The sequence below is a fragment of the Helianthus annuus genome, chromosome 15 (assembly GCF_002127325.2).
Source record: "Helianthus annuus cultivar XRQ/B chromosome 15, HanXRQr2.0-SUNRISE, whole genome shotgun sequence".
Lineage (NCBI taxonomy): Eukaryota > Viridiplantae > Streptophyta > Magnoliopsida > Asterales > Asteraceae > Helianthus > Helianthus annuus.
The window spans coordinates 173,911,699-173,983,787 of NC_035447.2; the positions used below are offsets into that span (position 1 = coordinate 173,911,699).

Here is a 72,089-nt window from a genome sequence, read left to right on the forward strand (position 1 = left end):
TGCACACGGAGGCGACAACTCATGCTCATCCTCATCCTTCCGCTCGTTCTCTCTCTCGTAACTTCCGACAACATCCGACGTCCAAAAGAAAACACAGATAGAGCCGTTCACGCTAGCCACAACTGTCGAGCACCGAATCCCAGCGCTCCAAACAAATCCTCATAACTTCAACCGGAACCGTAGGAACACGATTCCGGTCCACCGCGGCTTCCAGGCCCATCCACTCACCACTTTGAGCATCACCGCGAACCAAATCGGTACCGCACATTAGAAAACGGGGACAAATGTTTAGAATAAAGCAGGTTTGGTGATGAAATCAATCAAATTAGTTAAATTATTGAAGTAATTTTGATTTTCTATAATCTAATCGGTTGATATGTGACGAATCTGAAAGAATAGATGTCGCCGGAGTTTAATTCCGATCGGTACCGGAGGAATACAGACGGAAGAGATGTAGATTAAATGATTGATAAAAGGAGATGAATCATGAAACGAAAATGTGAGGTGTGTATACATATGTAGCATAGAAGAAGGGTTTATGGGCTATTTTTGTTGATTGGAAAGGATATATTTGGGAGGGACTAAAAAGGATATATTTTAAAAGTTTATGGGCTATTTTGTTGATTAGAAAACCACACCGACATTGTTCTTTAATATTATATAAATATGTTAAAAAATGGCTTTAGGTTTATTTACTCATCGAAATAAACTTTTAAATGCTATAATTACATATTAGATTTGTTTTCGAGTTGTTATACATGGTAAAAGATACTTGATATATGTTAGTGAACGTTAAAAAGAAATTCTATTATGACCCCCCAATGTAAAATTTCTGGTTCCGCCACTGAGCATCGCTACAACGTCCTATGGCTTCTTCTTCGATCCAAACATTCTGATTGACACCCACAAGATTCTGGTCACTCTCGATTAAACGAATCGGGATACAAACAAGAACTCAAGCGTGATCTCTGGTAATGTTCTCGCAACCCCTTTTGATTTCTTAATTCATCCAACATATTATGTTATTCAATCTTAAATTTTTGTGGGTACTGTTTTGGAAATTTGCAGGGTGTTGTCAAATTTTGCCATCACTATGTCATGCTAACGATGGATGCACTTATCCTAGCGTGTTGTAGAGAGTAACAGTGTTATATTGTGTTTTATAAATTTAAAGCTTGATAAACGAGCTAAAGTGCCTAAAAATATATTAAAAATCATACACCCTCCACTCACGTTGGATGCGTTTCAAACGTCATTAGGCTCGCCGGGGACTCAATATGAAGTGGGAATATTTGAAATTAGTGGGTAAAGTCTGCAGACTCGATCAGGGACTCAAATGTCAACAGCTATAATACCACGGAGCCGTTGAATTTTAAAGGCAAACTGGCTATTTAACCTTAAAATCTAACTGGGTTGGTAAGTGGACTCAAGTTCAAACGCTTTTTAAATGACCGGAACCAGGGCCGACCCTTGGGCCAGCCAATCTATGCTGACGCCTGAGGCACAAATTTTCAAAGGGCCCGAAAAGTCTTTATATGCTTTTATATGTTTATTAAATTCTATATTTAGAATATTCATCTGTTTATTATGCTAGAAAAAGGGGTTGGCGGTGTTGTGGAAAAACCATCTCAAATATAATGTAAAGGTCTCAAGTTTAATTCTTAGCTCCCCACTAAGGTTTTATTTTTTTAATTCATTTTCTATTAACCACAATTTTGGGCCAATTCTTTTTATCGCCCGAGGCTTAAATTTTTTCGAGGGTTTTCGGGGACGGCTCTAACTGGAACTTTAGAAACAAAACTTTTAGTTTAGGGACTCATCCTGATCCCAACCAACATGATCAGAGAGACGTAAATTACACTTTCTTGATTATGATTATAACTCAAAAACAAATCAAACCACCCTCCTCGCACCCTTAAAATGAAAGCCTATTAAAAAATTGGTTGCATCCACCATTCCAACCAATGTTTTAAAAACCTTTTTTTAATCAAACCGGATTAGGCTAAAAAATAGTTCAACCGGTTGAACCAGGTTGTACCAAGCGGTTCAACCGGGTTGACTAGCTAACTCTATAATTTCATAAATTACAACATTAACTCAAAAGTTAATCAAAAAATGAATGATTACGTATTAAAACATGATCCAAAAGTAAATCCATAATAAAAAATAATCCAAAAGATAATTGAAAATCATTTAATTTTCCAAAAAGCTCTTTTAAATGAAATTGTACGATATGTTTAAGCCATTTGAGTGTTAAATACATCAACTATTTTCGTTTCATACAATATTAAATAAGAACTTTTAGTTACGAATAATCATAATATATAAAAATCACATAAGATAAAGTAACATATATATTGAAAATAAGTATCAACTCAAACTAGAATAACCCTGTGTCGGTATCGGTATTACGTTTCAAACCAGTATACTGGATTTTACCGCCGATACAAACCTTATGTCGTTTCACTTATTTACCGGGGTGTTTCGTACCAGATTTACATCTGAAAACGGTAATACCGGTATAACCGGCCGGTATTTATCCATTTTTAAAACATTGATTCCAGCCCTTGAGGCAAAACAATAATTACTTAATTTTTGTATTATTATTTTTACCTACTATTATTAGTAGTTAAAAAAAATATATATATATAATATATTCTAAGGTTTTAATCTCGACCGCAAATATCCTCTACCCCTTGACTATCTACCACACGATCTATCTACCCCCATTCTTTGTTTATAAATAAATAAATAGCTTCTTCTTCTGTCAACTCACAACTGCCAGTCAAACACAACTTCTACTTCCGACTGTACCGCCATGGCTACCACCGGTCTCCAGGTTGAATCCATCCTCTTTCCACCTTCCGTCAAGCCTCCTGGCGCTTCCGCCACCTTTTTTCTCGGAGGCGCAGGTATTTGTACATTCTAATCTCATTATATATATATATATATATATATCATCTAGTTTTTGTATTTTCACATAGGTGTAGAATTTTATTGTGAATGCTAATCCTCATGGAGATCTTGCTGTGTTGATAATGTTTATTCAAAACAGCAGTTCCGAACATTAGCTCATAAGAAATCATGTCGGTTTGGACTCTTGATTAGATTTAGGGCTCTTTGTTTATCTCTTAACAGACGGACTCTTAATGGTTCAGACCTCTCGCTGGTTTAGCACTTAATGGTTCAGACTGTTTGTTTCGCGAGCAGACATCTGAATGGTTAAGACATTTTGCCTAATTGTTAAGCATGATACCGAGTCTGAATGGTTAATAACTCTAATTTGAATTGATCATACATTTGCCGCTGAACGACTAAGCATTATACTAGCTCTTAATCGTTCAGAACTCTTATTGGTTCAGCACTTAATAGCTCAGACCCCATACCGGTTCAGCACTTAACTATTCAGAAGTTGCCAAACAGCCCCTTAGGGCATGTTTGGTTAAGTTTTTTGAACCAACTTATTGACTTTTTCAAAAAGTTAATAAGTCAAAATATTGTTTGGCTAATTGAAAAGTCCTTTTCAAAACAACTTTTCAGTAGGGAGAAAAAGTCATTTTTGAAAAGTCAGAAATTTGTGACTTTTTAGAGCTTTTCAACACAATTACAAATTTACCTCTTACCAAACAATTTTTTTTTACCTCTTACCAAACAACTTTTCAATATGAAAAATGTCCTTTTTAGTAATTTTGGCTTTTCCCATTCAATAAGCTAATACAAACACTTTTTTAAAAACTTCTTTTCAAAAAGTCATAAGTCAATAAGTCTTTTTAACAAAAAGTCCTTTTTGAGTTAAATAAGCTTAGCCAAACAACCCTTAGACTTTAGAGCATCTACAATAACCCGTTTTTAGGGAATGTTTTTTCACGTTTTTCCCAGATCATTCGTTCTTATTATTGTATGGTTGATTTTAGAGGTTGTTCTTTTAGGGCTGTTTTTACATAAAAACAAGTCAGTGGTGGGCCGTGTACTTTTAATATATAATATATATATATATATATATAGAGAGAGAGAGAGAGAGAGAGATATTGAATGGTGTAAATGAGAGCATTCACATCCAATCCATCATATTTTCACCCTAAATTACACTAAAAAACACTATATTTTCTCTCTTCTTTTTCAATTAAATAATATTTTTTTATACCTTTATCATTACCTTTTCTCTCTCCTTCACTCACAACCACTTTCAAAATATATTAAAAAATTATATGGGGTGAATAGTGTCCCCCAACTATACAGATGAACAGTAACATTTTCTCTCTCATCCACTCACAACCACTTTTTATACTATTTATATTTTAAAAACACCACACACACAATTTGATTATTTGGATGTGAATGCTCTGAGTTGCTAAAATTTAAAAACAAGGGTTGTTTTTAAGAACAATTGTTTTTATCATTTTGCAGTTGACCAGGTGCGTTTTTAAGTGTTTTTATAGTTTTTTTATTGTGGATGTTCTTATGGCATCTCATTATGATTAGATTCCCTAAATTAAGCTATCTGTCGTACATGAGCAATAATTTAACATGGATATAGTTAAGCTGTCACTATTTGTTCCTCGTCTCTGAAACCCCATATTTTATTAGCACAAAGAAAAAGAAACGAATAAATAATTCGTTTAAAGGGGTAGCGGCGCAGCTTGTTGCTCGTTTACCTTCTATCTCGATGTAAATTCGAAGTTGGATAAAATAAAGATATTAATCAAATTAATATCTCTAAGAAACTTTGGTTTCAAATAAAAAAAATTATTATTTAATCAAGTAGAGATGGGATCATGGGAAGGGGGGCGCCCGACCCCCCGAACTTTTCGCTCAGTAGCGTTATATATGTAGTTTCGTATAGAAATTTTTGGGTGCATACGTTTTCGACCCCCCGGTTCTATAGAATTTTTTGGGTATATACGTTTTCGACCTCCCGTCATTCGGGTCAAGCTTCGCCACTGGGCTTATTTGTTAATGTTAATATGTATTGTTGATGAATCGTGTGAATCTCATTTGTGTCATGCGCTAGGTGTGAGAGGTTTGGAGATCCAAGGCAATTTCGTCAAGTTTACTGGTATTGGTGTGTACTTGGAGGATAAAGCTATTTCTTCACTTGCCGTTAAGTGGAAAGGCAAAACTGCCCAGGAGTTAACGGATTCCGTTGAGTTTTACAGGGATATCGTTACTGGTAAAGCGTTAACTAGTTTTTTTTTTTTTTTTTTTAAATTAGTTTGCGTATGACTTTGTGTATTATTTGTTTGGAACTTTTTATTCAGCCAATAAATTTTGACAAAAATGTACCAAATTTACATTTGGGAAAACTATCATCATTTTTTCTCAACTATATGTATCATCAACCACATTGTTTTCCTACCGGTGGGACCCAGAGCCGACCCTACGCTAGTGAGCGGGCCAGACCGGATTTAGATTTTTTTTTTTTCATAATGGCATTTGGAAGGGTTGACATTTTATACTTGGCACATAACATGTGAACTATTGACATTCTTTTTTTGAAAGATATGGGTCTTAACTAGCCCGGCTACCAGACGGGTTGTGTTAAATATTACACGACTCATATTGTATATTTGGTTATAAAAAAATAACAATTCGATGTGTGTTTTTCTTTATACCTTTTAATTAAGCTACAATATTTTTTTTTTATTTTTAAATTGTCTATATCCAGTGGCAGACCCAGAAATTTTTTTTTCTGGGGGTGCGGATGAAGGGTTCAACTATATTTTCAAGGGGTGTGATCGAGCTTTTTGCCTAAAAAATACACTAAATTTTAACAATAATGAAAAGAAGATGTTTATACACCTTTTGTGTTGATTCACATTTCACACTAACCATAATCCTTATGTCTGTGCAGGTCCCTTTGAAAAATTTGCTCAGGTGACAATGATCCTACCATTAACAGGTAAGCAATACGCTGAGAAGGTGTCGGAAAACTGTGTAGCGGTATGGAAAGCACTCGGGATATATACAGACGCAGATGCCAAAACCATTGACAAGTTTCTAGAGATTTTCAGCGACCAAAACTTCCCACCAGGCTCCTCTATTCTCTTTACAATTTCACCTGCTGGATCACTAACGGTTAGTTCAATCCTACATATAGAATAATATATATTATGGGGAAGGTTCAAATGAAAACCACTAGTTATCGTGAAAACTCGAAAACTAACTAAAAAAGCCAAAAAAAACATACCAATTTTTTTTTTTTTGCATACCAATTTTCGCTATTTAAATTATATAAAAAAAAACTTTTTTTCAAAAAAAAAAAAGAAAATTTGTAGTGCACATGTGTAATATCACACATGTGCACTACAAATTTATTTATTATTTTTTTTTCTGAAAAAAAAAGTTTTTTTTATATAAAAAAACTAGCGATTTTTATAAAAAAATTGAAAAAAAAAATTTGTGTATTTCTTAGGTTTTTTTAGTTAGTTTTCGAGTTTTCACAATAAAAGTGGTTTTCATTTGAACCATCCCCCTATATATTATTAGGGAGGGGCTCATGCGAGAACCACCCTTATTGTGAGAACCTTGAGAACCAATGTGAACACAACCTAAAATAGCTAAAAAAACCTAAAAAAAACCTAACCCCCCCCCCCCCCCCCCCAAAGCTAAATGCTAAAAACTAAAACCCCCAAAAAACCTAAGAAAAAACCTAAACCCCCCTCCCCCATCCCCTAAAAAAATTTTGTGTGATTTTTAGCTATTTTTAGGCATTTTTGGTGTGTTCACATTGGTTCTCGCGGTTCTCATGGTTCTCGCATGATCTTCTCCCTATATTATTAATCAAGTATATATAGTAATATAATTAGAATATTTATATAAGAAACTTAATCAAATTATGTCTCCTAATAATTACAATAAACCTCTCATCAGTGAGGGTAAAATTTCATTTTATAAAAAACTTGGAAGTCAAAATTTATATTTGAATTATTAAAGTAAAATTGCCAAGAAAGTTATTCGGTTTGGTCTCTGTATATTTGTCTCAAAGCAAACACTTTTAAATTTCTTTAAAACTAAACTTCAACTCCTAAATGGTCCAATATTGAATTTTCACAAGAGAGAAAGATTCTTGCTCCTGAAATTGTCAAATTTGGCATCTTACACATTCTCCTAAAACCAATTTTCAACACTTTTGACATTACCCATTCTCCTTTTAGATCTTTTTTCATTTGAACCATTAGCAGTTTAACACAACCAAAATCGACCCGTATCAAAACTACGACTTTACTTTCTCCATGTTTGTATAAGCGCAGATAAGTTTCTCGAAAGATGGAAGTATCCCGGAAACTGGGAATGCGGTGTTAGAGAGTGATAAACTGGGAGAAGCAATACTCGAGTCGATGATAGGGAAGCATGGTGTTTCCCCGGCAGCCAAACAAAGTTTAGCATCAAGGCTCTCGGATCTCATGACAAGCGAAGCGGCCACTTTAAGCGAAAATGGCTTGTAGATAATTATGTACTTATGTTGTGTACTTGTGTGCTGGATATCTAGTAAAAAATAAATTTGGTCGAACCATCTAATTCCGCCATAAACATGGCATGAGTTAAAGAATAAATAAATATGCATGATACTATATAATTCCAGCAAATTCTCAGTTGTAATCGTAGAATATTTTGGGTTTCCGATTAACGAAAATGGTCAATAGCCAGTTGTAAACTAGGCTTATTTGGTTGTGTTTTTGGTTGGTATATAAATTTGGGTTTAGTTTGCGAGGCTTCATTTTGAAGCCTCACTGTCTCTCTCTGCGGTATGTTGCCTGCTCCGCCTTCCGGCCACCGCCGAACCACCGCTTCGCCACCGTAGCTTCGTTGTTTTGTTGGCGTTTTTGTTACTGGCATGCCTTGGTTTAGTTTTACGAGCATGGTTTAGTTTGGTTTCTTTGACTGGCGGATTTGGGGGTTTGTGATGTTTGCTTTTTGGGTGGCTGATTGTTTTTCTGGTCGCCTTAGTGAGCCATTTGTGCTTCGTTAAAGATGTTTGTTTTCCGAATTTGTTTTTGATGTACTTGCATGGGGTTTTTTTTTTTTTTTTTTTTTTTTTGCGGTATATGTTAATATGATTGTTTTTTTTAAATGGGTTCCTTTACTTGGGAACCCTAATCGGATTTTTGCATGTGCGTCTGACGGTTGCTTTATTGCGACTATTTTTTTGGGTAGTTGTTGACGGTGTTTGTAGGTGGGTGTTTATCGCCAACTTGGTGTCGATGAAGATGACACGCCTTTGTTCATCGAAGACTATTTACGAGCTTTGTTTCTGTATGGTTTTTTGGTTTATTTGTTAGTGTTGATGGATTTTGAAGTTGGGTTGTATCTATGATGATGATGCATGTCTGGTCATCAGAAATCTGTTGAGAGCGTGGCTATGATGGCGCCTTGATTTTGGGTTGGTACTTTGTTGCCGACTGACTGAGCTTCCTTTTTGGGTACCTTCGGATTGATTCTATGCTCTATGATGATGCTTTAATCTTTGGCTCGACACTTTGTTGCATCCGACTCAGGCTTTTCGAGCTTTGGTTTTTTGTACATGTCTTCGGACTGATTATGTGGTTTTCTATACTACTAATTAGCAACATACTTGTGTAGTGTTGTTTATACCATGCGCTTTGGTGTTTGTTTATGAAGTTGTAGCCTGTGTCTAAGGCTTATTTGTTTGTAAGTTGGCTTCATTTTGAAGTTGTGGATAGGCTTCAGGATTGGCTTCATTTTTGTGCATGGTTTGTTTTGGCTGCATGTTTTCATGGCTTTATGTTCATCCGAGAATGGTCATATTGATTGGGTTTATTGGCTTTGATGATACATGTCATATGGCATGGCATTTTCAATGCAGCCGTGACGTGTGTGAGCCTAATTATATTTGCATGCATCTCTACCATTTGTTTGTACCATTGGCTTTAGTGTTTGTTTGTGCATTGTGGGTTTCTAAACTAGGCTTATTTGCTTGTGTTGGATGTGAGAGTGTATGATAGTGTGTATTTTTTATAAAACAATTTAAATCAATTAAGAAAATCAATCAAAAGGTGATAAGAAATGCATCATTATTAATACAACACATTTGAGAATGATTACAGAATGATTCATTAGATTCAATATGTTTACAATACAATCAAACAGTTAAAGGTACTCCCCCTCACCAGGTGCACTCTCTCTCATATAGTTCTTCTGCCTTTTTGGCTCTACGTGTTAACTGATACATTGACAGAGAAGAACTATATATAGGAAGAAAGAACTGCGGGTGACGTCACCATGAAAACGACCCTAAACGACCTATTAATTAGTGTAACTGTCAGCAGTTAACAAAACTGCTAGGTAGTTACCATATATACTATTACATTGAAACTACTGCTAACAAAGGAGAAAACAGTTGGATTCTCAAAACTGTTGGAAGGATTCCAGCACTTTGAAACCCAGTACTTCTGGTCTTGTATTGACTTGTTGACTTGGTCTTTTAGTCTTCAGCCTTGACTTTGTTGACTTAACTGTTGATATGTTGAACGACACTTTTCATTCCAGCACTTTGTACTTTGTTTTTATATTTGTTTGATCAGTAGTTTTGTTCCAGTAGTTTGGGAAGCCTTCAGGGGGAACTTCTGGACTTGTAATAGTATTTCGACTTGTTCTATCAGGCAGGGAAGATGTTTCCCTTATGTTTTGGCTTTCATCATCAGTAGATCTTATAAAACCCAACAAGTTGTAATTTGTGTTGCTACATAAATTGGGGTTTAGTAGTTGAGGATTCATTTTGAAGCCTTATTCTCTGTTTGGATCATTTGTTACGTGCTTTATTTGGTAGCTGTGGATTGGCTTCATATTGAAGCTATGGATAGGCTTTATTTTGGTGCATGGTTTGTTTTGGCTATATATTTTCAGGGGCTAAGGTTTTGATAAAAAATGGCTTTGTGTTCACCTAAGAATGTTCGTATTGATTGGATTTGTTGGCTATGATGGTACAAGTGTACGACGTTACATTTTTTATCGCAGTCGTGTTGTGCCTTAGCCTTATTATATTTACATGTAATTGTACCATCTACGCAAACATGTTGCTAATTAATAGTAATTAAATATTAATACATGTTTTTGTGGTTGGTAATTATACTATAGTCGATTTTTGGGTAAACATTCTATGATTTAAAAGATCTTGTGTTAGTAAACCGTGGCTTCTTATAAGCAACCAGCGAAACAAAGATTTATGAGCCTTAATTAATACACGTTAAAGTTAGTATGGGTATTGAATCGGTACCGATACGATACCGGTTTGATACTAATACCAAATCCCAAATGCTCATCCCTACCCCAAGCTATGGATGCAAGCAAGTAATAGGTTTAGGTCATACAACATGATGATTTTAACTTTTGTAGTTCATACCAATGTTTCAACAACCGGTTTTTCAATCATATCGGGATAAACTCAGAAATGGTTCAACCGGATTGTACCGGACGTTTCAACCGTGTTGACTAATGAACCCTATAAATCCATAAAATATAATTTCGACTCAAAAAATATTCCAAAACTACATCCTTCCATAATAAAAAAAAAGATATTTCAAAAGTTAATTCAATATAAAAAACTATCCAAAAGTTCATGATTAAATATCTAGGGTGAGAGTTGGCTACAAAGTCCATTTTTCCTACAAAGTGTAAAAAGTCATAAAACACCATCATGTTAACCATAAAACACATTCAAAACCCAAAATAACAAAGCCAAGATTACTAAAACGCCATATTTGTGGGTTTTGTGTTGTGTTTTGGATGATAAGGCTTTGATTAGCGAACGGCTAACATTACTGTGTTTTATGTTGATTATCATATTGTGTTTTATATTCATAGTTCTACAATGGTGTGTTTAAATGGACTGTTAGGGTTTGGATATTGTGTTTTATTGATCTTCACTCTGTTATTTATGAGTTTTGAGTGTGTTTTATGACTGAAATTGTGGTGTTTTATGACTTTGTACACTTTGTAGGAAAAATGGACTTTGTAGCCGAACCCCACCCTAAATATCTATTATATAGCAATTAGCAAACACTATAACAATTTTCAACGTGAGTGATTGAACAAAAGTCAAAAGAAGGTAAAAATCTTTGACTGCGGAAAAAGTTTGATCGATGTGGATTGCCAATTGTGCGTTAGGTTTTACACTTTTACTAAGAAGGTAAGTAGTCACCTTTTTTATGCCCATAAAAATTAAAAGTTCAAATTTTTAACCCTTGGCCCGGTATACATCGGTACCGGTATAACCCAATTTACCGACAGTACAATTTTTTTTTACTGTTTTCTTATTTTACCGGTATGATTCATCCCGACCAAGCATTCAGCATCCGATTTACCCGATTCAACCGGTTTTCTTAAAACCTTGGTTCGTACATAGAATTATAATTAGATAGAATTTGTAAGACCATGTGTAGTGGTAACACCTTATAATGCCCCCACCATGGGGCATTATCCGACACATGGCGTCCTAGTCAGCAAGGGGACATTATAGCAAAAGTGGCGTAGTGGGGCATTATGCCAATAACCCCCATTCAATCATTTCTCAATTTTTTTTTTAAACTTAAATACTTCATTAAATAAAAAAAAAATACAATACTAGAAATAAAAAAAAACATCCGATTAAATTAAAAAAAAAACACTAGTTTTCGTCTTCGCTTTCTTCACCCTCGCCAACTTCGTCTTCCTCGTCCTCCGTTTCTTCCTCTCCCTCAGGTGGTACGTACCGAACCGACCATGCGTGGTGTACCAAATCAACCATTAACCCGACCACGCCAAAGTAAGCCGACCAAACCCAAAGGTCCCGTGAAGCAACCGCCTGAAGAATAATAGTGGGTCCTTTTTGGTCACCACGTGTGTGTTGGCCTCGCCATGCAGTCGGGCAGTTATCCCAACGCCAATGCATGCAATCTATGCTCCCGATCATACCAGGCAAACCATGCTCGGCATTATGTACCTCGTAGATCTTTTGAAGGTCCTCCCATGTAGGCGTTCTAAGATAACGCGCACCGTACACATCAATTATACCTTTATAAAAAATATAGATAAACATAAGATTCAAAAAAAAAAATTCTAAGCATACTCGTCGTTTAAAAAAAATAAAAGTAAAGTATAAGAATTATACCGCGACAAAAATGTTCCAAGCTATCTCGTGTTGTTTTCTCCGCCATTTTTAGATACTCGTCGTTGATGTCGGTAGTGTTACCATAAGCAAGGATTCGTAATGCCGACGTACACTTTTGGATACCGGTAAATCCAAGTGCCCCTCTCGCATCCGGTTTTTGTTTAAAATAATCGTAGTTGGCTTCCAAGTCGTTGACTATGCGTAGAAACAACCACTTACTCATTCGGAAACGACGCCTAAAAAATTCGTTTGAAAATGTCGGCGCCTCGTCAAAATAGTCTTTCATCAAACGATCGTGTGCCGCGCGTCGGTCTCGTCAACATAGCCTCTTTTATTTTTTTGTGCTTGGGGCCGACGAGAATGCTTGACATATCGCACCGCTAGTTGACATGCACTCGTAACCGCCTCTTGCTCAAGCTCCTCATCGGTCGAACCATCGCCATCCGCAAAATACTCGTTGTAGTAAAAATTTATCATGGATGAAGAACTAGGAGAATCCATCAAGTTTTTTTAAAAATGGTGGGATTTTTTAGAGAGGTTTTGAGATTGTTTTTGTTGAAAATGGATGAGTTTTGGTTGTTTATATATATATATATATATATATATATATATATATATATATATATATATATATAATAGGTTTAAAAAAAATTAAATCAAACTAGCCGTTTGATTGGTTGTTGGTTTTCGATTAAGCGTTTTAATTTAAACACCGGGAACAATTTTTTTGATTTAAAACGCCCTATAACGCCTGGTGTAGTGGGTTATAAGGTGTTATAGGACGTTAATTTTGAAATTTTTTTATGGAAAACACTCCATTACACACGCTCTAATAATGTTAATGTACCCGACACAACTAGTATGTTTATGGATGACAGCAATAAAGAAGTTCACCTCCATTTGTAATAATAAAACCAGCACCACCACCATTTGTGGCGACGACGTGAGGGCTTCTCCGCGTGACTTCCGGCCAATGCTTCCTTCCACCACACACACACTCTCTCTCTCTCTTACTTTTACTTTGGAGTTGTTAGAAGCTGTGAGTAGAAGAATCACTCACTCACACTAGTTATCCGCCCAAAATCAAGCTGCTTCAATTCAATTATTGAAACAGATCCATCTCCTACAATGGCGGCCAAATCACCGATTTTGAAGCCTTCTACCCTAGTCAATATCGAACACAAGAGGTAGGTATTATTATTATTATTATTATTATTAATTCTCTCACTTAATTTGCATCCGTATTATTATTATTAGGGCATTGCACCGCATTTCACTCGCTTATTTTGGATCTGTATCATCAACAACTTACTTGCATACAGACAGAGTGTTTGTTTGACATTAGGACCTATGAGAATTTTAAATTTTAAGGATTATTCATGTTAGTGACTGAAGGAATCAATGAATTTTAATCTATCAATTTGCTGCTATGAATGTTGATTTTAATTAGAATTCTGTTTATAAGATTACAATGAATGAAGATGGAGATAATTACAAACGAAACCTAATCGAATCGGTTCTTTTAGTTATGCTAAACATTGTTACATAAACCCTAAGAAGACCGGTCCGGATGCTCTAACTAATATTAATATATTTTCTATAATATACATGAGATTTAAAGTTATATTCTTTGTATATGAAACCAAACCTGCAGTTTTGAATGCTAAAAATGTGTTGAGCATACATTTTTCTACATAAACTTCATCACATTTATCTCGACAATGACGTTGGTGACTAGAGTTGTGGTGTAATCGTGTGAGCTTTTGAGAACCGAGTTTCTTTCGAGCATTATTTTGTCAGCAATCTTTAGATGTCGGGTGTCCATTTGGGTTCAATGCCATTTAAATTAGTGTTTGTAGTTTGGTTTTTTAAGTGTTCGTTGGCTAACTTGCTTACTTTAAAGTTGATTTTATGATCGAAAGTTGTATGAATTTGAGCTGCTTTTGGTGTTGTTTGGACAGAGATGCTTATGGTTTTGCAGTGAGACCACAACATGTACAGAGATACCGTGAATATTCAAGAATATACAAGGTATTACATTACATACGGAGGAATATTCAAGAATAAATTCATCTGATAACAATCCTTTATAATGTAAACACCGAATCTGTACATTTTCATGGATTTAGGAGGAAGAAGAGGAACGATCTGATAGGTGGAAGGATTTTCTTCAACGACAATCAGAGTCGGCTCAATTATCTGATACTGGCTTACATACAGAGGAAACTAACGCCACAAACGGAGATGAATCGAGTGACAAGAAACCTGATCAAAATGAACAAATATGGTCTCATATTAGACCATCTCTTCGAGTCATCGAGGATATGATGAATGCCCGTGTTAGAAAGAAGATTGATCTTGTAAAAGCATGTAATGAAGAGGATTCAGAAGAAGAATTTTACGATTTGGAGAGGTCAGAATCAGACCCAGCTCAGAATGTTCTGTCAAGTGATGGTTTAAATAACCAAACTGCGTATATAGAATCGTCGGTTCCTTGGAAAGAAGAGTTGGAATGCCTTGTTCAGGGGGGAGTTCCAATGGCTCTTAGAGGAGAGGTAAGCTGTGTGTATGCATTTTGATTCCTGTATTGGTGTCATTTTTAAATATAGGTGGTAAAATGGGTGGGTCAGGTGGGTAACCGGCCAAAACAGGTTATTTTTTATTGTTATGAATCCAAACAGGTGGGTTGACCCGACACACACTGTGTATATATAACACATGTAATACACACTGTTAGGGAGAAAACCCAGGAAACTCCTATGTAACAATTTTTTTTTTTTGGAAAAAATCAACACGTGTAATATACATGTTTTTAAGGGGTTTGCACCAAAAAAAAGTGCCGAGCCATTTCAAAAAAAAAAGAAAAAAACAAGTTTTGTGTAACAGTGCGTAACACATCTGTTACATATGTTACACAAAACTGGAAAAAAAACAAAAATTCTCTCGGCACTTTTTTGATTTTCTTTTTTTTGGCTCAAAACGCTTAAAACATGTATATTACGTTATACGTGTTACTTTTTTCAAAAAAATAAAAAAATAAAATAAAATAAAAAATTGTTACGTATGAGTTTCCAGGGTTTTCTCCCTAACATGGGTTTCATACCTTATATGTATATTGTAAATAGTTAAGTGTGTTGAGTATGATCTCAACAATGGTATTTTTTAGTAATTATCTAAGCTTTTGAACAAAATGATTTAGGAGGTGTAAGACGTAAAAACTACACTTTGGTGGACTTTTGGCCCGTTTCCTTAAAAAGTTTACACGTTTGACCTGTTGGAGATTGAACATGCCATCTCTACTTTAAAAAAGGATACTGATTTAATAGTATTCACCACTTCTTGCAGCTCTGGCAAGCATTTGTGGGTGTGAAGGCACGCCACATTCCAAAATATTATCAAAATCTTTTGGATTCTGATACAAATAATGATAATAGTAAGACATCAACTACCGCACCTGTATGCTTATCTGAGAAATGGAAAGGGCAGATTGAGAAGGTGATCATATAAACTAATTTATGACATTACTTTATTGGCATTCCTAATTATATATAATTATATAATGTTCTTATGCAGGACTTGCCTCGAACGTTTCCAGGTCATCCTGCATTAGATGGCGACGGTAGAAATGCTTTGAGACGTTTACTGACTGCATATGCTAGACATAATCCCTTGGTTGGTTACTGTCAGGTACATAAATTTTCATGCAACACCTATGTTTTGTAAGTTTTATTTGGATTTCAAGCCTTAGTCACATGGTTCGCGATACGCTCCGGTACGGGAATGTGGAACGAGATCGCAATTCATTAGGTCCTTATAATTCGGTTCGGGGGGGGGGGGGGGTTTCATTTCGGATCGCTCCGGTACAATGTACCATATATTGTGGTACGATGTGGCAGTTAAACTCGATCGGAAACCGAACCCGGAATGTGCGATCCAAAACGAAATTCGTACCTCTTCCATCGAACTCTGCGAACCATGTAACTATGATTTCAAGCAAATGAATATAATTTCTAGTCATATATTCATGTTATTGTAATCAGGGTACTTGGTAATTTGATAATTTTCTGGATATATAGGCCATGAATTTCTTTGCTGGATTGTTACTGCTGCTGATGCCTGAAGAAAATGCCTTCTGGTAGGTTTAAGCTTCTCGGTATTCTCAACAATAAATGCTTACTTTTTGCTAGTTCGTGCAACTTGCATAACTCAAAAAGCTTATTGTGATGTTAAACGGCTCATATTATAATTTGATCTTAGGGCTTTGTTGGGAATTCTTGATGATTATTTCGAGGGCTATTATTCAGAGGAAATGATCGAGTCTCAGGTAGTTGTTAACTTGTTATACGTATCTTTTTTTGTCTCTTAATCATATTTTAAGTTCAAAATATTTATCGGTCATATATCGCCAGGTTGATCAACTTGTGTTTGAGGAGTTGGTGCGTGAGCGGTTTCCTAAACTTGGTTTGTTTTTATTTAATATTGACATTTCCATACTACACTACAAATATATTTTTCCCTTGCTGATGTCATCTAATCACTTGATGCAGTTAATCATCTAGATTACCTCGGGGTGCAAGTAGCCTGGGTCTCTGGACCGTGGTTCCTTTCGATATTTATGAATATGCTTCCCTGGGAAAGTGGTTAGTTAGTTTTATGTTTCATCTACCAGATTTTATTTATATATTATTATAAAGAGTAAAAGGCCATTTTCGTCCCTTAGGTTGGCCAGTTATGCGACTTTCGTCCAAATGTTTGTTTTTCCGCATCTGGATCCAAAAGGTTTGAAATCTTGCCATTTTCATCCGACTCAATTACTCCATCCATTTTCTCCGTTAAGTCAGGGGTATCTCCGTCTTTTTTGTTAACTTAAAGGGCAATTCAGTCTTTTTCAGGGGTATTCAGTCTTTTCACATAAAGTGAAAAAGACCGAATTGCCCTTTAAGTAGCAAAAAAGACGGAGATACCTCTGACTTAACGGAGAAAAATGGATGAAGTTAACGAGTCGGATGAAAATGGCAAGATTTCATACCTTTTGGATCGATATGCAGAAAAACAAACCTTTGGACGAAAGTCGAAAAACTGGCCAAACCTCTGGGACGAAAATGGCATTTTACTCTATGAAAACTATAAGTACGGGAAGTTAAGCACTTTTACTTATTATGATTGCAGTTCTTAGAGTCTGGGATGTGCTTTTATTTCATGGAAACCGTGTTATGCTGTTTCGAACAGCCCTTGCTTTGATGGAGTTGTATGGTATCTGACTATCTTTCTTTTTTATCTGTTTTTAAAATCAGTTAGAGATCGCAACTTACGTTCGTTCAGTATCATCGTGTAGGACCCGCGTTAGTTACAACGAAAGATGCTGGAGATGCCATCACATTGCTGCAGTCACTGGCTGGATCAACGTTCGATAGTAGTCAACTTGTGTTGACCGCTTGCATGGGTTATCATAATGTAAACGAGTCTAGATTGAAAGTTTTGCGAAATAAACATAGACCAACTGTAAAAGCGGCGCTAGAGGAAAGATTAAAGGGACTTCGGATGTTGTGTGGTTCCAAAGAAGATAAAGTGGACCATACAGGGGGAAAAATGTCAAATGGTGAATTGTCGAGGATGAATTCTGAGTCTTCCAATGGCGATGAACCGTATTTAGGCGTATCAGCGGATGCGGAGATTGATTCTGCTTCAGATCTTCAAGAACAGGTTCCACAGTCTCTCAAACCCGACCCGAACCCAAAAATCGTCTCACATATGAACCCGAACACGACCCGAATATTCGCGGGTTAACCCGAACACAACCCATTCAACCCGATTTTTTTGTATCTTTTAGTTTTCTATGCAAATAGTATATTAAAATTAAATTTTACTACAAAAAACACAAATGTATATAGTACAATTACATTTTCATTATAAAATCTTATCAATTTATCTTTTTAAGTTATAATTATGGCATAAAATATTCACCCAATTTAATTTGACATAAAACATATTGTAAAAGATAAAAACAAATATAAATGGGTTAAACGGGTCAACCCGCCAACCCGACCGGGTTGACACAAACCCAAACCATTTAGCTAAACAGGTTCACAGGTTCAACCTGAAACTGACTCGAACCCGTTTATACTAAACCCAAACCCGCGAATTTCGTGTTAGGTTCATGTCGTGTGAGAAATTCACACCCCTAGTTATTATATGGTTTTCTTGTTACTTCTCAACCACAAATAAATAGTTTTTAATTTTTTTTCATTAGTGATCACAGCTATGTTTTTGCCGATCATAGCTATGTATATCTGATGGCTCCCAAATTTCTGTGTAGATCTTGTGCTTAAAGAACGAGTTGTGCTTGGTACTAGAGGAAAAACGATCTTCGACACTCAGGTTAATACAACAAAAACAATTTGTTTAATATATCTTCCGGGTTTTTTCAGTATTAGCTTATCTAAACTAGTTTAAGACAATTATTACTATATATTAATAAACCAATTACTATATATTACTATATATTAATAAACCAATTATTATTACTATATATTAATAAACCAAATGAAATGAATAGTGATTTTAATATATTATAATAATATATTAATATAATAATTATTATAATAATAATTCTTTTCTTTACTTTTAACTTTAATTTAATGATTTATTTAGTATCACGGGTTGGGATAAGCTTGGTGTTAACCGGTATCGAAAATAGCGGTACAATCTTGTTCGGTATCGGTATATGAAGGTAAAAACCAGCACCAGCCTGTACAGAAAATGCCAAAAGTCGGTACCGAGTTGATATTGAAAATATTTTAGTTCGGCAAATTCGGTGCTGCTACCCAGTACCATTTGTTCATCCCTGATCATTGGTACCGTACAGACAATGGTATCGTACAACGTTTTTTTTTTTTGTTGATTTTCTTGAACTTTTAATGATTTTTTTTAGATTCAGGGGTAGGGATGGGCTCGGTGCCAAACGATACCAAATCGGTACTGGTACCGAAAATACGGGTTACAGTACTGGTATATGAAGGTAAAAACCGGTAGCGAACCGTAACCAAGAACGCCAAAAGTCAGTACCAAATTGGTACTTATGATCTTTCGGTTCGGGAAATTCGGTACCAGCATCCAGTACCATTTGCTCATCTCTGACAACGGGTTTCATACGACCAATATCATTACCATAAAAAAATTTTGGTTGATTTTCTTTCGGTTATCGTTTAGTGTTTTTTTCTACATTTTCTTTTTTTGTTTTTCTCAGCGGTCCCGTGCGCAACGCGCACGGAAGTATAGACCTAGTTGTGTACAACAAATGAATTTGAAAAATAAGACACTTCTCGTTTATACATTTTTTACTTCCTTTCTCCGCTTTGTGGGTCCCACACTCAATTCTTACATCAAGCAAATGGGACCCATGATTTCTTCTCAAATTATATAAATAGAATGAAATTGTTTGGACGTTGAGGTTTAACGTTCACTTATTTCTTTTAATATAAAGAGCTGAGGAGTTGGAAATTGCTCTAATGGAGATGGTCAAACAGGATAACCGACGCCAATTGAGTGCAAAGGTATGCTTGAAACTTTATAAACCAGTTTTAATTAAACATCACGAGATTGTTAAAAAAGTACTAGTGGTCCATGATCTAAAAGCTTTTCGAGGTGTATGTATATTGTCTAGTGAAGAATAAGTTCATGAAAAAGGTTTAACATTGGTAATGGTTTATAGGTTGAACAATTAGAGAGAGATGTTGCTGAGCTACAGCAGGCCCTTGCTTGCAAACAGGAACAGGAGAATGCCATGCTTCAGGTTTGTTTCAGTTTACGCTTCATGTAGTATATATGTATATATGTGTGGGCGCTCGGGGGGGCAAAAGTGAAAGTGCACTAATTTTAACGTTATTTTACTAATTTCGTGAAAATAACGTTAAAAGAGGGGGATGGTTAATCATGCATCATGTGGTGGCGTTGATAGCCGAAAGACAAGGGGGTACATGCACTAATCGGCAGTTGTCTCAATTGCTGAGTGTTATGTGCCTTATGTCCAAGGCTTGATGCAAAACTACTATCGAGCCGGGGGTCTCACTGGAAGCAGCCTCTCTATTCCTACGGGGTAGAGGTAAGGCTGTCTACATCTTACCCTACTCAGACCCTACCTTAGCTTTGCTATTGGTGTGATTTACTGAGTATGATGATGATGATGTAGTATAATTACTCTCTCTCTCTCTCTCTATATATATATATGTGTGTGTGTGTGTGTGTATCTAGTTGTGTGTTTGCTTTATAGTAAATACTTAATTATTATTTTGAAGGTTCTGATGAGAGTAGAGCAAGAACAAAGGGCAACGGAAGATGCTCGTGTATATGCCGAGCAAGATGCTGCAGCCCAGAGATATGCCGTTAACATGCTTCAGGTTTGTTTACCAAATACAAATCATTTTTTTATAGAAGAAATTTTAAAGTAGATTTTCTGTTCTTCAGTTATATATTCATTTTTTGCTAATCAATTCAACTATATAGACGGGACCCACAAAATGAAACTACAGGACATAATATTAAAATTTTGCAGGAAAAATACGAAGCAGCAACTTGTTCCCTTGCTGAAATGGAGGAGAGACTCGTTATGGCAGAATCGATGTTGGAGGCTACGTTGCAGTACCAATCTGGCCAACATAAAGCACCGTCTTCCCCAAGGTACTTCCTTTTATAACTTATGTCAGGGTTAAAATGGTAAAAAAAAAAGTAAACTTTGTTATTTAATTATGTTACACACTCCATCCTCCAGAACAAATCAAGAGCTCTCACAAGATACGCGTGCAAGAAAAGTCAGTCTGTTATCTAGACCGTTTGGACTTGGGTGGCTCGACAAGAACAAGGTTCGTTTTTACATCCGTTAACAAAAATGCTCAGTTTGTAGTTGTGTGTTTTTGTTCCAGTTTGTAAAATGTTACAAATCAAGCAAGCCGTTTAACTATTTACGGTTTTGCTACATATAGGCGGTTGTAATTATAGACTTTACAGTGGTTCCATTTTTACCCTTGCAAGCAATGTACTTTTAAATAGGCCTGTAAACGAACTGAACGAACACGAACAAAGGCATGTTCGTGTTCATGTTCGTTCATTTAACTTTAACTGAACACGAACATATAATCGAACAAATTGTTTGTTCGTTAAGAAAATGGGTATGTTCATGTTCGTTCGTTTAAAACCTAAACGTACAGTTCACGAACATAAACAAACAAACTTAAGCAGACATAATTTAACAAATATGTAACACTACAAATGAACATAAATGGCCAAACATAAACGGACAAAAAGTAGCTTTTTTATATAACTTATTGATTAGTTACGATAAGTTCTATTGGAAGGCGCATTTTTATTACTGGACGTTCACGAACATAAATGAAGGAACAACACGCATGTTCATGTTCGTTCGTTTATTAAATAAACGAACTTCTCGCCGAACAAGTTCACGAACAGTTCATGAACGTTCGGTTCGTTTACAGGCCTACTTTTGAAATTTGTTTGTAGAGTTAGATCGAGGGTAGAAAAGGAAAAATATTGTTTGATTGTTTGCAACTCGTTTTCGCTATAACTAACTATCTGAAACTACAGGAGAAGTTGGCTGAAGACACCAATGGCCATCAAATGGGGGAGGTATCACTGGGATGATGATAAACTATATACCTAGTTACAGCTAGAATGGTCAAAGGTTTCATATCTTTGCTGTTATTACTTGTACCTCATGCATTGGAAGTCATACCTGACTATACTTTTATTATTGGTTCACAAGAAGTACAAGTTGGTGGCATTCTTTTTTACACATTTGCATTCACCAATGTAATGCTTTATATATATAATATATAATGAGCTGGAAATCTGTATCAAGATATTGATCATATCACAATGTGACATTTATTAAAAGTTGTTGATTGCAGTGGCATATTCATAAACCTTGTTTTACAACCATGGGTGTATCATGTATTATAAGTTGTTGATTACAATGGCATATTCATAATGACCTTGTTTTACTTACAACCATGGGTGTATCATGTATGTATGTAAAGATAGAAACATATTCGTAGTTGGTACACCATGCTTTAGTGGCTTAATTACCTTGTTTGAAATGAAATAGTTAATTGAACTCAAAAAGAGTATATATGATCAATAACCGCTTCAAGGTAGGCTGCCGATGTGACTTTCTTCAACTCCGCCTAATTATTCGTAATCGATCAAACGCAGTCAAACTCAGTCAGAATCAGATCTGGTAGGTCAACTCGGGCCTGACTTTGATTTAAAAAAAAAATAAAACATAATTTCTGTTCCTATTATATCAAAAAATGTATATGATTTTCACGTATTTTGTTATAAATATTAATAAATTTATATTACTTGACATATATTTAATTTCCAAAAACTAATTTCTTTATAGTTTAACATGTCCGAGTACTCTCTGAGTACTACGGATGGCAATGGGTCGGGTTTGGGACGAGTTTAGGTAATCCCAAACCCAAACCCGGTTAGATAAGCTTGTCCTAAACTTGTCGGGTTTCTAGCGGGTAAATACCCATAGCGTGTACCTGCAGGTTTCGGGTAAACTAGTTAATTTAAAAAAAATTATCCGTTGGGTATACTCGACCGAAAACCCATTAGGTAACTACTAATCAATTACATTTATTATTATTACTATAAAAATATACCAAATAACTACAATGTATACGAAATAAAATACCTATATGTATAAAAAATGGATGTATCATATATATACATATTTAAAAATGAGTGAATTTCAAGTTTTGTTCTTTATCTTTAGGCCACTTTGCAAGTTTTGTCCTTTATGTTTAAATTTAACAAGTTTTGTCCTTTATGTTTAAAAATCAAGCACGTTTTACCCTTTATGTTTAAAAATCAAACACGTTTTGTCCTTTATGTTTAAAAAATCAAGCACGTTTTGTCCTTAAAAATCAAGCATAAAGGACAAAACGTGCTTGATTTTTAAACATAAAGGACAAAACTCGTCAAATTTAAACATAAAGGACAAAACTTGCAAAGTGGCCTAAAGATAAAGGACAAAACTTGAAATTCACTCTTTAAAAATATAAAAGAAATTATATCGGGTAACTAATCGGGTCGGGTAAACGGGTATACCAATAAATCCCAACCTCGTCCCAAACCTGTTAGAAAATAAAAACTAGTCCCAAACCCGATTCTCTGATAAGGATGACAATGGGTCGGGTTCGGGTTGAGTATTGGTAATCTCATACCCATACCCGCTTGTAAAATCGTGTCCAATAGCAGACCCAATACCCGTTGGGTATTTGTCAGGTATCGGGTACACTCATTAATTTGTTAAAGAGTTAACTGCTATTTTCGTCCCTGTAGTTTGTCCAATTATGCCAATTTAGACCAAATTTCAAATTTGTACCATTTCCGTCCCTGACATTTTCTTGAAACATGTCAGTCCCGTCCAAAAAAACATGAGTTAACTGCCATTTTCGTCAATGTGGTTTGTCCAATCATTCGATTCAACCTTAGTTTTTCGGATGAAACTGACATGTTTTAAGAATGTCAGGGACGAAAATGATACAAATTTAAAATTTGGTCTAAACTAACATAATTAGACAAACCATAGGGACAAAAATGACAGTTAACTCTTTGTTAAAAGATTTACGTTGGGGTTTCCAAATTCATTTTTTTACTATTATAATTATTATATATTTTATTTATACAACTATCATAAATTAAAAACGTAGCTTACATAATATACATTTTATCATAAATTAATAATAACTTTATAATACTTATACACTTATATGTATATACGTCACAGTATACAAAATATAAATACAATTATCAAATACATATACTAGGAAAATTTTCACAGAATAGTAATAGACAAGAGCTAATGGAAAATAAAAATAAAAATTAAAAAATCTAGGTATATGATCGGGTATATAGTTCAAGTAAACGGGTATGTGGTTTTGGGTAATCGGATCGGGTATCACCTAATCCCATACCCGCAAAAATTTTTAAAACTAATCTCATACCTGTCACACCCCCAAAATCCACCTGCGGATAACACCCGCTTCGAGGGCGTGACTGACCAGGATCCAGCCACCAATTATACTGAGCGTTGAATTAATAGTAGAAATATTTAATATCCAAAATAGTTAACAACATCGGAGTTTAAGTTTGATAATTAGTTTAACAAAACAGCGGAAGCATAACCAAAGTAGTTTTAAAGATAGTTCTGAGTTCAAAATAATTCACCCAATACACGGGTTTGACGAACACTACACATCCCCAAGCAGCAGCTCCTGAGTCACTGGTTACCTGCAAGGCATGCAATAAGGGGTCAACAATAATGCTGAGTGAGTTCACTAGTTGTCCAGTTTTAGTTTACCAAAAACTTAAGTTGTTTAGATAAAGCATTTATAATCACGTTGTGGGGAGCTACCCCATCTGTAAGCTCACTAAACTGTAGATACCGAAACTGTTGACGGAATATAAATATTCGTGCCCCGAGTCAATGTCTATCGTCATTGACCATGTTGCAAGGTCTACTAGTTCACGCCCGATCTCCCCCGGTCACGGTGTGAGGTTGTCAAACCTAATAGCGCTATCAACTAATAACCCGTTCGCCCCCGGCGATTAATCGGTACTGTAAGCAAGGACTTAAAGTGATAGAGTTTCGTTTAGTCTGGCTAGTTGTGATTTATAAATAGTATCCAAACGTATCTCCCCCGGAGATAGTAATTACCCATTCTGTTTTCCCCCGGAGTAATGGGTCGAAAGTATTTTCCCAAAGTTGGTAGTTTGTTCGTGTCCCTCCGCGGGACGCATGCTTTTAGTGTGTGAACTCACCTTGGGTTGCTCGGCAGATTAGGTTACTTGGTCAAACACGCTGGTCACCACGTCCTAACATGGTTACCGGTATAGGTCAGGTTTATTGTACAAGCAATCACGCAATACTTACAAACAACTAGCACGTATCATGCATAAAATTAGACAGTGGGTTATTGAGCCGGCCCTAACACTTTGCACAAGCAAACAGTAGCACGTAGTCCAGTTAACAGGTAGCCCATATTACACATAATGGCCCAATAACCAAAGTGGACAGCCCAGTCGCAACCAGATGGTCTCGAGTCGCAACCAGGTGGTTTCGGCTTGTCACGCTGTGGTTGCGAGTCGCAACCGTCGTAGTCTCGAGTCGCAATCGTGAGGTTTCGAGTTGTCATGCTATGGTTGCGAGTCGCAACTGCGTGGTCTCGAGTTGTCATGCCATGGTTGCGAGTCGCAACTGCGTGGTCTCGAGTTGTCATGCCATGGTTGCGAGTCGCAACGGTGCGGTTGCGAGTCGTAATGCTGTCTCTTTCATGTACACGTGATGATGCAGATGCATCAGTCCAATATGTACTATGCAATCAGGCCCAAATCAGGAAACAACCAATAAGGTTTCCACTAACACTTTGCCTAATCTGACTATTAGTAAACTTAGATCAAACTTTGCCATTTTTGAAATCTTCAAACCACATTCAACAAGTTCATCCTATATTCATAAATTTCTAGGGTTTTCATGTCAAACATAACCATACATTTTAGACCAAAATCACATATTTCGTCAAGATCAACATGTAAGAATAAAGAAACATACAATATATATCCGAAATCCTAAGTTTAACATCATCATTTTGCAAGAAACAATGAAGCATAGTATGTTTAGCCATAATCATTCTTAGACTACCATTTGTTAGTCATTTTAAACATGTCACCAAGCATTCAAACCTAAGGGTTTACACATATAGTCAATCTTCACAACCATTCATAAAAATCATGCATAAAACTACTAACCAAGCATTTCTTAGTTTATTCAACACAACATAAATCCTTATGCACATAATAATTAGCACTAACCGGTTGTGAAGAAGAAGAAGGAGCCGAAAACAAAGAGAAGGGAACCGAGAAGATGGAGTGTCCGAGTGATGATCTTGACCGAGATTCCTTGTCCGAGATCCTTGAGCTTGAACCGAAAGTTGGGGAAGAAAATGGTGTTGTTGTTTGGGGTTTCTAGTTGAGAGAGAATAGGAGTGTATGTGTAGATATGTTTGTGTAGCAAATGAGGGAAAGTGGGGGAAAGTGGGGATCTATATACAAGGTTCGAAGTAGGCTAAGGGATTTCGGCCCAAACCGGTTACGGCCCAAGAGGCCCACTCGAGACCGAGTGGCCCACTCGCAACCGGGTGGTTGCGAGTCATGGTCTCGAGTCGTGGTCTCGACTCACATACATATATATATATACATACACAACACACATATCATGTAAAAAGTCACGTTTCCATTTAATAATATTTATATATACACGAAATATTACAAGGTGTTCGTTCGGAAAAACCTAGAGTGTCACATTATCCCCAAGTTTTAAGAACTTTCGTCCCGAAAGTTAAGGCAGCCACTGCCAAGCTAGCGTGTTTCAACGGGGTGTCACATCATCCCCCCGTTAGTTTGGAATTTCGTCCCGAAATTCAGTTGTAGCTTCAGTGCTGGGGGTTTCGTTTGGGAACAACTGGGGATACTTAGACTTCATCTGGTCTTCCCGCTCCCAGGTAAACTCTGGGCCACGCCGTGAGTTCCAACGAACTCGCACGAGAGGTATCTGGCTACGTTTGAGGGTTTTGATCTCTCGATCCGTGATCTCAATCGGTTCCTCAGTAAAGTGTAGCTGTTCATCAATAGTGAGTTCCTTGAAAGGAATTATAAGTGTTTCATCTGACAGGCACTTCTTCAGATTAGACACGTGAAAGACATTGTGCACTGCACTCAGCTCTGCAGGCAGGTTCAATCTATAAGCAACCTTACCGATTTTCTCGGTAATTTCGAATGGTCCAACATATCGCGGATTCAGCTTGCCTCGTTTACCGAAACGGACCACACCCTTCCAGGGTGAGACTTTAAGTAGAACCCGGTCCCCGACCTGGAATTCTAGTGGTTTCCTACGCTTGTCAGCGTAGCTTTTCTGACGGTCACGAGCTGCCGCCATGCGTTGCCTGATCTGGGAAATCTTTTCCGTTGTATCTACCACCAGTTCTGGGCCTGTGAGTTGACTGTCACCTATCTCCGCCCAGCAAAGGGGTGATCGGCATTTACGACCGTACAGTGCCTCAAAAGGTGCCGCCTGAATACTAGTGTGGTAGCTGTTATTGTAGGAGAATTCCACCAGCGGTAGATGCTTCTCCCAGTTCTTGCCAAAATCGATCACACATGCTCTAAGCATGTCTTCCAGGGTTTGGATGGTGCGTTCAGACTGCCCATCCGTTTGTGGGTGGTAAGCGGTGCTCATGTCCAAACGTGAGCCAAAGGATTTGTGCATAGCTTGCCACAACTCGGAAGTAAAACGAGCGTCTCGGTCGGAAATAATAGAAGTTGGCACCCCGTGCCTCGAAACTACTTCCTTTAAGTAAATTTCCGCCAAGGTAGAAAACTTGTCTGTTTCCTTAATGGCCAGAAAGTGTGCGGACTTAGTCAATCGATCTACTATCACCCAAATAGTATCATTCCCGCGTTGAGATCTAGGTAGCCCCGTAACAAAATCCATGGAAATTTGCTCCCATTTCCACTTCGGGATTTCGGGTTGCTGGAGTAGGCCTGCTGGTTTCTGATACTCAGTCTTGACTCTTGCGCAGGTCAAACATTTGCTAACGTATGCTGCTATGTGGGCTTTCATGCCAGGCCACCAGTAAGTGGTCCTTAAGTCGTGGTACATCTTATCTGAACCAGGATGTACTGAATAACGGGACTTATGGGCTTCGTCCATCACCAGTTCTCGTAGATCTCCGTAAAGTGGGACCCAAATGCGCCCTGCCACATAGTAGGTGCCGTCTTCTTTTTGTTCTAGTCGTTGTCTCGATCCTCGCAGGGACTCAGCCCTGATGTTTTCTGGTTTCAGAGCTTTGGTCTGAGCATTTCGGATCTGGGTAGGGAGGTTAGACTGGATGGTGAGTTGTAACGCTCGCACGCGCTTGGGAGTAGTGTCTTTTCGGCTGAGGGCGTCTGCCACGACATTGGCCTTGCCCGGATGGTACTTGATGGCGCATTCATAATCATTCAGAAGTTCGACCCATCGACGTTGTCGCATGTTTAATTCCTTTTGTTTGAAGATATGCTCGAGACTCCTGTGATCGGTGTAAATGGTGCACTTGGTACCGTACAGGTAATGTCTCCATATCTTAAGCGCAAAGATCACTGCTCCTAGTTCCAAGTCATGCGTAGTGTAGTTCCTTTCGTGTGTCTTGAGTTGTCGAGAGGCGTAAGCAATAACTTTGTCGCGTTGCATTAACACACAACCGAGCCCATGGATGGATGCATCGCAGTAAACCACAAAGTCGTCAGTGCCTTCAGGCAACGAGAGAATAGGAGCACTACAGAGATTATCCTTAAGTCTCTGAAAAGCAGATTCCTGTGCTTCATTCCACTTGTAGGTGACGCCTTTCTGAGTGAGCGTAGTGAGGGGTTGTGCAATCTTTGAGAATCCCTGAATGAATCTGCGGTAGTAACCTGCCAATCCCAAGAATTGGCGAACTTCAGTGGGAGTCCTAGGTGTAGGCCAGTTCTTTATCGAGTCGATCTTTGCAGGGTCGACGTGGATTCCATCCTTGTTAACCACGTGCCCAAGGAAATGGACTTCTCGAAGCCAGAAGTCGCATTTCGAGAACTTGGCATACAATTGCTCATTGCGAAGGAGTTCGAGGATAAGGCGCAGGTGCTGTTCATGCTCTTCCTGACTTTTCGAGTAGATCAGGATGTCGTCTATAAACACGATCACAAACTTGTCGAGGTAGGGTTTGCATACTCGGTTCATGAGATCCATGAATACCGCAGGCGCGTTGGTCATCCCAAAGGGCATAACGAGGAATTCATAATGACCATAACGAGTTCTGAATGCAGTTTTGGAGATGTCTTCATTACGGACCCTTAGCTGATGATAGCCTGATCGCAGGTCAATCTTAGAATAGTAGCTCGATCCTTGCAACTGATCGAATAGGTCGTCGATTCGCGGGAGAGGGTAACGATTCTTGATGGTAACCTTGTTCAGCTCACGATAGTCAATGCACATTCGGAACGTGCCATCCTTCTTCTTAACAAAGAGTACCGGTGCTCCCCAGGGTGATGAACTAGGGCGAATAAACCCTTTATCCAATAGTTCCTGTAGTTGAGTAGAGAGTTCCTTCAATTCTGCGGGGGCTAGTCGATAAGGCGCACGAGCTATGGGCGCTGCTCCGGGAGCTAGCTCGATTTGGAATTCGACCTGACGGTGGGGAGGGAGTCCAGGTAATTCCTCAGGAAATACCTCGGGATAGTCACGTACTACCGGAAAATCTTCAATCCTCTTTTCCTTTTCGTGGGTGTTGGTGACGAGTGCTAAGATAGCGGTGTGCCCTTTTCGTAAACACTTCTGGGCCTTCAAGAAAGAGATAACGCCGGAGATTTCTCCGCTTTTGCCACCTTGTACAATGAGGGGTTTGCCAGAACGACGGGGAATACGAACTGCTTTCTCTTGACAGAGGATCTCAGCGCGATGCTTGGATAACCAATCCATACCAATAACGACGTCGAAGCTTCCAAGAGTAACAGGGAAAAGATCGATACTAAATGTCTGACCAGACAACTCTAGTTTGCAGCCTTTGATAACATGTGAGGCCTCGATGTTTCTACCATTAGCTAACTCGACAATATGAGGAGAACTTAGTAACGAAAGCGGACGCCTAAGCTTCTTACTAATACGTAGGGACACATAACTAGCATCGGCACCGGAATCAAATAATACAGAAACATAACGATCATCGAGTAGGAACTTACCCGCCACGACATTGGGGTCATTCCTTGCTTCTCCAGCTCCAATCACAAAAGCCCTTCCTCTAGCACCATTCCCAGCATTGTTGTTCTGATCGTTGTTTCCAGCTCCCTGATTGTTGTTGCGGTTCTGGTTCAGTTCAGGGCAATTCTTCTTGTAGTGCCCCTCAGCTCCACACTGGAAACAACCCTTGGCATTCCCGTGATGATGTTGCTGCTGGTTCTGCCCCACGGGACGTGGACTCCTACAGTCCTTGGCCTCATGCCCCATTTTGTTACATCGCTGACACTGGCTTTTCCCACAAGGCCCACTGTGGTGTCGATTGCACTTGTTGCACTTGGGGTGGTTACCGCGATAGCCACCCTGTGGTTGAGTGCCCTTGTTATTTTCAGTTTTCCTTTGCTGTGCTGGGGCCTGAGTGGGGTTAGCATCCTTGCTTTGATTTCCTTCCCACTTACGCTTGTTGTCACTAGAAGTTCCGACAGTAGCACTGATCCTTTTGGGCAACCTGCCCTCTTCTACGGCCTGATCAGTGAGTTTGTGAGCAAGTCGAACGATCGGCTGAATGGTAGTGTGGTTGGCTGAAGTTACATGGCTTCGAATTTCTGGAGCCAAACCCTTGATGTACAGTTCGATTCTTCGATACATAGGTCGAGACATGTTTGGGCAAAGAGCAGCATAGTCATTGGACAACTTGGTGTAGGTTTCAATCTCTGACCCAACCATCTTAAGCGCATAGTACTCATTCTCAAGCTTGTGGATGTCATCCCGGTGACAGTATTCCTCCTTAATCATGTCCTTGAAATCCTCCCACGCAGTAGCATTAGCAGTTTCCAAACCAAACATCTGAATTTGCGCCTTCCACCAAGAAAGCGCGTTTCCTTCAAGCGTAGCAGTAGCAAACTTCACCCAATTCGCAGGGGGACACTCACAGACAGCAAAGACAGCTTCAACTTTCTCAATCCAATGTAGAAGACCTATGGCACCCTCAGTGCCGTTGAAAGGGAGAGGCTTGCAATCCATGAAGGTTTTGAAAGTACACACGGGTGGTTGCGCAGGTGCATGCTGACCTGTTCGTGAGAAGCGAAGCGTATAGGTTTAGAGGCGAAAAGACGTTGTGACGGTAGGATCTAAACATCCTAAAACAACGAGCTTACCTATAGGGTGAGCTGCGAAAGCCGCAGCCACTGTGTTGAGCAGGTTAGTGAACTGAGCCTGAGTCATGTTGATGTTTCCCCTTCCACGTCCACTCATTGTCTTCATAATCAGAAAACACAGTATGAGTGTGATGTAGCGAGAATGAGATAGAAAGAGAGAGGTGTATCTATCTAACTAGGCACACTAGTACGTATAGCAAAACAGGAAACATAAAGTAAGCAAACAAGTAAACACTGGTCCGAGCTATGAGGTCGAAAGTGTTGAGCCTTGCACTTGGAGTGTAGTGTCGTCGCGAGTCACAGGTTATAGTCTGGTTTTTCTCAAAAAGATTTTCCCCTTTTTAAAACCAAGTTCACTATAACCAATGGCTCTGATACCAATCTGTCACACCCCCAAAATCCACCTGCGGATAACACCCGCTTCGAGGGCGTGACTGACCAGGATCCAGCCACCAATTATACTGAGCGTTGAATTAATAGTAGAAATATTTAATATCCAAAATAGTTAACAACATCGGAGTTTAAGTTTGATAATTAGTTTAACAAAACAGCGGAAGCATAACCAAAGTAGTTTTAAAGATAGTTCTGAGTTCAAAATAATTCACCCAATACACGGGTTTGACGAACACTACACATCCCCAAGCAGCAGCTCCTGAGTCACTGGTTACCTGCAAGGCATGCAATAAGGGGTCAACAATAATGCTGAGTGAGTTCACTAGTTGTCCAGTTTTAGTTTACCAAAAACTTAAGTTGTTTAGATAAAGCATTTATAATCACGTTGTGGGGAGCTACCCCATCTGTAAGCTCACTAAACTGTAGATACCGAAACTGTTGACGGAATATAAATATTCGTGCCCCGAGTCAATGTCTATCGTCATTGACCATGTTGCAAGGTCTACTAGTTCACGCCCGATCTCCCCCGGTCACGGTGTGAGGTTGTCAAACCTAATAGCGCTATCAACTAATAACCCGTTCGCCCCCGGCGATTAATCGGTACTGTAAGCAAGGACTTAAAGTGATAGAGTTTCGTTTAGTCTGGCTAGTTGTGATTTATAAATAGTATCCAAACGTATCTCCCCCGGAGATAGTAATTACCCATTCTGTTTTCCCCCGGAGTAATGGGTCGAAAGTATTTTCCCAAAGTTGGTAGTTTGTTCGTGTCCCTCCGCGGGACGCATGCTTTTAGTGTGTGAACTCACCTTGGGTTGCTCGGCAGATTAGGTTACTTGGTCAAACACGCTGGTCACCACGTCCTAACATGGTTACCGGTATAGGTCAGGTTTATTGTACAAGCAATCACGCAATACTTACAAACAACTAGCACGTATCATGCATAAAATTAGACAGTGGGTTATTGAGCCGGCCCTAACACTTTGCACAAGCAAACAGTAGCACGTAGTCCAGTTAACAGGTAGCCCATATTACACATAATGGCCCAATAACCAAAGTGGACAGCCCAGTCGCAACCAGATGGTCTCGAGTCGCAACCAGGTGGTTTCGGCTTGTCACGCTGTGGTTGCGAGTCGCAACCGTCGTAGTCTCGAGTCGCAATCGTGAGGTTTCGAGTTGTCATGCTATGGTTGCGAGTCGCAACTGCGTGGTCTCGAGTTGTCATGCCATGGTTGCGAGTCGCAACTGCGTGGTCTCGAGTTGTCATGCCATGGTTGCGAGTCGCAACGGTGCGGTTGCGAGTCGTAATGCTGTCTCTTTCATGTACACGTGATGATGCAGATGCATCAGTCCAATATGTACTATGCAATCAGGCCCAAATCAGGAAACAACCAATAAGGTTTCCACTAACACTTTGCCTAATCTGACTATTAGTAAACTTAGATCAAACTTTGCCATTTTTGAAATCTTCAAACCACATTCAACAAGTTCATCCTATATTCATAAATTTCTAGGGTTTTCATGTCAAACATAACCATACATTTTAGACCAAAATCACATATTTCGTCAAGATCAACATGTAAGAATAAAGAAACATACAATATATATCCGAAATCCTAAGTTTAACATCATCATTTTGCAAGAAACAATGAAGCATAGTATGTTTAGCCATAATCATTCTTAGACTACCATTTGTTAGTCATTTTAAACATGTCACCAAGCATTCAAACCTAAGGGTTTACACATATAGTCAATCTTCACAACCATTCATAAAAATCATGCATAAAACTACTAACCAAGCATTTCTTAGTTTATTCAACACAACATAAATCCTTATGCACATAATAATTAGCACTAACCGGTTGTGAAGAAGAAGAAGGAGCCGAAAACAAAGAGAAGGGAACCGAGAAGATGGAGTGTCCGAGTGATGATCTTGACCGAGATTCCTTGTCCGAGATCCTTGAGCTTGAACCGAAAGTTGGGGAAGAAAATGGTGTTGTTGTTTGGGGTTTCTAGTTGAGAGAGAATAGGAGTGTATGTGTAGATATGTTTGTGTAGCAAATGAGGGAAAGTGGGGGAAAGTGGGGATCTATATACAAGGTTCGAAGTAGGCTAAGGGATTTCGGCCCAAACCGGTTACGGCCCAAGAGGCCCACTCGAGACCGAGTGGCCCACTCGCAACCGGGTGGTTGCGAGTCATGGTCTCGAGTCGTGGTCTCGACTCACATACATATATATATATACATACACAACACACATATCATGTAAAAAGTCACGTTTCCATTTAATAATATTTATATATACACGAAATATTACAAGGTGTTCGTTCGGAAAAACCTAGAGTGTCACAATACCCGGCCCAATACTCGTCGGGTATCAGGTACAGTGGCGGATCTAGGATTCTGACCAAGCGGTAACGTTTTATAAATGGGCGATAACGAAATCGAAAAAACGTCAAATTTTTCCAAAATTTACACTAAAAACGTCAAAAATTTTCCGACCAAGCGGTAGCGGAGGCTACCCCTTGTTCCTCTTTACATCCGCCCCTGATCAGGTATACCCGTCCCATTTGTGTCGGGTTTCAGGTATACCCGACGGGCTCAGGTATTTTTTTTGCCATCCCTATTCTCTGACCCAAACTTGTCCCAAATATGTCGGGTTTCGAGTTTACCCAACAAATTCTGGTTAGATTGCTATCTCTACCAAGTACTCTCCGCTTACACGGAGTACTCTCAACCCCCAGTCGACCGAGTAATTTATTCAGATACCTGGACTGACATTGTAGGTATACCTACTTCATCAGAATAATAATAATAATAATTAAACAAAGCATCAAATGTCATACCTACTTCAGCATCCCGTGAATCGACAATGACCCTTCGATCCATCGGTCCAGTGGCGCTGTGCATAAAACCCCTCACAACTCTCTCTCTCTGTACGCTTCTAGTCTCCATTGTATGTATACACTGTTTTGTTTTCTGCTGTGAACAAGAAAGAAGAGATAATCCATTCCACCACAACCGTCTGAAGGCAATACAATTATCTTTTGTTTAGGTAATTCTCTGTTAAATTATTTATTTATTTTACTTGTATAATCCGTTTAAATATGTTTTTCCTGTTCATTTTCTAAATTACCAATCTATTTTTCCAAATATAATATTTTCATGTTAACAACAAGTGATGGATATGCTGATTTTTTTTTTTTTTTTTTTTTTTTTTTTTTTTTTTTGGTTTTTGAAACTTTCAAGGGATCTATCGGTTAACGGGGGAAGAGTTTTCGTGTTTGAAACTTTATTTTTTAGTTTATTATATAAATAAAAATATTTAGCTTATGTGATTGTTATTATGTTGTGGTTTGTTGCACAAAACTGAAAACTGAAGTTAAACTTAAAATAAACTAATCTTAACTGTTTATTTTGATATTTTCTTTCCCTCAATGTGTAGAAAAGCTCCATGCACTTGAAGGTTTATTGGGACTTGATATCTTGCTTTTTGAAGTATGTTGGTCTGCAATGGTAATGTGCTATAATCGTTATGTATATAGCAAAAATGCAAGGTCAATAGGTGATTAATAATTGGTTTAATGCTAAATGGTCGTTGATTTCGTTGTTCTTTTGTTACAGTCATTTTATTTCCGTCGAAGAGATTAGATCCAGAAAGCTCATACTAGCAAGTGGATTAGACTACTTTCATATACACGTTAGTTACTCTTTACTCTCTTTACTCATTATTGTGATGATCTTTATATAATATGCAACCTTCAACCTTCAAATGTTTGAAAATATGAAGCGACATTCAACATTCTCATAAACGCAACAACTTCATTTGAAGATTGTGCTTTGTTGTAAAACCTTGGATATTTTTATCGAATCATAAATGTCAAACCCTGATTTCCCAGTGGTTTTGGATTTGAGGTTTATACGTGACAAATTGATATAGATATTCACTATTAACACAACGAAGTTTAGGGGATGTGACTTTTACCTGGACGAGCCACAGTCCTTAAACTGCGTTTATTTCATGTTGGTGTCTGTGTCTACTGAACAATGTTTTTATGTTATCAGGTTGTAGTTTCCGTTGCATGAGTCAACGCCTTAAGACAATGTTATGTTACTTTTGTTTTAAAACTTAAATCAATGGATGATCTGCATGGTTTTATTTTCATATAGCTTTGTTTTGATTAAGCTATGGTATTAAGAAGTCATACCAAATAAACCCACACTTCCGCAAAGCCAGGGTGTGACAGCTTGGTATCAGAGCTCTGATCATAGCGAACTAGGATTTCTTCTCGAGTCTAGACTATGATCACTAGGGCTCTCACGAAAACATGTTTTACACTGCATACCACTTAAGTCCAGATCCAAAACGTTTTTACAAACAAATGTTGAGCATATTTTATTTATTAGTTATAGGCTCAGTCTGGGAGGCTGAGGCTCGGTCTGGGAGGCCGAGGCTCGGTCTGGGAGGCCGAGGCTCGGTCTGGGAGGCCGAGGCTCGGTCTGGGAGACCGAGGTAGTTGGCTAGTGGGACTAGGGAGTCAGTCTAAGAGGCTGGGAGAATTGGCTAGTGGGACTAGGAAGAGCAGTCTGGGAGGCTGGGAGGTTAGTGGGACTATGAAGATCAGTTTGGGAGGCTAGTGGGACTAGGAGAACTATTTGATTGCTTAATTGGTGACTAATATACTTATCTTACTACATGATTGATTATTTGTGCATATTTGTGTTTGTGTTACAAACACTATGGATTCATCAGGCACTGGTGAGTCGGACACTACGGGCCCTATGCCCATCATATCAGACGACCGAGAGTCATCGGAGCATGAGGTACACACTTCGGATGCCACCAGCACGGATGAGGATAATTTTCAGCCCTTCGCGCTACCTGATGTTGTCGCCGAGCCCGCTGATGGCCCTTTTGTCGGGGATTTGCCGCTCGTGGAGATCCCTGTCCCTATACCTCTTGCCGCTTATCCTGTTCTTAATATGCTCTTTGACGTCGACGCTGATAACGACGACGATTTGTTTGACGACGAGCCACTAGAGGATGATGTTGAGGGCGAGGCCCTTATAGCTGACGGCGGTCTTTTGCTGCTCGCAGATGCTCCTGCTGAGGAGTCACCTGCTCATTCACCCGTCCCAGACTCTTTCGAGTCTGTGGCCTCTGCACCGTCGCACACTCAGGGTGCGCAGCACTATTCTCATGATTCAGATCCCGATAGGGCATCATCTGCTACCCCTGCCCCGAGCTTCGCCTTTGATCACGACATTGATGAGGGTTCCGACCATGTCTTTCCACCTGGGTTTGATCCAGACCAGGACATTGAGTTTATACACCTGGATCAGCCTATGGAGGACCCAGTTGACCCTGTTGACCCTGCGTTTGCTGACCACGCAGATTTCGAGATGGAGTTCGATGACCCAGAGCCTGCTGTGGCCCTTGAGCCAGCTGACGCTCCTGACCCAGTGTTCGAGCATGAACCTATTCATGCTGTTATATCCATTGTTGGTCTGTGATTGCTAATCTACCTGTCGATGATCACCCCGTTGTTGCTCCACTCTTGGAGGATGAGCATGCCGTTGATGCTCAGGTTGATGCCCCTCACATTGCTGATATATCCGCTGAGCCTGTTGTCGCTCCTCTTCTGGACCCTGTTCCTTTGGAGCCCGACCATGCACTATTTGCGACTCATATTGATCCCCGTTATGCGCACACCCAGAATGGGTGGATTGATGATGATGATGAGTACCCGCCTTTCGTGGTACCAGTTGCGCCCGTTCCAGCCCCTGTGTCAGTTCCTCCTGAGGTTCCTCTGCATCCCGTTCATACTACCGGTGTTCACCACATCGACTTACCTGTTATGTTCCATCAGATTACTCCGCCATCGCGCCCGGGAGAGGGTTCCTCGACTCATCCCTTCGGTCATGTGCCGACATCTGTCCCGGTTATACCACAATTTTCTTCTGTTGTTCCCCCTGTTCCCCCATTTTCTGTGCCACCTTTTACTCCAGCTAGTGAGCCTCTTCTTTGAACGTCACCACCTATCATGCCACCATCTGATCCCTATCACCCTTTTCATATGGGATATTCTGTTGAGGATATTCTCATGTCATTCGTAGTCCAGCAGGAGGCACTTACGCGACGCGTACAGGAGCTCGAGAGAGCTCAGAGACCCCCATGCCAGTGCCAGGGCCAGACTCACCCTGCTATTTCGCATCCCCCTCGACCGCTATCACCAGACTCTGCTACACGTTTTTGGACCCAGGAGCAGCATATTGCTTATTTGTTGCGTTCCCACCGAGCCATGGAGGAGGATTGGCTCCACATGGGCCGTTTGTTCTATTCTCATTTTCTCCCTCCTCCGCCGCCATCAGCGTAGGGCTATTTTGTACAGCACGGATGGACTTTTGTTGAGAAGACGGCGATTGCTCAGACTGCACAGCTTTTTGGAGACTGCATACTGATCCTGACTTTTGTTGTTATGTATATGGATGTATTGACACTGATTTGATATTTTGGACTGGGGTGATGTAGCCCTTAGTCATTGATGTTGTATGTTACAGTTATGTACTTGTACACTTTAACATGTGGTCTCGATTTATGGCAATGCAATCGCAGTATTCTCATCACAAATGATGTTTGATTGATTATTTATGTTTTATGACATGGGATGTTGTGTGATTGATATATTTATAACATGGGATGTTATGTGATTGGTTTATTAACATGAGATGTTATGTATTATTACTATCATTATATACGTACGCTTTATTATGACCTGACCAACGTGAACACATATTTTAGAAGATGCCACTGAGACGTCAAACGCAAATGCCTACCAATGAGGCAGAGCTTCAGCAGGTCATCGCGGCTGCCATCGCGCAGTACGCCGCCTCTCAAGGAGGAACTGGCGGAAGTAAATCTTGCAATACCGGCAACAACAATCCGCCTCATGGTAATGCTAAGTCATTAAGACATACCATGATACAATTGGATATCTCTAGCAAGGTTGCTAATGCCACTCATATGTTGTAACGTATGTGCAGGGTGCACCCACAAGCAGTTCCTAGACTGCAAGCCTGTCAACTTTGATGGCACCGGAGGTGCTGTTGCTTTTGTTCGATGGGCCGAGAAGACAGAGTCAGTTCTCCGCATGAGCAAATGCGCTCCAGACCATCAAGTTACTTACATCTCTAGGCTATTCGTGGACGGAGCCCTGTCATGGTGGAATTTACAAGTCCAAACACTTGGTGAAGCCGCTGCATACGCAATGACATGGAACGAGCTGAAAGAGCTCATGCGCCGAAAGTATTGCTCTTGTGCAGAAATTCAAAAGTTAGAAACTGAGTTTTGGCATTTGAAGATGGAAGGCTCCAAGATCGCGGAATATGTTCAAAGGTTTCACGACCTGTCACATGTGGTACCTTATATGGTCACACCAGAATTCAAGCGGATTGAACGCTTCATTTGGGGTTTAGCTCCTCAAATCATAAGTATGGTGACCTCTTCAAAACCGGCAACAATCACTGAGGCGATCAATCTAATCGTAGCTCTCACTGAGGAGGCTATACGCCTAAACAAGTTTTCTGGTGTCGAGCAAAAGAAGAAGGAGACTCACGTCGAGTCGTCTGGGGGTAACAAAAGAAAGTTCTCAAACTTCAAACAAGGCACTAGTGGGGTTGTTAAGAAAGAAGAGTCAAGCACGCCAGCTCAAGCTACAGCTGGTACTGGAAGGATAGGAAAGGGGTATATGGGTACCCATCCCAAGTGCAACACCTGCCAGCGTCACCACTCAGGCCGATGTGGTTTAAAAGTATGTGAAGCATGTGGGAAAACTGGCCACTCAAAGGACACTTGCTGGGCCACTGTTTGTGACAACTCGAAATCTAGAACCTTTCGTTGTAACTTGCTTGTATGTTATGTGATTAGTTGGCCGATTGAACTTAATGATAAACGTGAACCTTTTTACATGATATGTGCTTGTTATGTGTGCATTGTATATATTTATATGTATTATAAGTGAACCGAGAACCCGACACGAAACAACAAGGAACCCGACTCGAGACCATGAGGTCTCGAGTGAATAGTAATCGGTTTTGGGCCTTGGGCCGAGAACCTTTGGCCGGTTGGGCCTTTGGGCCGTGAACCCCCACTCGAAACCCACTAAGGGTGCACACTCTTGGAACTTGACTATATATACCACACCTTAGTTATTTGTTACCATTTGTTGAACATTAGAACACACACACACTTCCATCTTCTCTCCCACTAGAACTCTAGCACACAAACACATCTCCAAGACTCTCGGATCCACTCGGTTGACACAAGAAACTCTCGGATTTGGACTTTGGATCGGCACACACACACACATCACCAACCGGTTAGTATTTTTATGGTTAATTTTTGTTGTGTTTGTGCTTGAATGGATGTATGCATAAGATGATGTCTATAGTTAGAGATTACATGATGTTCTTGATGTTTATGATGATTCTAATATGCACCATGTTGATAACCGGTTAACATATATTATATGGCAAGATGTGATATGTTGTGTCTAAATGAAGTTTGAACCATTTATGTTGATGAACATGAAATCGGGTTACATATGTCATGAAATCGGACTTGTATGAAAACCGGGTTATGTGTTATGCTTAGCGTTTTGATGCTTGTTCATAGTGTTGATTGAATAAGTGGTTAAAATGTTATGAACTTGATGAAGATGGGTTTGAATATTTGAAGAACACTTTGAATGATAGTTGAAGATTGAAAACCCTTGTGATTTTGATCCACATTTGACTAATAGCCTGATTAGGAAATATGTTAGTGAAATTCTATTGGTCATTTCCGAATTTGGGCCTGATTATATTGTACTATTTGGCTGATTACACCTGCATCAACACGTGAACGTGAAAATGACAGCTTACCGACTCGCAATCACCCGTTGCGACTCGCAACCACAGCGTGATGACTCGAGACCACGCGGTTGCGACTCGCAACCATAACAGGACAAGCCGAAACCACAGGTTACGAGTCCGGTTGCGACTCGAGACCTTAGCATGATGAACCGAGACTACGGTTGCGACACCGGTTGCGACTCGCAACCACCTGAGATCAACACACACAGCATGACTCGAGACCATGCTTGCGAGTCCGGTTGCGACTCGAGACCACACTTTTTGGGCCTTAGTTAATGGGCCAGACTGATGGGCTTCTGTGTTAACTGCTTTTACGTGTTTGGGCCTAAGTAGTTGGGCTGAACTTGTGAACCGTATGTGCTTCTATTGACTGTTAACTGTTACTGCTAAACGTGCTTGCCAAACGTGTTGAACATTTGTACACTACTTGGTTCGAATCTGATAATACGTGATATCCGTGTTAGGACGTTATTGACTACTTGCGACTTGATTGACTTTCTGTGATTAACTGCCGAGCAAACCAAGGTGAGTTCACACCCTTTACAAAGCATGGGATTCCCTGGGTTGGGAACGGGGTTAAGGAACGTGGTTCCTCGTCTACCTTGGGTAGGACGTCAGTGGTTCAGGAATGTGATTCCTCGTCCGGATGGACGGATAAACGTACTAGACTAAAACTCTATCACGAAGTCCCTCCTTTTTGTATCGACTAATCGCCGGGCCAATGGCGAGCGGGTCATTAGTTAGATAGCGCTATTTAGGTCTGACAAGCCTCACACCGTGCCGCAGAGGACGGGCGTGAACTAATGGATCTGGGGCACGTCAATGATGATAGACATTGATGTTTTCAGGGCACATAAACATGACTACAGTCAGCAATCGATACGGTAACGAGTCTAGTATACACATGGGGTAGCCCCCACGGCTGGAGAGCCAGATGATGTACATGGGGTAGCCCCCACGGCCGAAATGCCTGATAACTACATGGGGTAGCCCCCACGGCCGGAGTGCCGGAGTAACTGGGAACGAACATGTCACGTTTTTAAACTATGGGGTAACCCCCACGGCAGGATGCCAGATAAAGTAAACTGTTTTCGAAACAACTAAAACGAACGCCCACCCGTGAACTCACTCAACTAGTTGTTGACTCGTTACTACATGCTTTGCAGGACCATAGGTACTCAGCTGGAGCTTGCATGGAGGAGAATCGTTGTGGGACAGGGATTGCTACGAGACTATGTTAAACTTGAAACTTTTGGAACTTATGTTATAACTTTAAACTTATGCTTCCGCTTGCAACTTAAACTTATTTGATTTTGAACACCAATCGTGATGGTTAAACTTTTATAACTACTTATATGCTTGTTCAGTATGATTGGTGGCTGGATCCTGGTCAGTCACGCCTCCAAGCGGTAGTACTCCGCAGGTGGGATTTTGGGGGGTGTGACAGATTGGTATCAGAGCCATTGGTTATAGTGAACTTGGTTTTAATAAAGAAGAAACGTTTTTGTTAAAACCAGACTATAACCGGAACAGTGCTCAACGGTCCACAACGACACTTCGCTCCTCATGCAAGGCTCGACGTTCTAGGTAATATGATGTATGTATATTGCCTACTTGTTAGTTACGTAGTACATTGCTCATGGTATGCTTGACTAGTATAACTACTGTTGTTTGAACACATGCGTACTTACTCTGTCCTACTATCGTGCTTTCGCGAACCTCTCTCACACGTATTGCTTTTATTATGAAGAACCATGTCTGGACGCGTTAACATGACACAAGCCCAGTTGACGGCTTTGATCAACGAACGAGTTGCCGCAGCGCTCGCAGCTGCACACGCAGGAGGTATATCCTGCAGTCCGAAATTGTTCTAGGATCGTTTGGATCCTACTCTCGTGAACCAACCTTTGTGTTAAACTCTGTCTTTTCTTTCACCTACCTTAGGTCAGGCACCGGTGTGCACTTTTAAGACCTTTATGGACTGTCGACCCACAACTTTTAGCGGCACTGAAGGAGCAGTAGGTCTCCTACACTGGTTTGAGAAACTGGAGTCTGTGTTCGAAATGTGCGAATGCCCTGAAGCGCGCAGGGTGAAGTATGCTACTGGTACTCTCGAGGGTTTGGCCCTCACGTGGTGGAATGCTCAGGTGCAGATGTTAGGGTTGGTTGCTGCCAACGCCACCCCATGGGAAACTTTCAAGGAAATGATCAGGGAGGAATACTGCAGTCGTGACGACATTCACAAACTGGAAGATGAGTTCTACAATCTTAAGATGTCGGGGTCAGAAATTGAGGCATACACTAAGAGATCGCATGAGCTTGCTTTGTTGTGTCCTACTATGGTGGATCCTCCCTACAAGCGAATTGAACTCTATCTCAAGGGCTTGGTGCCAGAGATCCAAAGTCATGTGACTTCAGCGAGGTTGACTACTATCCAGCAGGTTGTACAGTTGGCTCACCGTCTCACTGACCAAGCGGTGGAGCAGAACAAGTTACCGAAGCGTATAGGTGCTGCAACTACTTCTGGTACTTCTAGTGGAGATAAACGGAAATGGGATGGAACTTCAAGCAGGGGTTCAACTTCAGTGCAAACTCAGTCTCAGCAGAGAAAGACGGACGATCACAAGAGCCCCAGTCAGCAGTCGTCTGGTGGTCAAAGTCATGGTGGATACAAGGGGAATCACCCCAAATGCAATCGCTGCAGCCTACACCACAGTGGGCCATGCACCAGGGGCAACTGTCATCGGTGCAACAAGCCTGGTCATGTTGCAAAGGATTGCAGAAGCGCATATCCCGTCAACCAGAATCGTCAGCAACCTCAGCAGAACCAGCGACAGCAGCAGGGTAACAACAAAGGGTGCTTTCAGTGCGGAGCTGAAGGCCACTTCAAGAAGGATTGTCCCCAACTGAACCAGAACAACAACAACAATCAGGGGAATGGTAACAATGGGAACAACAATGGTGCTAGGGGACGAGTGTTCGTGATTGGTCAAGGTGAAGCAAGGAATGATCCCAACGTGGTGACGGGTAAGTTCCTTCTCGACGACTTTTATGTTACAGTCTTATTTGATTCGGGTGCCGATACTAGCTATGTGTCACTAGAAGTTAGTAAGATGCTTAAGCGTATTCCTACACCCCTGAGCGACAAGCACACCATAGAGCTAGCTAATGGTAAGAGTTTGGAAGCCTCGCACGTAGTCAAGGGTTGCCAGCTTATTCTCGCTAACCAGACCTTCTCTATTGATCTTATTCCTATTGTCTTGGGTAGTTTCGACGTTGTCATTGGGATGGATTGGTTATCCCAACACCGAGCAGAGATTCTTTGCAACGAGAAGATCGTTCGTATTCCTGGTTTAGGTGGTGAACCTCTCATGATACGTGGCGACAAGAGAAGTGCTGTTGAGAACATCATCTCTCTTCTTAAGGCCCAGAAATGCTTACGAAAGGGCCACACAACGATTTTGGCTCTAGTTACTGATACCACAGAAAAGGAGAAGAAGTTAGAAGATTTTCCCGTTGTACGCGACTATCCTGAGGTATTCCCTGAGGAATTACCTGGTCTTCCGCCCCATCGCCAAGTCGAGTTTCAGATTGATCTAGCTCCTGGAGCCGCGCCTGTAGCCCGTGCACCTTATCGTTTAGCGCCATCAGAGTTGGAGGAACTCTCCACGCAACTACAAGAACTCTTGGATAAGGGTTTTATTCGTCCTAGCTCATCGCCTTGGGGAGCTCCAGTGTTATTTGTGAAGAAGAAGGATGGTACCTTCAGAATGTGTATCGACTATCGCGAACTCAACAAGGTGACTGTGAAGAATCGTTATCCTCTACCGCGTATTGACGACTTGTTCGACCAGTTGCAGGGGTCGAGCTACTATTCGAAGATCGATTTGAGATCGGGATATCACCAGCTGAGAGTTCGGGAAGAGGATGTCTCTAAGACGGCTTTTAGGACTCGATATGGGCACTATGAGTTTCTGGTCATGCCGTTTGGGCTGACGAACGCACCGGCAGTTTTTATGGATTTGATGAATCGAGTGTGCAAACCGTACCTGGACAAGTTTGTTATAGTCTTCATCGACGACATCCTGATCTATTCTAAGAATAAAGAAGAGCACGAACAACATCTACGACTTATTTTGGAACTCCTTCGGAAGGAACAGCTTTACGCAAAATTCTCGAAATGCGACTTCTGGCTTCGTGAAGTCCATTTCCTAGGGCATGTGGTGAACAAGGATGGGATTCACGTTGATCCATCCAAAGTGGAATCTATTAAGAACTGGCCTGCGCCTCGCACACCAAAGGAAATTCGCCAATTTTTGGGATTGGCAGGATATTACAGGAGATTCATTAAGGATTTTTCTAAGATCGCGCAGCCTCTCACCTTACTAACGCAGAAAGGCGTTGTTTATCATTGGGGAAATGCACAAGAGTTAGCTTTTCAGCATCTAAAGGATAGACTTTGCAGTGCACCTATCCTTTCACTGCCAGAAGGCACAGACGATTTTGTGGTTTACTGTGATGCATCAATTCAAGGTCTTGGTTGTGTATTGATGCAACGAGATAAAGTCATAGCTTACGCCTCACGACAACTTAAAGTTCACGAGAAGAACTACACGACACATGATTTAGAGCTGGGAGCGGTTGTTTTCGCACTTAAGTTATGGCGGCATTACCTTTACGGAACCAAGTGCGCCATCTACACCGACCACAGAAGTTTAGAACACATATTCAAACAGAAGGAACTGAATATGCGGCAGCGACGATGGGTCGAGCTGCTGAATGACTACGAGTGCTCTATCAGGTATCACCCGGGCAAGGCCAACGTAGTGGCGGACGCCCTCAGTCGAAAGGACACTACGCCTAAGCGTGTAAGAGCTTTACAACTCACGATCCATTCTAGTCTACCTTCGCAAATACGAGCTGCTCAGATAGAAGCACTGAAACCAGAAAACGTTAGAGCTGAAGCTCTACGCGGGTCAAGGCAACGCTTAGAACGGAAGGAAGACGGTGCTTATTATGTAACAGGACGCATTTGGGTCCCGCACTATGGCGATTTACGAGAACTTGTGATGGATGAAGCGCACAAATCTCGCTACTCGGTACACCCTGGTTCGGACAAGATGTACCACGATATCAAAACTACGTATTGGTGGCCTAGCATGAAGGCCCACATAGCAACTTACGTCAGCAAGTGTTTGACTTGTGCGCGAGTCAAGACGGAATATCAGAAACCTTCAGGCCTACTTCAGCAACCAGAGATACCACAATGGAAATGGGAGCAAATTTCCATGGATTTCGTTACTGGCCTACCTAGATCACAGCGCGGAAACGATACTATCTGGGTGATCGTGGATCGACTCACAAAATCCGCACACTTTTTGGCAATCAAGGAAACGGATAAGTTCTCCACTCTGGCGGAGATATACCTCAAGGAAGTTGTTTCGAGGCACGGGGTGCCCACCTCTATTATCTCTGATCGAGATGCACGTTTTACTTCGGAACTGTGGCAGGCAATGCACAAGTCTTTTGGCTCACGTCTAGATATGAGCACAGCGTATCACCCACAGACGGACGGGCAGTCCGAGCGAACTATTCAGACCTTAGAAGACATGCTTCGTGCATGTGTAATCGACTTTGGCAACAGCTGGGAAAGGCATCTGCCACTCGTGGAATTCTCGTATAATAACAGCTACCACACCAGCATTAAAGCTGCTCCGTTTGAGGCATTGTACGGACGTAAATGCCGGTCACCCCTCTGTTGGGCAGAGGTGGGGGATAGTCAGATCACTGGTCCAGAACATGTGGTAGACACTACTGAGCGGATTGCTCAAATACGACAACGCATGGCGGCCGCCCGTGACCGTCAGAAGGCATACGCCGATAAGGGCAGGAAACCACTTGAGCTCCAGGTTGGGGAGCGGGTATTACTCAAAGTTTCACCCTGGAAGGGTGTGGTTCGTTTTGGTAAACGAGGGAAACTCAACCCACGGTACGTTGGACCTTTTGAGATTCTTGAGAAAATAGGCAAGGTGGCCTACCGACTGAAATTACCAACAGAACTCGGTGCAGTTCACAACGTTTTCCATGTGTCGAATCTGAAGAAGTGTCTGTCAGATGAGACGCACGTAGTTCCTCTGAAGGAACTTACGATCGACGAACAGTTGAAATTCGTCGAAGAACCTGTCGAGATCACGGACCGGGATGTTAAGGTCCTCAAGAGCACTAGAATACCTCTTGTTCGAGTTCGTTGGAACTCACGTCGCGGCCCAGAGTTTACCTGGGAGCGCGAAGATCGGATGAAACAAAAGTATCCCCAACTGTTTGAGAACAGTACAAACGCTACTGAGGCTGAAGCTACGGAATTTCGGGACGAAATTCCAGATCAACGGGGGGTGGATGTGACACCCCAGGATAACCGGGAAAACCTTACAACTTGACTAGCTTCCTCAGTGAGTGCCATCAAATTTCGGGACGAAATTTCTTTCAACTTGGGGATGATGTGACAACTCGAAATCTAGAACCTTTCGTTGTAACTTGCTTGTATGTTATGTGATTAGTTGGCCGATTGAACTTAATGATAAACGTGAACCTTTTTACATGATATGTGCTTGTTATGTGTGCATTGTATATATTTATATGTATTATAAGTGAACCGAGAACCCGACACGAAACAACAAGGAACCCGACTCGAGACCATGAGGTCTCGAGTGAATAGTAATCGGTTTTGGGCCTTGGGCCGAGAACCTTTGGCCGGTTGGGCCTTTGGGCCGTGAACCCCCACTCGAAACCCACTAAGGGTGCACACTCTTGGAACTTGACTATATATACCACACCTTAGTTATTTGTTACCATTTGTTGAACATTAGAACACACACACACTTCCATCTTCTCTCCCACTAGAACTCTAGCACACAAACACATCTCCAAGACTCTCGGATCCACTCGGTTGACACAAGAAACTCTCGGATTTGGACTTTGGATCGGCACACACACACACATCACCAACCGGTTAGTATTTTTATGGTTAATTTTTGTTGTGTTTGTGCTTGAATGGATGTATGCATAAGATGATGTCTATAGTTAGAGATTACATGATGTTCTTGATGTTTATGATGATTCTAATATGCACCATGTTGATAACCGGTTAACATATATTATATGGCAAGATGTGATATGTTGTGTCTAAATGAAGTTTGAACCATTTATGTTGATGAACATGAAATCGGGTTACATATGTCATGAAATCGGACTTGTATGAAAACCGGGTTATGTGTTATGCTTAGCGTTTTGATGCTTGTTCATAGTGTTGATTGAATAAGTGGTTAAAATGTTATGAACTTGATGAAGATGGGTTTGAATATTTGAAGAACACTTTGAATGATAGTTGAAGATTGAAAACCCTTGTGATTTTGATCCACATTTGACTAATAGCCTGATTAGGAAATATGTTAGTGAAATTCTATTGGTCATTTCCGAATTTGGGCCTGATTATATTGTACTATTTGGCTGATTACACCTGCATCAACACGTGAACGTGAAAATGACAGCTTACCGACTCGCAATCACCCGTTGCGACTCGCAACCACAGCGTGATGACTCGAGACCACGCGGTTGCGACTCGCAACCATAACAGGACAAGCCGAAACCACAGGTTACGAGTCCGGTTGCGACTCGAGACCTTAGCATGATGAACCGAGACTACGGTTGCGACACCGGTTGCGACTCGCAACCACCTGAGATCAACACACACAGCATGACTCGAGACCATGCTTGCGAGTCCGGTTGCGACTCGAGACCACACTTTTTGGGCCTTAGTTAATGGGCCAGACTGATGGGCTTCTGTGTTAACTGCTTTTACGTGTTTGGGCCTAAGTAGTTGGGCTGAACTTGTGAACCGTATGTGCTTCTATTGACTGTTAACTGTTACTGCTAAACGTGCTTGCCAAACGTGTTGAACATTTGTACACTACTTGGTTCGAATCTGATAATACGTGATATCCGTGTTAGGACGTTATTGACTACTTGCGACTTGATTGACTTTCTGTGATTAACTGCCGAGCAAACCAAGGTGAGTTCACACCCTTTACAAAGCATGGGATTCCCTGGGTTGGGAACGGGGTTAAGGAACGTGGTTCCTCGTCTACCTTGGGTAGGACGTCAGTGGTTCAGGAATGTGATTCCTCGTCCGGATGGACGGATAAACGTACTAGACTAAAACTCTATCACGAAGTCCCTCCTTTTTGTATCGACTAATCGCCGGGCCAATGGCGAGCGGGTCATTAGTTAGATAGCGCTATTTAGGTCTGACAAGCCTCACACCGTGCCGCAGAGGACGGGCGTGAACTAATGGATCTGGGGCACGTCAATGATGATAGACATTGATGTTTTCAGGGCACATAAACATGACTACAGTCAGCAATCGATACGGTAACGAGTCTAGTATACACATGGGGTAGCCCCCACGGCTGGAGAGCCAGATGATGTACATGGGGTAGCCCCCACGGCCGAAATGCCTGATAACTACATGGGGTAGCCCCCACGGCCGGAGTGCCGGAGTAACTGGGAACGAACATGTCACGTTTTTAAACTATGGGGTAACCCCCACGGCAGGATGCCAGATAAAGTAAACTGTTTTCGAAACAACTAAAACGAACGCCCACCCGTGAACTCACTCAACTAGTTGTTGACTCGTTACTACATGCTTTGCAGGACCATAGGTACTCAGCTGGAGCTTGCATGGAGGAGAATCGTTGTGGGACAGGGATTGCTACGAGACTATGTTAAACTTGAAACTTTTGGAACTTATGTTATAACTTTAAACTTATGCTTCCGCTTGCAACTTAAACTTATTTGATTTTGAACACCAATCGTGATGGTTAAACTTTTATAACTACTTATATGCTTGTTCAGTATGATTGGTGGCTGGATCCTGGTCAGTCACGCCTCCAAGCGGTAGTACTCCGCAGGTGGGATTTTGGGGGGTGTGACACTGTTGGCCGGGGAGGCCAAGGAGAATTCGGGAATAGAAACAATAACCGGGGTGGAAATGGAAATCGCCCACAAGGAAACAATGGAGGAAATGGGAATCGAGGCAACAATGTGAATCAGGCTGGTAATGCGAACCGAAACAACAACAATCAAGCTGAGAATGGTGGAGGAAACGAGCATAGACCAGGATACTTTAACTGTGGTGATATTGGGCACTATAAGAGGAATTGCCCAGAATTGAACCAAGCCCGTGGAAGAGTTTTCAATATCGAAGCGAGGGAAGCACGCCAGGATCCCAATGTTGTTACTGGTACGTTCCCTGTAAACCAACGCTTTACATCCGTTTTATTTGATACTGGTGCCGATTATAGCTTCGCATCGTTAGAGTTTAAAAATATGCTTGGGTTAGCCGCTAGTAAGTTAGATATTCCCTACTCGATCGAACTGGCTAATGGAAAGTTAGTAGGAGCCAATGAAGTTGTCAGAGGTTGTGTAATCGAATTGGGAGAGCGTGAGTTTAATTTGGATCTACTACCAGTCCAGCTGGGAAGCATTACCATGAGGCGGATTGTTGTTGCCGGTATTGCCAGAATTACTTACGCTAGTTCCTCCTTGAGAGGCGGCGTACTGCGCGATGGCAGCCGCGATGACCTGCTGAAGCTCTGCCTCATTGGTAGGCATTTGCGTTTGACGTCTCGGTGGCATCTTCTAAAAGATGTGTTCACGTTGGTCAGGTCATAGTAAAGCGTACGTATATAATGATAGTAATAATACATAACATCTCATGTTAATAAACCAATCACATAACATCCCATGTTATAAATATATCAATCACACAACATCCCATGTCATAAAACATAAATAATCAATCAAACATCATGTGTGATGAGAATACTGCGATTGCATTGCCATAAATCGAGACCACATGGTAAAGTGTACAAGTACATAACTGTAACATACAACATCAATGACTAAGGGCTACATCACCCCAGTCCAAAATATCAAATCAGTGTCAATACATCCATATACATAACAACAAAAGTCAGGATCAGTATGCAGTCTCCAAAAAACTGTGCAGTCTGAGCAATCACCGTCTTCTCAACAAAAGTCCACCCGTGCTGTACAAAATAGCCCTACGCTGATGGCGGCGGAGGAGGGGGAAAATGAGAATAGAACAAGTGGCGCATGTGGAGCCAATCCTCCTCCATGGCTCGGTGGGAACTGATGTGTGTAAAATGCAACATATAAATCACATCAATTAAGGCATAAAACTAACCCTTTTTAAGTACTAATATTGGAAAAAGAGTGTTTTTGTCTTCCTTTTGTATTTTCAGGATGAAATGAGCTCAAAGTCACAAAAGAAGCAAAAAGACAACTAATTCTAGCATAAATACAAGAAAAGGAATAAAAGTAGACTGTCCGGATCCTCAACGGCACCTCCCAAGGCAAAGAAGAGAAAACAGAAGACTGAACACGCCCCGTGTCCAGCGAACACGGGGCCGTGCCCAAGAAGCAGCAGAAAAGACAAACCAGTAGGCTGAACAGAAGGCTGGGCACGGCCCCGTGTCCGCTGGACACGCCCCCGTGCCCGTCTGACATTCTCTCTCTTCATTAATTGTAATTCGCAATTACAATTAATGCGCCTGCTGTACTTTCACCACGCCCCCGTGCCCGCTGGACACGGCCCCGTGGTGGGCAATGGAAGCTTCTACTCGTTTGTCTTTTCTGCTGCTTCTTGGGCACGGCCCCGTGTTCGCTGGATACGGGGCGTGTTCAGTCTTCTGTTTTCTCTTCTTTGCCTTGGGAGGTGTCGTTGAGGATCCGTGCAGTCTACTTTTATTCCTTTTCTTGTATTTATGCTAGAATTAGTTGTTTTTTTGCTTCTTTTGTGACTTTGAGCTCATTTCATCCTGAAAATACAAAAGGAAGACAAAAACACTCTTTTTCCAACATTAGTACTTAAAAAGGGTTAGTTTTATGCCTTAATTGATGTGATTTATATGTTGCATTTTACACACATCAAATACCCCCACACTTGAACTTTTGCTTGTCCTCAAGCAAAACTCTTTAAATGTGGCTTACACTCCCAAATGGAATAGGTAGAAGAGAAAGTTTTTAGCTTGTCCTAGAGTGTCGGGAATCCAAGGTCTTTGTAAGTTTTATTTTTATTTATTTACAATCCTATTCGTTATGATTTATTTTGAACGTTTCATAAGATAAATTACTTATTCGGGCATAGCATGCCTTATTAAAATTCCATTTATATACAAGTTCACATACCTCGCGGGGGATCACTCAACACTCGGCCGAAGGTGTAATTTTTAGTGAATCACTCGAGAGCGGCATGGAACTTACGCCTTCCATAGGCTTGCCAAGCAATCAATCCTCATCCTTTTTAACTTTTTACCTTTGTAAATATCAAGAGGACTTTTGGGGTGAAGGGTTAGGCTTGGGTTAAAGGTGGTTGGTTGGGTTAGTTAGAAAAAAGGGCGAAAATCGTAAAAAGCGTCGGTTTTCGTGACATACCTTGTTTTTTTTTTTTTTTTTTTGAAGTATTTCTCCAAACAAGCTTTTATATAGCTTTTGTTTGTTTTTGACTTCATCATCAAATTTTTTTTTTTTCACATAAAAAGGCGAGTTTACGAAAAACCGAGCTTGTTACAAAAATAAAGGGTAAAAAAAAAAATAAAAAGGGTTTTTGGTGGGTAAAAAGGGTTTTGGGGTAATGAAATGAAAGGTTTAGGCTCAAAGGGGCTATCTAGGGGGATTTTGGGTAGGTGGTAAAAAAATGAAAAATAATGGTTTAAAAAGAAAAATATGGTTAGTCCTAATGCCTCCATCACTTACTTACTTGGGTTTAAGTTGGTAAGGACCGGGAATGTATCGTCATGGCAAGTTCTAGAGTTGTAAGAACCAAGCGGCTATTCACACAAGAAACGAAAAATGAGCATTTAGTGTAAATATGTATATCTTTATGCTCAATAAAGGCTCAAAACTCACTTTTGTGGGAATGGGTTTTTAATGTGATCAAGTATATATAATCGAATTTTTAACTAGACTTGTTATGCCGTTTCGTAATTTTCTTATGTTGGTTCTTTGTTATCACGACGCTATCGGTTGTAAATTTGTAAAAATATAACCTTTTTAGAACTTGTTATTCCCAACTTAAACTAAGATAAGTAAATGATAAAAAAAAATGAAAAAGTTTTTGAAAAAAATTTGGGGTGTTTAGCGGTACCAATAGAGTTTTGTGTAAGGCTTGTATTTAGGATTTGCAAAATTCAAGGTTTTAGCATCCCCCCCACACTTAAATTACACATTGTCCTCAATGTGTCCAAAAATAAGGTTTTTGGTTGATTATAATGTGTAAAAGTAGGTTAAAAAGCAAAGATTTATGTTACTGGCATCCTGGACACGGCCCCGTGGCGAACTACCAGTAATGAAAACTTACAGAAGATGAACACGGGGGCGTGTCGGTTGGACACGGCCTCGTGGCTGGCAAATAATTGCAGGTCAGTAACCAAACAGCAGGTCTGGGAGATGAACACGGGGGCGTGTCGGCTGGACACGTCCCCGTGTGGACAGTCTGTGAGCCTGAAAAACAGGTTTTGTCTCCCGGTTTCTCCATTTTGGGGCTGCAAGTGCTAATGTGTAGCACTCAAACCCTTGCATTGCACCTGTTTTATCACTCAATACCAAACCAAACAAACATAAACCATCCTAAATTACCAACGTTAATTGTCTCCACGCATAAAGTAAAAATAAAACAAAGATAAAAAAAAACAGTTAAAGAAAGTAAATTGTTCAACAAGCGGCACGCAGGCCGTAAGTTGTTCGATAGAGAAGGGTACTCAAACCTGTGGGCTCATCACCAACCTGCCCCTTGTTCCTTCAAGCCTTCTACTCCATGTCTTCATCGCTACCATCACCTCCACCCCCATGCCTCGCCATGTACTCCCGGATGCTACCGATATCATCTTGTATATCGTTAATGTTGCGCTCGATAGCTCCAACCCGGTGGTAAGTGTTGTTGGCGAGATTGTAGGTGTTCCTGGTGCACATGAGGTTTTCCTGCAAAAGATCATGCAAACTTTGAAAGTTAGGAAAACCGCCTCCTTGAGAGGAGGATTGACCCGGATCGCCCTGGGGTTGGTACTGATAATGGGGTGGTGGTGCATGAAGAACTAGAGCCTTCTGCGGGTTCCATGCATAGCCTTGTGTCCTTTGAAAACTCACCGTCCCGTCTTCCGCCTCATAAAGTAAGTTCATGGCTCGGCAAATGTGGTAGTCAACTCGTCCCGACCATTGACTCCTTTCAAAGGACCTTGGGATATTCGTGAAATGCTTGAAAAAACGGTACACCCATCCTCCGAAGAAGATAGGTGTAGGAGCGTGAGCAAGGCGATTTAGGTGCATGTTTCGTAACAAGAGATAAGGAACATCGAGAGGCTTCTGGTTGTGGATGCAGTGAAGGACAACCAAATCTTTCAACCCTACAACGCCACTACTGTCGTGACGCTGGTTCAGCGAGTAGGCGAGGAGCCTGTGAATGTAGCGGTAAAGCGGGTCCCTCAGTTTGGTACTCTTGGTGCTGCTAGGGTTGTAGATTCCTTCACCGATCTGAGCCCATGCGGCTTGACGTTCAGTTGCATCCAAGTCTCGTAATCCCCCAGTATTCTCTTCATTCCCCGATTCCTCTTCACTATATAGCCCTATGATAGATCCAAACTGTGCCATGGAGGTTGTGAATGTGGTCCCTCCACATCGGAATGTGACCGCCTCATGGTCAAACGGTTCACACCTTGAGTTGAAAATGAAAGTACTGTAAAACTCCATTGTGCATTGATGCACCGACCGAAGCCGGGTGTTCAATGCAACTGCCAGTGGACCTCTCACGATGTTGTTGAATCGGTCAAGTTGATTCACCATGGTTAACAAGTCGGTACATGCCCGCCTAGGGTACTCCTCCGGTCTTGTTTGTAGTATTTCGTACCGTGCCCTAGCGTCAAGTTCGCTTGCGTTGAACCTCGTGAATTTTGACATCTGAAAGAATACATCAAAAGGTTAGTATGAAACAAGGATATTTGAAGTGAAACTGCAAACAGTGGGCTGGACACGGCCCCGTGTTCAGCGGACACGGCCCCGTGTACAAGCGTCTGTAGCCCAAAAATTTCATTTTTCGTCCCGGTTTCGAAAACCTGAAAATTTTTAGCCCAATAGTAGCGGTTTCCCCCGAAAATGAAACCCTAAGTGTCGTTTTCCCCAAAACAAACCGTTTATCCTTTCAATTTCGTGTTTTTCGGTTTAAGAACAAGGGTTTGGGGTTTTAGTTAGAAATCGAACGAATCTATCAACAATACATGTTTATTTACTTCCTACTATACTAATCTAAACTACTACTAACAGATTTCATCAAAAATTTTGACTTCGATCCGGATGAACATGAAGAACCCTAGATTTTTCCCCAATTTTTGATGTTTTAACTACATGCAAGTAACTAATCTAACTACTAACTACTAGAGATGATAGAATCATGCAAGTAACTAATCTAACTACTAGATTAGTTACTTGCATGATTCTATCATCTCTAGGCGGGCATGTACCGACTTGTTAACCATGGTGAATCAACTTGACCGATTCAACAACATCGTGAGAGGTCCACTGACAGTTGCATTGAACACCCGGCTTCGGTCGGTGCATCAATGCACAATGGAGTTTTACAGTACTTTCATTTTCAACTCAAGGTGTGAACCGTTTGACCATGAGGCGGTCACATTCCGATGTGGAGGGACCACATTCACAACCTCCATGGCACAGTTTGGATCTATCATAGGGCTATATAGTGAAGAGGAATCGGGGAATGAAGAGAATACTGGGGGATTACGAGACTTGGATGCAACTGAACGTCAAGCCGCATGGGCTCAGATCGGTGAAGGAATCTACAACCCTAGCAGTACCAAACTGAGGGACCCGCTTTACCGCTACATTCACAGGCTCCTCGCCTACTCGCTGAACCAGCGTCACGACAGTAGTGGCGTTGTAGGGTTGAAAGATTTGGTTGTCCTTCACTGCATCCACAACCAGAAGCCTCTCGATGTTCCTTATCTCTTGTTACGAAACATGCACCTAAATCGCCTTGCTCACGCTCCTACACCTATCTTCTTCGGAGGATGGGTGTACCGTCTTTTCAAGCATTTCACGAATATCCCAAGGTCCTTTGAAAGGAGTCCATGGTCGGGACGAGTTGACTACCACATTTGCCGAGCCATGAACTTACTTTATGAGGCGGAAGACGGGACGGTGAGTTTTCAAAGGACACAAGGCTATGCATGGAACCCGCAGGAGGCTCTAGTTCTTCATGCACCACCTCCCCATTATCAGTACCAACCCAGGGCGATCCGGGTCAATCCTCCTCTCAAGGAGGCGGTTTTCCTAACTTTCAAAGTTTGCATGATCTTTTGCAGGAAAACCTCATGTGCACCAGGAACACCTACAATCTCGCCAACAACACTTACCACCGGGTTGGAGCTATCGAGCGCAACATTAACGATATACAAGATGATATCGGTAGCATCCGGGAGTACATGGCGAGGCATGGGGGTGGAGGTGATGGTAGCGATGAAGACATGGAGTAGAAGGCTTGAAGGAACAAGGGGCAGGTTGGTGATGAGCCCACAGGTTTGAGTACCCTTCTCTATCGAACAATTTACGGCCTGCGTGCCGCTTGTTGAACAATTTACTTTCTTTAACTGTTTTTTTTTTATCTTTGTTTTATTTTTACTTTATGCGTGGAGACAATTAACGTTGGTAATTTAGGATGGTTTATGTTTGTTTGGTTTGGTATTGAGTGATAAAACAGGTGCAATGCAAGGGTTAGAGTGCTACACATTAGCACTTGCAGCCCCAAAATGGAGAAACCGGGAGACAAAACCTGTTTTTCAGGCTCACAGACTGTCCACACGGGGACGTGTTCAGCCGACACGCCCCCGTGTTCATCTCCCAGACCTGCTGTTTGGTTACTGACCTGCAATTATTTGCCAGCCACGAGGCCGTGTCCAACCGACACGCCCCCGTGTTCATCTTCTGTAAGTTTTCATTACTGGCAGTTCGCCACGGGGCCGTGTCCACCAGACACGGGGCCGTGTCCAGGATGCCAGTAACATAAATCTTTGCTTTTTAACCTATTTTTACACATTATAATCAACCAAAAACCTTATTTTTGGACACATTGAGGACAATGTGTAATTTAAGTGTGGGGGGATGCTAAAACCTTGAATTTTGCAAATCCTAAATACAAGCCTTACACAAAACTCTATTGGAACCGCTAAACACCCCAAATTTTTTTCAAAAACTTTTTCATTTTTTTATCATTTACTTGTCTTAGTTTAAGTTGGGAATAACAAGTTCTAAAAAGGTTATATTTTTACAAATTTACAACCGATAGCGTCGTGATAACAAAGAACCAACATAAGAAAATTACGAAACGGCATAACAAGTCTAGTTAAAAATTCGATTATATATACTTGATCACATTAAAAACCCATTCCCACAAAAGTGAGTTTTGAGCCTTTATTGAGCATAAAGATATACATATTTAGACTAAATGCTCAATTTTCGTTTCTTGTGTGAATAGCCGCTTGGTTCTTACAACTCTAGAACTTGCCACGACGACACATTCCCGGTCCTTACCAACTTAAACCCAAGTAAGTAAGTGATGGAGGCATTAGGACTAACCATATTTTTCTTTCTAAACCATTATTTTTCATTTTTTTTACCACCTACCCAAAATCCCCCTAGATAGCCCCTTTGAGCCTAAACCTTTCATTTCATTACCCCAAAACCCTTTTTACCCACCAAAAACCCTTTTTATTTTTTTAGTAACAAGCTCGGTTTTTCGTAAACTCGCATTTTTATGGATAAAAAAAATTGATGATGAAGTCAAAAACAAACAAAAGCTATATAAAAGCTTGTTTGGAGAAATACTTCAAAAAAAAATCACTAAAAACAAGGTATGTCACGAAAACCGACGCTTTTTACGATTTTCGCCCTTTTTTCTAACTAACCCAACCAACCACCTTTAACCCAAGCCTAACCCTTCACCCCAAAAGTCCTCTTGATATTTACAAAGGTAAAAAGTTAAAAAGGAGGAGGATTGATTGCTTGGCAAGCCTATGGAAGGCGTAAGTTCCATGCCGCTCTCGAGTGATTCACTAAAAATTACACCTTCGGCCGAGTGTTCAGTGATCCCCCGCGAGGTATGTGAACTTGTATATAAATGGAATTTTAATAAGGCATGCTATGCCCGAATAAGTAATTTATCTTATGAAACGTTCAAAATAAATCATAACGAATAGGATTGTAAATAAATAAAAATAAAACTTACAAAGACCTTGGATTCCCGACACTCTAGGACAAGCTAAAAAATTTCTCTTCTACCTATTCCATTTGGGAGTGTAAGCCACATTTAAAAAGTTTTGCTTGAGGACAAGCAAAAGTTCAAGTGTGGGGGTATTTGATGTGTGTAAAATGCAACATATAAATCACATCAATTAAGGCATAAAACTAACCCTTTTTAAGTACTAATGTTGGAAAAAGAGTGTTTTTGTCTTCCTTTTGTATTTTCAGGATGAAATGAGCTCAAAGTCACAAAAGAAGCAAAAAGACAACTAATTCTAGCATAAATACAAGAAAAGGAATAAAAGTAGACTGCCCGGATCCTCAACGGCACCTCCCAAGGCAAAGAAGAGAAAACAGAAGACTGAACACGCCCCGTGTCCAGCGAACACGGGGCCGTGCCCAAGAAGCAGCAGAAAAGACAAACCAGTAGAAGCTTCCATTGCCCACCACGGGGCCGTGTCCAGCGGGCACGGGGGCGTGGTGAAAGTACAGTAGGCGCATTAATTGTAATTGCGAATTACAATTAATGAAGAGAGAGAATGTCAGACGGGCACGGGGGCGTGTCCAGCGGACACGGGGCCATGCCCAGCCTTCTGTTCAGCCTATAAATAGGGGTGCTTGGTTTCATTCCATCTCATCCCTTGGCACACCACCTCTCTCACACTTCATCCACCACCCACCACCACCATAACACCATCATCCACCACTATCATCCATTGTCCATCATAGAGTGTGTGAGTCGTCTCGGGATCCAAGATTGATCGTAAGAGTTCTTGACAATCAAGGCCATGTTTGCCTAAGTCTCTTACATCACTTGGTGAAGACAAGTGTTTAGTATAATACTTTTTATTTTTAATCTTTTGCACTTTTTATTTGGTTTTGTATTAATGACTTTAATAACTAGTTACTTATGTTGAAGGTGATCATTCCTTATCGTTTGTCCGTGGTGTCTTGGCATTATTTTACTGTCTATATAAAATAAAAGATTTTCACCATTCATATCTCCACGGTCTATATGGAGGTATGTTGGCTACCTGGTCGGGGGTTAAGGGAACGGTTTGGTAAGGGTCTTGCCCTTGTTCAGCGTTTAGAGGTCCTGCTTGGGACCTGGGTCAAATTTAGTAGGATCTCCTTCAATGCCCATAGGTATTGGATGGCGGGGATCCAAACTCTTTGACCCCCTCATAAGTTAACTACTATTAATACTATAACCCGGCTATTTAGGACTGTATCCCTGCTGACTCAGACTACTTAGCCGAGGGTAACGTCACCGCCGAAAGCGGGGCCTACCACAATTTGCATTAATAACTTAATTCATTATCTTTCAATAATCCGACCCTTTAGGATTGTATCCTTGCTGACTCAAACTACTGGGTTGAGGGTAACGTCGCCTTCAAAAGAGGGGCCTACTACAATAACTAAGATAATCTCTTAAACAAGTGCAAAAGTGCGAAAATAATCAAAGGTTATACTAACACACGTGTCGGATCCAAGTGATTCATCTTGTCTATCTGTTTTTATTTTATTTTATTTTTCAGCATTTAGTTAGTTTTTATTTTTCTTAGTTTAAAACATTTCTCTCACTTTTTGATTTGATTAGACGTTGAGGATAAACCGGTATTAAAAGCTCTTGTGTCCTTGGACGACCTCGGTATCTTACCAACACTATACTACGTCCACGATGGGTGCACTTGCCCATATGTGTGTTTAGTGTTCGTAAATATCGTGTTTTATAAATTTAAAACTTGGCTAAAAGTGTAAAAAGGGGCTTAAATATACATCTAAAATATAACACACTTCACGCACATCAGGAACGCAACAAATAAGCAATCTGCTACTCCTGGGTCCAAAAACGTGCAGCAGAGTCTGGTGATAGCGGTCGAGGGGGATGCGAAATAGCAGCGTGAGTCTGGCACTGGCATGGGGTCTCTGAGCTCTCTCGAGCTCCTGTACGCGTCACGTAAGTGCCTCCTGCTGGATTACGAATGACATGAGAATGTCCTCAACAGAATATCCCATATGAAAAGGGTGATAGGGATCGGATGGTGGCATGATAGGTGGTGACGTCCAAAGAAGAGGCTCACTAGCTGGAGTAAAAGGTGGCACAGAAAATGGGGGAACAGGGGGAACAACAGAAGAAAACTATGGTATAACCAGGACAGATGTCGGCACATGACCGAAGGGATGAGTCGAGGAACCCTCTCCCGGGCGCGATGGCGGAGTAATTTGATGGAACATAACAGGTAAGTCGGTGTGGTGAACACCGGTAGTATGAACGGGATGCAGAGGAACTGACACAGGGGCTGGAACGGGCGCAACTGGTACCACGAAAGGCGGGTACTCATCATCATCATCATCAATCCACCTATTCCGGGTGTGCGCATAACGGGGATCAATATGAGTCGCAAATAGTGCATGGTCGGGCTCCAAAGGAACAGGGTCAGGAAGAGGAGCGACAACAACAGGCTCAGCGGGTATATCAGCAATGTGAGGGGCATCAACCGTAGCATCAACGGCATGCTCATCCTCCAAGAGTGGAGCAACAACGGGGTGATCATCGACAGGTAGATCAGCAATCACAGGATCAACAATGGGTACAACAGCATGAATAGGGTCATGCTCGAACATTGGGTCAGGAGCTTCAGCTGGCTCAAAGGCCACAACAGGCTCTGGGTCATCGAACTCCATCTCGAAATATGCGTGGTCAGCAAACGCAGGGTCAACTGGGTCAACCGGGTCCTCCAAAGGCTGATCCAGGTGTATAATCTCAATATCCTGGTCTGGATCAAACCCAGGTGGAAAGACATGGTCGGAACCCTCATCAATGTCGTGATCAAAGGCGAAGCTCGGGGCAGGGGCAGCAGATGATGCCCTATTGTAACACCTCGGAAATTTACGTCCAATAATGCATTGACACGTGTCATAGACTTCCGGTATGTGAAAACATACTTTAGAGGGACTAAAGTTGACAAACAGTGAAAACTATGGAACGTAAGGGTCCAAAGTGTCAACAATGGATAAATAGACTCTATGATAACCCTACATAATGTTTATAACCCTAAACGGATGGATCATGGATCATACGAAGCGGAAAATGCACGAAAGTGAGGAATTACAAACTACAGGGGTCAAAAGTGTCAACATGTTGAATTTATACCTCTGAGTGATCTTTTGGCAGACCCGAAGCTTTGTAATGCTAAAATATACTCACTAGAATATGTGGTAAAAATTTCATAAAGTTTCGTTATCGTATGAGAAAGTTATGGCCAAAACCGTACTTGAGGGGTTAAAAGCGTCAACGTCGAATTTCATGACTTTTCGGGTGAGCGCAAAGTTAACCGAGGACATTACCATGTTGGTAAATGTCCCAAGGTTCTTAAAAATCAAATTTGAGGGTTTACGAGTCAAGATAAACGGCAAAACCTCGCGTGCGAAGAACAGGGGCCAAACCTTTCAAATTATGAAAGATGCTTGTGCTGTGCAGGTCCCTTGCGGACCGTATAACAGGACCATACGGTCCGTATACCTCACCCAGATACAGAAATTCGCGATCAGGGGCTGTTTAGTCCAATTCTTGAGTGCATAACAGCTATCATCACCTCCAAATCTCACCAATCATCTTACATGCAAGTATAGACACCTATGAGCTTCCTATAACATCTGATTTCCCATTTAATCTGATCAATTCATCACATTTTGAGGGTCTTGAGTAGTGAACAAGAACACTAGCAAACTTGCAAGAACTCACAAGGCATTCCAGGAGCAATCTGATCGACAAGGCAACTTCCAAGTGCTATCTAAGCTTCATTAGGACTATTGTAAGCATTCATATCATTCTCTAATTCGTTCTAGCATAGATTATTAGCCAAAAGTCAATCCGTCATAGTTATAGTTTGACTTTTCGATTAAACGGAAATGGCTCAGTCAATTCTAAAATTGAAAGTACCTACAAGTTGGTATTTATGTGGGAAACAAACCCTCAAAAGGGTATTCTCTGATTCCCACTCTAAGCATGCTATTTGTCGAGTCAAAGTTGTTCTTAAAAAGTCAACAGGAAGTGTTTTTGCGAAATATAGCATCATTGGTAATGTAGAGGACATGCAATCAGTTTGATCATCAAAAATAACTTTATAATGAATATAAGAATGTGTTTTATCATAATCAACTCGACAATCTTTAGTATAAACTCGGATCGGAACCGAAAGTCTTATAAAACGACTCTTTCGTTGACTCTCGATTCGGATCCGTGCATGCATGTTTGAGATCTGTATTAGAATTTATTTTTGATCATTTTTATTTAAGTTTAACTCTATGGAATTTTTACAACTTGAGTCTATGCTTAACCGATTCATATGCATGTTTCCGATTTATGCTTAAAGTTGACTATTTTGCCCTTTTTGTTATAAAACGTGATTTTTGGAAAAATGAAAGAGTAGAAACCTTTATTACTGATTTATAAACTTGCACCGAAAATTTGATATCAGTTGGAGGTCCGGATTTTGAGTTATGGCCGATATCGTAAAACTATAGCTTTATGTTGAATAAACGGCGCATTTAGCGTATAACCTATTCAAGGCCACTTTTTGATACGAAAATTTTTACCCACTGATGTTATATAATATTTTGGGATTTTTGAAGATTTTTATTTAATTTTTGGCTGATCGTATCATAGGTCTCTAAGTTCGATTCGGTTAATATCGGTTTTGACCGTTTAAGCCATAAAATGAGTTTTATAAATCTTTTTGACCCCAAACCTTTTTCTACTGATTTTATTTGTTAAATAAATTATTTTGAGCATTCTGGAAATATAAAAATCTCAGCTTTCTTTTGAAAACCCGGAAACGGCTCTAAATCGCCTTTCTAAGCGTTTTTAACGCATAGTATGCGTTATACCCATATTGAACATATAAGGTTCATACCTACTGATGTAATTAGCATATTTTTATAAAAATAACAGTAAGTATAAGTTTTTGAACTCAGGTTTCCAATTTTGACATTTTTAGCCCTCGTGAAATTACCAAAATACCCCTACGGTGCATAGTTTGATTTTAAATGATAAGTTTCATAAACGGGTCATACCCTACTATTATAACATGTCAAATTAAGTATATATACTGTATAAATCAGACCTGTAACTCAGATTTCCAATTTAACTCTTTTGTAATCTCTTAAATGACCAAAATGCCCTTATAAGGCATAAATTGAGTTTAAATTCATTCGGGGCATAATAGAACATAACTTGCTGATATTATATCATATTTAAAGCATATTATCTCAGGGAACTTGCATATGACTCTTTGGGTTACCCGTAACGCTCTTTTAACGTTCGGTTCGGTTTATGTAACTAGTTTGCATAAATTGACCGAAACGGGTCAAACGTTATCATTTTTGTCTCAAAATCCAGAATGTATTTAGTATACCCATATTATACAAGTATTCAAACTTGTCGGGTCTAAATCACATTCTATCCGGTCTTGCTTAATCGTGCGCTTGAACCGTATCGTCCTTAAAACTAACCGGTCTAAGTTTAGGCTTAATTAAAGACCCGTTAGTATTCTAATTGGTTATTTATACCATCATTCCAGACTAGAGCCTTCCGGTAAATTGTACCTACGCTTACTTAAGTGAATACGGCTGAGTTATTATAATTCTTGCTATTTAAGACAGGAGCTAGCTCAGGTAAATACTCTTAACTTATTTTCCCTATTACGGGCTTGGGATACGGTAATATAAATACCGCATGGTCAGGTATGGGATTCGAAGACCAATGTGTCGGGAAATCCAAATAACCTGTTTTAATTCGTATTGCTTGACTGAAACATTGGGGGTTAATGCGACCGTGTCCTGGATATCCTTGACTCATTAAATGCAATGGCCACGACCTAAGCACGGGGTGTAGGCATACACCTGACAGATGCTTTATGCTTATTAATTGATTATACCCAATAAGGGATTCCCAATAAGGGAATAGTGGTGTGTCGGTTAATCTTGAACCGGCATAGAACCGGGCCCCGTATGTAGAGCAAGTTATGTAAAACTGATAACATGAGATATAGTTTGTCCCAAGTATAAAAGATTAATCTTGCCTTGTGCATCTTAATCAAGTGTCAAAATAGTTTTGTGCCTTGTGCGCCTAAACCAATTTTCATAAACTCTTTTCAAATGAGTCAGTTGAGTGTATTTACCAGTGAAAACTGACGTATTTTCCAAAGTCTAAGTGACAGGTACAAGTACGTAATAGGCTGGAAGCTGCTCAGGGCGTTAATAAGGAATCTTGCAAGTTCTAGGTGCCTAAAGTCTGTTGAATAACATTTAAGTTTTTTTTTTGATCCGCCTGTGGACCCCTTTACATCCCGTTTGTAATACTTGATATTACTTTATATCGGTTTGTAATATATTTATCTTTTCCTTCCGCTGTGCATTATTATTATATTGTGTTGTTTGTCTATGATGATGCCAACTACGTCACCATACCCTCCACCGGGCCCACCGGTGACACGTGGAAATTAGGGGTGTGACAGGTTGGTATCAGAGCCAACATTGAGTGAATTAAACACTAGCTTCTGTGTTTAATCTCAATGACACAATTGCACATACTTGAGTCTAGACTTAACATAGGAATACTCCCGATTCTAATCTGGAATTTATTGCTTCCAATTATTTTATATATTGGATACGTCGCCAAGCGAAGGAGCCGTAATAAGAGTTCTCCACACCCGGAGCCCCGAGATGCTGAGCTTCGTACCGCGGCTAAAATAAAACAAACATCCAAGGAGAAAGCATTCAGAAATAAGATGAAGAAGAAACTCCTTTTACTGAAGATCGTTTCCTTAAAAGTCTTTATAACGATATTTATCTTTTGGTCCCTTTGAGGACAACATCATTTCTTTTAAGTTCCTTTTAGGACAATTCAGTATTTTTAAAATTATTGGAATACTGTATCAAAATTTCATTTATTCAATATATAAAAATATAATATATGAAATACATTAAAGTAACATTCCTTTTTGCAAGATCTACCATTATTATAAGATGGCAAAATCTAAAAAGGGACAAGACCTAGCTCAAGTGTCATTTAAGACAGAGCCAAGATGGTATCTCCATAATTAGATTCAGATCCATAATTAACGTCTCAACTAAGGATTGATCTGCGTTATGTTAAAAAAAGAATCTTAGGGGTGAAACCTAGCCACGTGTCGTCGCAGACATGGCCAAGATGGTAGAACCTGTCAAAAAGATTCCGAATTTATGTTAACATTTGAAGGTGTGTTAACATGCTGGGCAAATTGTGATGCAGTATGAATCACACAGGCCATCTTTGAAAATTGGGATTTATTTAAAATTCCCTGTAAGTAAAACAACTATCCATTAAGGATGAAGTGCCTACGGGTAATAAATTTTGAAAATTGGGATTTATTTAAAATTCCCTGTAAGTAAAATAGCCATCCATCAAGGATGAAGTACCTACGGGTAATAAATAACGTCCTCTGGGACTAAGAGACAGTAGAAGTCGGCAACTCACTGTCAAGAAAGGGTTGAACTGTGATTCAGACCCAAATACCTCGATTCTGTGAAAATCCTGGTTATAAATTAAACTTGTCTACGTGACTAGGCTTTTTGTGCCATAGTTATATTCTAAATAAATTTAGGATAATTATAATCCTGAATAAAATAAATATCATTCCTTCCCTGCCTGTAATTATATTAAAAAGAGTCTCAAAGGGTATAACCTAGCTTGAATGTCGTTAGGGACCTGGCTATGATGGTAAGACCTGCTTAAAGAGATTCAGATCCTTGTTAAACGCCTGTAAACCTGTTAACGCTCCTGAAAATAGTGATGCGATAAAATCACACTTGTCATCTGTATATTAGGAATTTTCCGAACCCCTTAATTAGCATAAATAATCAATAGGAATCATGTCTAACAATCGTCGAACATGATGTACACATCTAAACATCCACCTGGGATGTATACCTACGGGTAAAGATGCATACATGAAAAGATAGTTTCATTTCGTAACTTCTTGTCAAGGCAATGAACTATGAAATCTTCTGATCCAAAGGAATCATTGATTATGTTTTAAATTTCCCTAGTGACAAGGCCTCTGTGCCACCAAAAGTCCTTTGGAACAAGCCCTTGTGCTATATAAAATGTCGGTACGACATTGACAGTCGTGACTTATGTCCCCTGTCTAATAGATATGAAGGATTATATTCCGTTCAAACTCCAAAGATGGTTTATCTAAAAACCTAGGCAAAACATGATCAAATAAACTTAATACTATCTATTGGTCCATATGGTTGAGTTACACCATGACTGTTTAATCGCCAAGTTCGACAATTCGCTGTATAATTAAACAATTATTATTACATAGTTAGTTAGCCTTCAAAGCTTTACCACGGCTGACTCCCCTGGGGCTCACAATCAACTAGTTAGTCAGAATGATGTACATTGACTAGCCTTTGTGGCAAAATAAATTATCTTCCAAAGGATGACGGTTGTAGTCTTTGACTCATTGTCCAAAGGTGAAGAACTATGTTCGAACCTTAAGATCTCTGATCCAATAAGATTGCAGCTTATATATTAATGCCTTAAGTGCCATATTTTGTATGTCCTTTGTGACAAGGCATTCGGGCCTATGATTATTAATGTCCGTCATGACAAGCCTTCCAACTATCTAAAGATTGTCGTTATGACAAGGACAGTTGTGACATTGTGATCCCCAGTCAAAAGGTAATGGACTCGGTCCAAACCATAAACACAATTGATAGTCCTTTTTGACCTAGGCTAAATATAATTGACATACTTTCTAGTAGCATACTATAAGGAAGTTATAAACCTAACAGCCATTATGGTTTAGTAATACCATGACTTTATAAATCATCCATTACGATGATTCCATAATAACTTGCATCTAAGCATATGTTATTTTTGGTGTTAGTACCAAAGCTCCAGAATGGAGGTTTCCGACGAAGCACACAGCAATACGGCGGCTAAAAACAAGGATGCAAATATAAATATAAATGTTAATGGCACTATTCTTCAGGCCTTGATTAGCGCAACAATTAGTGAAGTTGTGGATAAGGTCCTTGAGAACAAAAAGGAACCGAGTGTCACTCACTCAAAGATCCATACGGAAACGCATACATCGGCTCGTAAGGAGAGCTCCATTCACTCTTCAGATGAAAAGAGCGAACCTGAGGAGTTAGTACTCTATGATAAGCCCCGTTCAACTGAGGGCGGGTGCACCTACAAATACTTCGTCTCATGCAAACCCAGGGATTTCAATGGCGAAAAAGGAGCAATTGATGCTATGGAATGGCTTGAGGAAATGGAAACGGTTGTGGACATCAGCGATTGTGCTGATAAGGACGTAGTAAAATTTGTTTCACAATCTTTTAAGGGAGAGGCTCTTGTATGGTGGAGGGCCATGATGCAGTCCACGGGGAAAATTCCCCTATACCTTATGGGATGGTCCAAGTTTGTGGACCTTATCAAAGAGAACTACTGTCCACAACACGAAGTGGAAAAGGTGGAGACAGATTTTCTGACTCTCACAATGAAAAACCTAAATTGTCAGCAATATGTTACCGACTTCAACTCCCTATCTAGACTGGTACCCTACTTAATTACCCCGGAACCAAAACGCATTGCGCGTTTCATCGGTGGTTTGGCACCAGAAATAAAAGGGAATGTTAAGGCTTCAAGGCCAATCAACTACAGATCAGCTGTAGATCTGTCCTTGTCTCTCACTCTAGAGATAGTGAGACAAAAGTCGTTCATGAATGAAACTAATGACAAAAGACAAAGGGAGGAGGATAACTCTCAGAATCCTAAGAAGAGCAAATCCAAGCTCAACAATAACCAACAGGATTCCAACAAGAAGCCTACATGCAAAACTTGCAAAAGAAGACATTGGGGGCAGTGTCGATTAAACCAAAAGATAAAGCAATGTGGCATCTGTAAAAGAACTGGCCACCAGTCCCACGAATGTAGGGACATGAAGGATGCAAACTGTTTCAGCTGTGGTGAAAAGGGGCACATCAGTACTAATTGCCCTAAGGCTGCCAAGAAAGGAGCAGCTAGGTCTGGGAAGGATAAGAAAGGAACCGCCTAGACTACCGGTTGAATACCTGAGACAGTGCACATCGATAATAGCATTAGGTACGTCCTTTACCATTTAGCATTGATAATGACTGCCAAGTATTTTTACATTGATGCAAGGGATAATAAACCTTTAGCAAACCATAAGCTTAGCAAACTCTGGAGTACATTCATAAGGACTCCATATACTAAATATGAGGTATAATTTACCAGTGGAACCTTTAATGACCTCTCTCCCAACCTCGGAGATAATCCTTTCGTAAGAATCTGGAGTACTCTTCCCCAGAAAGAGTACGACAATATATTATTTATTTTATTTTATTATTTTTTTTTCTCATTGTTTTTCTATCGTCTGCGAATGCCAAACTATGTTTGATAAGAGTACCATATGAGGATTTGCATATCCTAGTGTGTCCCATAGATTGCTTCCATGCCTGATCAGTATGGAGGTTTAATGCATGGGATCCCCGAAGATATCCCAATGGTCATATTGTACTAAAGTCGACTAGTAGTATCCAAAGAAGATATCCAATATAAAAATGTCCTTATAAGTATCTCTACTTAGGGCATCCTTGCAATGGTAAAGGGAATGTGTCATTTATCTGACACCGAAAGCGATAGATGAGCCAAAGCCTGAGAATACGAAAATCTCTGACATCTCTATGTGTCATAATTAGCTTCTTTATAAGAATTACCATGTTTACCTTCTGAGAGGCAAGAGGATGTTAGGACAAACATCCCGCTTAGGGCTGCAGTTATTGTAAGAATCTTATATCTGTTATTACCAACGAAATAGGAAGAACTAAGAGCCAAATCAATAAGTTTTGGATAAGGTTTCGTAAGCCAAAATTCAAAGTTCTAAGAACTCCGATTTTTAGTAAATAAGAAAGACGGATCATTTTGCTTATGCATTGATTACCGCAACCCTATTTAGGCAATAACTAGGAATCCCCAATCGCTGCCAGGATCGTCGATTTATTCGACTAGCTGTAAGGAACAACTATTCTTTGAGATTAGTCAAGCAGTGGTTGGAATAACCATATCGCCTCAAGATAAGCTTTTCGGTAATAGTTGTTATATAAGTATCAATGCCGCTCCTTTGGGAGACCTTGTATAGATAAGATGTTCAACATCTATTGCTAGACAGAAAATTGGTAAGTCCAATTATCAGGGTCTAAAAGTTGCCTTGGAAACAACGAATAAGATCGAGCAAATCCATAACCATCTATAAGTTGCCAGTATTCGGCAGAGAATCAAGGATTCATGGAAATAGCAAACCTCCTAAGTCCTTGTTAAGAAATAAGGTTCATCAAAGACATCACTCTGGAAGGGTGTGCCAAATTAATAAGTATCAGGCTAGTTAAGCTCTGATTATATAAAAATCATTCGAAGGAATCGAATGTATCATAGATCATATAATTTATGAGCTAAAAGCCTACTTAAGGAGCTTGATGGAGCTCGCAATGTATTACACCCTAAGGATTTAGGGATATGTTTCGCCAATAAGTCAAGAAGCACTATCACATAACGGTTGGAAGACTTGTGATATAATGATAAACCCGTATCGAATGCGGATCCAAGGCGCAAAGATTTTCACGACGAAGTAGGTGGAAAAGTGTTACTTAAGGTATCGCCCTGGAAGGGGGTGATGCGATTTGGTAAGAAAGGCAAGCTAAGCCCGAGATACAAAGGACCTTTCGAGATTTTCGAACGTGTCGGGTCAGTCGCTTATAAGTTAAACTTGCCTGAAGAACTTAGCGCTATTCATAATGTGTTCCACATCTGTAATTTGAAGAAGTGTTTCGCTGAGGAATCACTGGTTATACCGCATACAGATATACATATAGATGAGAGCTTGAAGTTCGTGGAAAAAAACCAGTGTCGATCAAGGATCGACAGGTGAAGAAGCTTCGAAGGAAGCATGTACCTATTGTCAAGGTCAAGTGGGATGCCCGTAGAGGTCCCGAATATACGTGGGAAGTGGAATCCACGATGAAAGAGAAATACCCTCATTTGTTTCAGTAAATCTCGAGGTCGAGATTTCTTTTAAGGGGGTGAGGATGTAACACCTCGGAAATTTACGTCCAATAATGCATTGACACGTGTCATAGACTTCCGGTATGTGAAAACATACTTTAGAGGGACTAAATTTGACAAACAGTGAAAACTATGGAACGTAAGGGTCCAAAGTTTCAACAATGGATAAATAGACTCTATGATAACCCTACATAATGTTTATAACCCTAAACGGATGGATCATGGATCATACGAAGCGGAAAATGCACGAAAGTGAGGAATTACAAACTACAGGGGCCAAAAGTGTCAACATGTTGAATTTATACCTCTGAGTGATCTTTTGGCAGACCCGAAGCTTTGTAATGCTAAAATATACTCACTAGAATATGTGGTAAAAATTTCATAAAGTTTCGTTATCGTATGAGAAAGTTATGGCCAAAACCGTACTTGAGGGGTTAAAAGCGTCAACGTCGAATTTCATGACTTTTCGGGTGAGCGCAAAGTTAACCGAGGACATTACCATGTTCGTAAATGTCCCAAGGTTCTTAAAAATCAAATTTGAGGGTTTACGAGTCAAGATAAACGGCAAAACCTCGCGTGCGAAGAACAGGGGCCAAACCTGTCAAATTATGAAAGATGCTTGTGCTGTGCAGGTCCCTTGCGGACCGTATAACAGGACCATACGGTCCGTATACCTCACCCAGATACAGAAATTCGCGATCAGGGGCTGTTTAGTCCAATTCTTGAGTGCATAACAGCTATCATCACCTCCAAATCTCACCAATCATCTTACATGCAAGTATAGACACCTATGAGCTTCCTATAACATCTGATTTCCCATTTAATCTGATCAATTCATCACATTTTGAGGGTCTTGAGTAGTGAACAAGAACACTAGCAAACTTGCAAGAACTCACAAGGCATTCCAGGAGCAATCTGATCGACAAGGCAACTTCCAAGTGCTATCTAAGCTTCATTAGGACTATTGTAAGCATTCATATCATTCTCTAATTCGTTCTAGCATAGATTATTAGCCAAAAGTCAATCCGTCATAGTTATAGTTTGACTTTTCGATTAAACGGAAATGGCTCAGTCAATTCTAAAATTGAAAGTACCTACAAGTTGGTATTTATGTGGGAAACAAACCCTCAAAAGGGTATTCTCTGATTCCCACTCTAAGCATGCTATTTGTCGAGTCAAAGTTGTTCTTAAAAAGTCAACAGGAAGTGTTTTTGCGAAATATAGCATCATTGGTAATGTAGATGACATGCAATCAGTTTGATCATCAAAAATAACTTTATAATGAATATAAGAATGTGTTTTATCATAATCAACTCGACAATCTTTAGTATAAACTCGGATCGGAACCGAAAGTCTTATAAAACGACTCTTTCGTTGACTCTCGATTCGGATCCGTGCATGCATGTTTGAGATCTGTATTAGAATTTATTTTTGACCATTTTTATTTAAGTTTAACTCTCTGGAATTTTTACAACTTGAGTCTATGCTTAACCGATTCATATGCATGTTTCCGATTTATGCTTAAAGTTGACTATTTTGCCCTTTTTGTTATAAAACGTGATTTTTGGAAAAATGAAAGAGTAGAAACCTTTATTACTGATTTATAAACTTGCACCGAAAATTTGATATCAGTTGGAGGTCCGGATTTTGAGTTATGGGCGATATCGTAAAACTATAGCTTTATGTTGAATAAACGGCGCATTTAGCGTATAACCTATTCAAGGCCACTTTTTGATACGAAACTTTTTACCCACTGATGTTATATAATATTTTGGGATTTTTGAAGATTTTTATTTAATTTTTGGCTGATCGTATCATAGGTCTCTAAGTTCGATTCGGTTAATATCGGTTTTGACCGTTTAAGCCATAAAATGAGTTTTATAAATCTTTTTGACCCCAAACCTTTTTCTACTGATTTTGTTTGTTAAATAAATTATTTTGAGCATTCTGGAAATATAAAAATCTCAGTTTTCTTTTGAAAACCCGGAAACGGCTCTAAATCACCTTTCTAAGCGTTTTTAACGCATAGTATGCGTTATACCCATATTGAACATATAAGGTTCATACCTACTGATGTAATTAGCATATTTTTATAAAAATAACAGTAAGTATAAGTTTTTGAACTCAGGTTTCCAATTTTGACATTTTTAGCCCTCGTGAAATTACC

General features: G+C 40.3%; 3 protein-coding genes and 1 long non-coding RNA gene across 4 annotated transcripts; 3 read left to right on the forward strand and 1 right to left on the reverse strand.

The window, feature by feature from the left end:
* The first annotated feature begins 2,754 nt into the window (after positions 1-2,754).
* Positions 2,755-7,663, forward strand: LOC110913037 (chalcone--flavonone isomerase). The gene is made up of 4 exons (XM_022157901.2): positions 2,755-2,912; positions 5,012-5,170; positions 5,852-6,075; positions 7,251-7,663. The coding sequence occupies exons 1-4, from the start codon at positions 2,819-2,821 to the stop codon at positions 7,443-7,445; spliced, it is 672 nt and encodes a 223-aa protein (XP_022013593.1). The 5' UTR covers positions 2,755-2,818; the 3' UTR covers positions 7,446-7,663.
* A 2,739-nt stretch (positions 7,664-10,402) lies between these two features.
* On the reverse strand, positions 10,403-12,333 carry LOC118487575. The gene is made up of 3 exons (XM_035984531.1): positions 12,107-12,333; positions 11,777-12,009; positions 10,403-10,459 (listed from the first exon to the last, which is right to left on the reverse strand). The coding sequence occupies exons 1-3, from the start codon at positions 12,327-12,329 to the stop codon at positions 10,403-10,405; spliced, it is 513 nt and encodes a 170-aa protein (XP_035840424.1). The 5' UTR covers positions 12,330-12,333.
* A 642-nt stretch (positions 12,334-12,975) lies between these two features.
* LOC110913035 (rab GTPase-activating protein 1) lies at positions 12,976-22,041 on the forward strand. Its single transcript, XM_022157900.2, has 18 exons — positions 12,976-13,293; positions 14,068-14,137; positions 14,236-14,661; positions 15,452-15,601; positions 15,680-15,793; positions 16,183-16,241; positions 16,364-16,430; positions 16,516-16,567; positions 16,654-16,746; positions 17,276-17,359; positions 17,442-17,809; positions 18,423-18,484; positions 19,590-19,659; positions 19,818-19,898; positions 20,401-20,502; positions 20,658-20,782; positions 20,874-20,964; positions 21,704-22,041. Exons 1-18 carry the CDS (start codon positions 13,235-13,237, stop codon positions 21,758-21,760), a joined length of 2,130 nt encoding a protein of 709 aa, XP_022013592.1. The 5' UTR covers positions 12,976-13,234; the 3' UTR covers positions 21,761-22,041.
* A 12,285-nt stretch (positions 22,042-34,326) lies between these two features.
* On the forward strand, positions 34,327-35,531 carry LOC110910956. Its single transcript, XR_002576601.2, has 3 exons — positions 34,327-34,537; positions 34,928-34,998; positions 35,107-35,531. It is a non-coding gene; the product is annotated as an uncharacterized LOC110910956 (long non-coding RNA).
* Positions 35,532-72,089: the final 36,558 nt, after the last annotated feature.

Excerpts from the sequence above, each read along its gene's own strand:
- LOC110913037 (XM_022157901.2), top strand. The coding sequence starts at position 2,819 with ATGGCTACCACCGGTCTCCAGGTTGAATCCATCCTCTTTCCACCTTCC. Across the intron at positions 5,171-5,851 it reads TTACAGGGATATCGTTACTG|GTCCCTTTGAAAAATTTGCT; the intron begins GTAAAGCGTTAA and ends ATGTCTGTGCAG. Across the intron at positions 6,076-7,250 it reads CACCTGCTGGATCACTAACG|ATAAGTTTCTCGAAAGATGG; the intron begins GTTAGTTCAATC and ends GTATAAGCGCAG.
- LOC118487575 (XM_035984531.1), bottom strand. The coding sequence starts at position 12,329 with ATGAGTAAGTGGTTGTTTCTACGCATAGTCAACGACTTGGAAGCCAAC. Across the intron at positions 12,010-12,106 it reads CTTGGAACATTTTTGTCGCG|GTATAATTGATGTGTACGGT; the intron begins GTATAATTCTTA and ends TTTTTTATAAAG. Across the intron at positions 10,460-11,776 it reads TTGCTTCACGGGACCTTTGG|GGTTCATTAGTCAACACGGT; the intron begins GTTTGGTCGGCT and ends ATGGATTTATAG.
- LOC110913035 (XM_022157900.2), top strand. The coding sequence starts at position 13,235 with ATGGCGGCCAAATCACCGATTTTGAAGCCTTCTACCCTAGTCAATATC. Across the intron at positions 15,794-16,182 it reads CCTTGGTTGGTTACTGTCAG|GCCATGAATTTCTTTGCTGG; the intron begins GTACATAAATTT and ends CTGGATATATAG. Across the intron at positions 20,503-20,657 it reads ATGCCGTTAACATGCTTCAG|GAAAAATACGAAGCAGCAAC; the intron begins GTTTGTTTACCA and ends AAAATTTTGCAG.